Source organism: Amblyomma mixtum, chromosome 4 (assembly GCF_055824585.1).
Source record: "Amblyomma mixtum isolate Tamu chromosome 4, ASM5582458v1, whole genome shotgun sequence".
Classification (NCBI taxonomy): Eukaryota; Metazoa; Arthropoda; class Arachnida; order Ixodida; family Ixodidae; genus Amblyomma; species Amblyomma mixtum.
This window is the reverse complement of record NC_143015.1, coordinates 96,557,597-96,629,685: the sequence shown is the minus strand read 5'-3', so window position 1 is coordinate 96,629,685 and position 72,089 is coordinate 96,557,597. Positions and strand designations below refer to the sequence as shown.

The window sequence follows — 72,089 nt, the reverse complement described above, 5'->3', positions numbered from 1 at the left end:
AGAGCCCATCCTCTTGCATACGTTATGTTTCTGCATGTGATTATGTTTGCCTTACTGTTATCAACAGTTTCTGTTGACTTGTTGGTCCGCTGTTTAACAAGCATCCTTGAGGTTGTTACATAGCACACACTTACCCGGCTGGGTGCTGCAGGAATTGTTAATAACATGTGTTCACACTTTTTAGTATCTTCAGCTCTTTTAAAAACGTCTAATAACTGCTAAGAATGACAAAAAAACATGATCAAAGCACTAGCTTTGTTTTATTTTGGGAAATCCAGTGTTACAATTCTCCTCTGAAGCTCTGCAGTTTAACTTTATTTTGTTCGGTCCATAGCATAGTTTTTCATCGTTGAAATCTGTGGGTCATAGCTGGGCGTTCATTTAGCCCAATAATCCGAGGGCGGTCTAAATTAAACTGTAGCCCTCCGCTATGGCATCCCTCAGAGCGACAGCACAGCTTTGTGGGGTAGCTAGACTCCCAAATGACATTGCACAGTGACATTGCATAGCACGCAGGCATTGTTTATGCTTTGCCTCCATCGAAACGTGGTTGGCACAGCCAAAGTTTGGTCCCACGGTGTTGGGCTGAGCGGAACCAAAGCCACTGAGCGGCCGTGATGGGCCAGAATTCTAAAACTTATGAAGAGAGCTGTGCAAGATTGGCTGGTGCCCAGTCATGGCAGACAGCAAGTAAGAAGCCTATTCACAACACTGATTGGAAAAAAAACGCTGGGAAACTGAAAAAAAAACATTTAGTGTAAGAAATGATTTCAGTCTTACCCAAACATATTGCCTGAGTGGTACACGGATAACAAGTGAAAGCTTTGTTTGCTCAAAGCCTATGGCATTGATATATTGCAGGCGTTATTCTTTCCATGTCTGCCAAGGCCAGTGTTATATGCAACTCCGTTTTGATTTGATTATATTTTTATTTTTGACTATCCGTCATTGGCTCAAGCCCAGTAATTGAGAGTAGGGGTTATAAAGGAGTAATTACTCATTGGCATCCACCCAAGCGCAGCCAAACGGCTACAAAGGAAAGCTATACAGCTTTCTCAGAAACTTGATAGTTAAAGAAAAATTCGTCCTGGTCCGGGGTTCGAACCTGGGAACACCGCTTCACCGGAGCAGTCGCTCTACCAACTGAGCTCTACCAACGGCAAGCTTATGGTAGGGCGAGAGCAAACTGATCAATAACTCGAAGTGAGAACAGTGTTGGTCAAATGTTTAGGGGAATCCCCCAAGGTGGAGTAAATTTGTAATAAGGGAATGATTTGGCATCCACCCAAACGCAGCCAAACGCAGCCAAGCGCAGTAAACATTTGACCAACACTGTTCCCACTTCGAGTTATTGATCAATTCGCTCTCACCCTACCATAAGCTTGCCGTCCCGGTTTGCTCAGTTGGTAGAGTGACTGCTCCAGTGAAGCGGTGGACCCGGGTTCGAACCCCGGACCAGGACGAATTTTTCTTTAACTACGAAGTTTCTGAGAAAGCTGTATAGCTTTCCTTTGTAGCCGTATGGCTGCGCTTGGGTAGATGCCAATGAGTAATTACTCCCTTATTACAAATTTACTCTACCTTGGGGGATTCCCTTAAACATTTGAGCAGAGTAGGGGTTAGTGCCATCGCCAGAGCTACCGACGAAAAATGGGATGGAATTGAAATGGAATTGTTATTTCTATTTCGATTTACCTCTCCACTCTGTTTTGATAAATTAATAGTGTCATGGCACTGAGGCTTGTAAGCACACATCCAACTCTAGAAGTGAGTTGCAGCATCTCAGAACTTTGCAAAATTAGCTTCTCAGAGGCATGGTGCCGGGGCAGATGGTCTAACGGTGTTGTGCATCTTGCAGGGTTGTGACTCATCTCAAATGTCGAACCAGTCGGCCGCAGCAAGCTCCACGGAGGTCGAGGAAACGGCTGCCCCGGCAGCTGACGCTGTCACTGTGCACGGACTACAGGCCACATCGACAGAGTGGCTTAATCCCAGTGAGGCGCACGCAGATTGCTCGATTCCGTTCGAGGGGCAAACCTTGACCCATGATACCGGTTGCACGCTGCATTCGTGCCATGGCTACACAGCAATGCCACGTGGGGCTTGCAGATGGGGCTGGTATTACGAAATGAGCGTAAGCTTTCAGTTTTCAGCGACGCACCGGCAACTGTGAGAAGGGAGCTCGTCAGTATCGATAGACAGACTGTGAAACGAAGCGATGCTTTCAGTGGTCGCGTGATTGTGTGTAATGTAATGTAATGTGGCAGGTTTTCTTCATCCTCACTTGTTATAAGAAGGTTGGGATGGGTGCAAAGTCTCCAGACCATCCTCCGCATCTAGCGTTGGCTTGCGCTGCATACTGGCCGGACGCGAAGTCGTTGGACAAGCATGTGCCTTGAGAGCACGGAGAACTAGTCATCGCGTCTGCGCTCTCCAAGGGTTTGGCGATTGGGCTTTACCGGTTATGTTGCACACTACTTGGAAAACATCTCTTTGGATAGAGCTTCAACCTGCGAAGGTTTTATTTGTTGTTGTTGTTGTGCGCTTTAACTTAATTGAAACTGCTGTGAAATTGCGGCAAATATGATACTTTTTTGTTCTCTCCGGTAGTTCTTATCTACGGCTTCTTATCTTTTTTTCGATTGGACATTAGTATCTAGTGCCTGTCAAGCACAGGTTCATTCCACGGGGCTTTGTTAGTAGTGACGACCTGTAGCATGAAGCGAGCCGAGTCATCCGAAAAATCAGCAAATTCCCCAAACACTTGTGAAGGACCACTTTGTGGGCGTCATTGTTACGGCAGCCAAGTGCAATTCCCTTTTTTTCTTGCCTGCTGCAGTTCGAAATATCTCTTAGGTTGCATAGCATGTGCGATATCAGTTGTTTAAATATAGGGCCCTTCGTATTTGAGTAAAAACTGCGCCTGGTTTTTACTCCTCGAGAAGGCATCATGAGATGCCTACCAAAAAGAGGCCTTCAAGGAAAAGGTCTTTAGGTTTGCAAAAAGCTGAAGACCCAACATGGAAGCGAACAGATACCTGCAGGCTGTCCAAGGGTGGTGCTTTCACTTAATTGTTAATGATTTTAATCCTTTTAAGAATGCTGATGTTGAATAGCAATGCACACAGCATGAGCCTGAAAGACACTGCTTGGGCTCTATACTTTAGACAGGAGTAGCGATCAAGTGCTCTGTTTTCAGATTTTGTCCACTGTTTGCTTTATTCACAACTTTGTTACTTTTGGGATAGGATTTTGTTCACCAGCTGGGGACCAGCGAGCCATGGCTGAAGAGAGGATTTGTGTTGCATTCTACTGGAACTTGTTAGATGTCCATTTCTGAAGGAACTTTGTCAGAAGCTTTGAGTACGTTGATCTCCTTGTCAAGCTTTACACTGCGGTAAATAGCGCTTAGTTTTGTTGTCTCCTTTATGCAGCTCAACACTGTGCGCTTGTTGCTGTGTATACATTCTCTTTGTTCTTTTATAGAAGCTTCTGCAACTTATTTCTTTGGCTGCCAGTTCCTTATTTCTTGCCTTTTACACTTGCTTCATTGGTTTACAGCCGTTTACACGGTTGTTAAGCTTTGTTTTTTTTTTCTTATTATTTTACTGTCAGGCCACTTTCCAGCCATGTGCATAGGGTCTAGTCTTATGTTTAGTAATGAAACTGTTTCTCCTATGTAGGTGAATATTGAATGAAGCGGATGTCTAATGTGTATGATGATTTGTAAGACGTGAACATGGTTTAACACAGTATCTTGGCATCAGCAGGCTTGCACTGTGTTTGCAATAGGGATCATGGTAGAAAGAATGAGGTTTGCAAGAAACAAAGCTTTAAGTAAGATGTGGATTGATTTTTGCTTCACAAATGTGTTCATGAAATGCAAGTGAAAGGGAAGCTGTTAAGTGTTTTTACGAGAACAGCGCACACTCGTACCATGATTTTCTAGAATCAGGTGCTACTGAACCAACTTGTGGAGGAGCTTTGCAAGGATGACAATTTTTTTTTTTACTTTAACATTTTCTGTGCTGTGTGCACACAATTTTTGTAGGTGCATAAACTTTCAGTGGCAGTGTTAACTTTAGCATATTTAGGACTGTGTTGTTGCAGTTTTGTCATTGTAAAACATCACTGAAATGTATGTCAGCAAACATGAGGCTTTTGTCTGACTGTTAAAGTTGCTCTGACGATCCCTGTTCATAGCCCTGAACATTCTGCCTGAGCTATCTGTGTGGTCTTTTATCAAAGGATGCAGAACTTCTTTTCCCTGAGCCATGATCTAAGCTCTCGTCATGCTTCCACTGACTAGACCTTCCAGATTGTGCTTACAGCCGTCAAGTGCATTGCCGTGCCTGCAGAACGGAAAAACCAATTCAGCCTTCGTGTTAGAACGCCATTCAACTTGTTGGTACTTACATGGCTGCATCTTAGGCAGGAGTAGGTGCAGAACACGCTAGACAGAAGGAATGACAACGTGCATAGCACAAAAGTTTATTTAAAATGCTGTGAGAGTTGTGCTACTGCGCTGACCATTCAATATGGCAGGTGTTTGGATGTTGCTCGTAGACCAATCCAGAGCGCTAGCTGGAGCCTTTTTTGCCTGGTGGGCCTAGAATCGTGAGCCAATCAGCTTGGTGTTGTGACAGTGCGGAGAATTGACATTCCTCATCATGCTTGTGTAGGGTGCGTAGGACTTTGCACAAGGTGGAGCTGTGCGCACATCGAGGTGTGGTGTAAATTAATGAATCGTGTGTATGTATGTGTGTGTGTGTTTCAGAGAGTGTCAGCGTTACTTTTTTTTAAGTTGCTGGGCTTTTGCTGAGTGGCGCAGGGATGCAGGTGGAAGTGCTTTGCGTGAGTGACTTTTTTCGCTGTCGGAAGGAGACGTGTCTCCGTGGGAGCCACGGTTTTATTTTCCCCGCAAGCTTGATTAGTGCATGCTGGTTGTCGGTGACTCGTGCAGATTTTGAGAGCATTGTCTGCGGTTGCTGTCGCGTTTAACGCAAACACAGTGCGCTAAGGTGCGTCATGTAGACATGAGTTCCTGTCGTGTGGTGAGATCATGGGGAAAAAAGATGGTCTTCATGTGAAAGTGTCATCCTTTGAGCCCCATGAAGTGCTTAGTCCTTTGCTATGATAGAAAAACATTTGGGCGTTTGTGTTAACCGTGACACCAGCTGTACTTGCTTAACCTTTTTTGTACTCTCTGGCAGAGTGGCATATCGTGTTTGCTATTGCTGTTGAAATCTATGAATGCATGGCTATTTACAAGGTGTGCGTGTGTATTAGTGTGTGTGTGTGGGTGAATGCATGCGTAAGCTATCAATAAACTATTTTCTATGAAAGATATGTGTTGACCATATGTGTGCCATCCAGCCAGTTGTGCTGCTACCGACTGGATGCCTGTTTCTGGAAGCAGTGCTGGAGAATTGTACAGTCGATAGCTGTTGTAGTGAAGTAGCATGTGTAGGAAAAAAGAAAGAAAAAGTTATTGTAAAACAGACAAATGCAAACAAATCTGTGATCAACTCTGTGCACGAGATGCTCGAGCAGAAACAAGGCTGTGTTCTTCAATTAGACTAAACTCTTGCCACTTCATTAACAATGTACCTCAAAAGAGGTAGAGACCTCACTTTTCGTTAGCATTTTTAGGAGGTGGGGCAGGGAATGATGCTTTGCAAACTATTCTTAACCTAATTGTTTCTCCCATGCAGTTTTGGTTTCAGCAGTGAACGGCGGTAGTGCTGTCACCATTCGGTTTAAGATCACTCGAAGCATACAAAAAATGCAACGTAACAGCTGATCACTCGATGTCATTTGGACCGTGCCAGGCTGGTGTGAATGGTGGATGTAGTGAAAGCGGCAGAGCAGTGATAATATAGTGTTTGTATGCCTCGTATGATCTCAAACCTACTTGCGACATCAACCTGCTGTTGGCTGCTTATACCAGAAGTGTACAGGAGAAAAATGTGTGTAATCAAATTTCACACAGAGAACTTTACTAATGTCGCGCATAAATACATCGAAAAAAATTACAGTGGAACCTCGATTATACGTCCCCCGGTCATGCGACGACCCGCATTTTACGACGAATTTGTGCGGTCCCGGCAAAACCCCCATAGAGACAATGCATTAAAAACCTCGGTTATACGACGCAAATTTTAGAAGGACCCCGCTTCATACGACGTCTGGCTCGTATCGTCCGTCAAAAAAGGTCGTCAGCAAACGCAGGCCGGGATGTACCGTATTTTCGCGATTCTAACCCCCCCCCCCCCCCCCTATTTTCGGAAAAAATTTCTGAAAAAAAAAAAAAGACTGCATGCGAATCTAAGCACCCCCTTTTTTGCGCGGAAGAGAGCGTTGCCGAGGCCGCCAAGTGCACTTGCTCTCTTTTTCGTCGAGCCTGTGCAGTCGGAGTCCCGAGGAGGCGCGGCCTGCCCGTTGTTGTTGTTGTGACTGAGAGAAGGATGAAAAGGAAATTGCACGGGCCTGCCTACTGGCTCGAGCCAAGCCACCACCGCTGCCAAGTGCAGATAGAGGAGAGTTAAAAGATCAGAGGAAAGATAAAGAGAAAAGATAAGACGCCCATCGCAGCAAATGCGTCTGCCGGCTGCCGGAGCTGACACTGCTGAAGAAACAGATAAGCGGGCGAGGCCGCGCTGGCTGAAGCGAGGACAGCGGCGTCCACGGCGCTTTTTTGTGTTGCTGCGTTCCGACACTACAAGACAGATGGCGGCACAGAACTGTCTGCAGCTATTTTTCTTTTTAATGTTTCCTAAATAAAATGTCTTTTCTCGCGCCCGTTTCATCGAGATTTCGCCGCGGAAAGAGGGGGGGGGGGGGGGGGTCATTTTAGATTTTTCGAATCTAAGCACCCCCTCTCACTTTGGGCATCGCGATCGTGAAAAAAGGGGGTGCTTAGAATCGAGTAAATACGGTAGGCACACTTCAGCCAGTCGATAACCGGTGCGCCTTAATCTTTCCACCTATCAAGAAAACGCGCGAGCCGCTGCCCCGCTGCTCACGGCAGCCTCAACGGCCATTTTATCTTGTTTGTTGAAGACTAGCCCTCTGCCGGCGAAATGTGCTGCATTTGTGTACCGGAAAAAAAAAAAAGACGACGATGAAGTTCAGACGTTAAAAAATATCACGCTTGATTTTCGATTATACGACACCCGGATTATACGACGGTTTCGCGCGGTCCCCTGAACGACGTATAATCGAGGTTCCACTGTATATGGCTTTAACGTAGTTTAAACTGAGTAAGACGTATTTGGCCTAACTATGCAAATCAACTTTTTTTTTTTCCTTTTCTAGAGTATTAAAGCTCCATAATCATTGGAATTTGCCTCTTTGTGATTAGAACATGGTAATCTGTCGCTACAGGCCAACTTCATTGTGACCTCAGAGTCCCTCTAAGCCATTGAGGAAGGTAAACTCGGGAGAGGCGCTGCTATCTCGGCTGCACGCCAAAAAATATGTGCCGGAAGTCACGCGCTTTCGCAAGGGCTGCTGGGAGGTCTTTGGCTGACGGCGCAGCCAATAGCAACACTGGGCGCAGCGGCGTCGTCTGCTGCAATGCCTGCCACACATGTGCAAGCGCGCTGAGACAGTAGCCAAGTAGAGGGGAGCCGGCTTCAAAAAATGTGACGTAACCTCCTCTCCTGAGTTCTTTCCTCCGTGCTCTCAGCCATGGGTACTGCTTAGTGGTCCGGCACGCTCTCGCCAGTGCCACCTGGACTGGTGGCCGGGTTGAGCTGCAGTATGATGACCACGTAGGAGATGAGCGCGCCGGCCAGCGTAAGAACGAATCCGCGCGAGAAGGCGAAGAAGCTCCAGCCGGTGAGTACCACTTCCGGGGCACGGAGCTGGGACACCAGCAGGCGCCCTTCCAGCAGGGCCGGCAGTCCGGGGGCACGTTCAGCGGCGGCACTCCCTTCGGAAGACCGCTCCGGAGTGCTGCAGCCTCCGAGCCCCAATGCCAACGCCTGGCGATTCTTCGCTGGGTGGTGTCCGAGGCAGCGGTGCAGCGGGACAGACGACACGTGGGCGGCCTCGGTCAGCCGAGAGGCCAGCACCGAGAGCAGCAGGAACGCCAGGGTCACGCTGCCCAGGTTCAGGGCTGGGTATTTGCAGACCTTACGCTAAGCCTAAACCACCTAGCATACAGGGCGTTCCGTATTTATCTGTCCGTGTTGTAAAAAGTTCCCTTGCACAACTACTTGCCTATTAGTGCTGAACTACAGACCACAAGAGATGGTCTGTGTTCTTTTTATAAGCAATTTAACATTGCGACTTGCCTGGATTGTCCGAAATCGGCGAATGACAGCAGTGTCTGCGCGCAGAACTTTCGTCGAAGCGACAGAGCAGCAGATTTGACACGCCATCTGGGGTGCTGCGAGACCTGCCCTAGCTCCAAGCAGGCGAATTGGTTGCCTCGCAGTTCGCCAGATGGCGCAGCCTCTCGACGTGGCTAGTCCGCTCGCCTCGCCGAAAATTTTGCGCTCAGACCACCCCAGTTTTTCGCCGATTCTAGGCAATTCAGGCAAGTTCTGATGTTAAATTATTTATCGGAAAACGCACACTATCATAAATTACACTGTGGTCTGTGACTGAGACCAACTAGTCCAGTAGTTTGCGCAGGAGAAATTTTTACAACCCGGACAGATAAATACGGCACACCCTGTATGTGCCCATTGTGCGTCAACAGTGCATCAAAGAAGGAACGGACGGAGACACAGACAAGAGCTGTGTGTCCGTTCCGTACAGTATAGTAGGGTACAACTAAAAAAAAAATGGTTGGCGGTTAGCAGTGCTAAGCAAGAAATATTGTGCGAAAGCACGTTTTTTTTTTGCAGGTGGACGCCACCTCCACGTACCTGAAAGCGCTACTGAGGTGATCACTGACCCAGTGAGCCAGTTACACTTGCTACTCAGAGGGTTCACACAGATGCATCGCTGAAACCCGGGGAGTGCGACTAGAATTGGTTTCGTCGGAAAGACATCATCTGGTAACAGCGGTTCAGTGGGCTACTGTCAGCGGCATCCTGTATGGACTAATGAAACCAGTGAACAAGATCAGTTTTTTAATACTTGACTGCATCGAACAAGCCAGGGGCATTAAAATTCTTGAGATTTTAATTTCGTCTCATGATTACCACGTATTTCGCGCACATTTCAAATGCATGATGCGTTGGAACCTGACCGAAATGTATGATAGCCAACTCATACGCGGTTTCTGTTTGAATGTTTGAATATTCTACTCGTTCTGACGATCCCTGTAAATACTACCTGAGCCTCGGTTGTCAGAAGGTCGGTTGTGAGAAGCAGATCTTTTCGGACATTGTGGGTCAGATGTTTTAAACTCACGTCATGCTTCTCACTCAGAAAGCATACCCAGAGGACGTGTTAATAGGGAAGGGCGCCTGCGTCGCAGCGCCACGAGCGCCACGGACGGCGTGATTGCTGCACGCGCGGGGGAGACAGCTCTCATCTTCGCCTTGGGAACTCGTCGTGTGTGGATGTTTCGGCGCGGCGCTCTGCTCTCCGCCAGCGAGGCGAGGCCTCGTGGAAACTTTCCCGCAGGCTCGACCCGTCCGGCCTCTTAGGGTGGACGAACATTCCTCTTAACCCTGCTGGCTAGTCGGATGACGTCGATTCTTTAGCATAGTTTGTTGCTAGCCGGCGTTAATGTTGATGTGGCAACGTCCATTCGTGTTAGCCACTGTTGTTTCTTTGTTTCCCTCCGAGCAAGGCCCACTGTGGTCGGCGTGCGCTCGATAGCGCCCGCGAACACAGGGTTGGGTGCGGCAACTTTGAACTGTGCTAGCCGCGGTTAAGCAGAGAAAACATACCCTATATTCCAACCCTACAGCCTCCAGCAGAGGACCTTGGCGACCTGCGCCTCTCCCAACATGCTGCACCAGATGCGGCAACTTCTCGGTGAGCGCGACGTCACCATCCACACCGCGCTGCTTCGAGAGCTGTTCTTACAGCGTCTTCCTCAACCTATTCTACTTGCCCTCGCGGCGGCTGGCAACAGCGTACCAGGGGTCCCGTTCGCCTCGTTGCAGACATCGCTGTCCCTCGCGTGCGCGTCAGGCACGGAGCCTCAGCCTTCCGCCACTCTGCCCGTACCGCCGTCGCTTCCGGCATCGCGCCACGGTCGGGAAACACCCGCCGATATCACTGACAGCGGCGTGTGATCTCACTTTCTTTCTCTGGCGCTCGGTTCCTCATCGACACGAGAGCGGAAGTCAACGTGGTTCCTTCAGCTGTAGGCTGATCATTCCAAGTCGACGGCACAGTCGCTACGTGCTGCCAACGCCTCGTCTCTAATGACGTACGGGCTTCGCTCCCTCACCGGAACTCCGTCTCGCTTTTGAATGGATATTCGTCATCGCTACAGTTGTATAACCGATCATCGACTCTGATTTCCTCTCGTGCTTTGACCTGTAAATCATCGTGCGGCGTCATCGCCTGACATTGACTAGTCTATCATTCTGTGAAGCCTTGTCCGACCTTGTCCCCATCGGCAACCGCGCGCATTGATATCTTCATTTGACCACATCCTCCCCCACGTTATGTCTGGCCCGGTATTAACGGTGATGTGCCGCATGTGTCTCCTATACCAGGCAACAAAGGTGCCCCGCATAACCAAGGCGTCTTACCGGGTCTTCCTTGCACCAGACGTCGTTTCGACCATGTCCACCTGGACATCCTGGGACCCCACATGTCTCAAGGTTCTCGCTACATTCTCACCATGGTCGACCGTTTCACACGCTGGCCGGAGGCTGTTCCCAGTAGCGACATCACCGCTGACTGTTTCCCGCACCTTACGTGGGTGTCCCGCTTTGGTTGTCCCGGCACCGTGACAACAGACCGCATGCGTCATTCTGAGTCTACCCTGTTTGCTTGCCTCAACCGCGTTCTCGGCGCCAAGCATTGCTTCACCGCTGCGTATCACCCATGCGCCAAATGAATGGAGGAACGTTTCACCACCAGCTGAAGGCCGTCCTAGCTACTCGGCTCTATTCCGCCAGTTGGGCTGATTCCTTGCCCCTTTGGCTCCTTGAATTAAAGGCAGTCTTCTGAGCAGACCTCCGGTGCCCTGCGGCAGAGCTTGTTTACGGTACTACCCTGCGTCTCCCCGGAGACTTGTTCTCGTCGGAGGAAGTACTAGCACAGCCGCGACAGTACCTGCTGCGTATTGTGGACTACGCTAAAGACCTCCGGCCTGTCCCACCTCGCCCTTCCCGCCGCGCCGCCATCTTTGTGAGCCCTGATCTCGCCACCTCTATATACGCACGTTTACCTTCGCCGCTAGGCCTAGCGGACGTCACTATAACACCGGCCTACGACGAATCATTCCGTGTCATTCGCCGCATCATAAAAAAACTGTCACCCTGCTGCAGAGTAGCCGTGAAGATGTAGTTTGCTTGGACCGCGTCAAGCCGGCGTACTTGGAAGCCCCGATTGAATCCCTCGCAGTGCACCTGACTTGGGCAGCACACCGTCCGCCGTCTCCTACTCCCCGCTGCTTCGTCTGCGCCGCCGGCGCATCTTTCTCTTTCGACTTCCAGGACGGGGGCCCTATAGTGGCCGCTGGTAGATGTGTAGAATAAAGACGGCGCCGGGTAGTGGCACGTGACGCCACGGCACGGCATTTCGGTTCTAATCTTGATAGGTAGGAGCGTTTTCTTTCCTTCGCGCGCGAGATATAAGCCTACACTCTTTTGTAGTGGGGGATCACAGAGTTCAGGAGCAGACCATGATTATAATTAAAAAAGGTAGAAAAAAAATTACGAGGAACTTTAGCGGCTAAAGTGCTGAAAGGCGAAAGCCTGAGTGCTGCATTCTGCTACGCGATTGTTCACTTCACATTTTGTTGGTGCATTAATTAACTGCCAATCAATGACGCTTAAGCTTCGCCTTTAGGAGTGGAACGCGACAGCGTGTTGTAGCGCTGCCACGGAGTCCATTGAACGCCACCACCCGTTCGGCGCGATGCCTTGCCCTTTGAACGCAACGCTTTTTAAGGAAAGGAAATGGCGCAGTAATTCTCTGTCGTCTCGGTGGACACCTGAGCCGCACTGTACAGGACGGGAGGAAGTGGAGTGAAAGAAGAAAGAGGGGCCGTAATGAAGAAAATGAAAATTGTATTTGAGGAAAGGAAATTACGCATTAACTGTCTCGCATATCTCAGTAGACACTAGTCGAAAATTGTATTTCACGAAAGAAAGTTGAGCAGTAACTGTCTCACATATTTCGGTGGACACCCGTCAAAATTCGCGCGTGGTGACATCACGACAATTTGGACCAATCTGAAACGCGGACAAATACGCCTTGCTCGTCAGTAAATTGGTTTTTGAGGAAAGGAAATGTATCTGTATCGCATATCTCGGTGCACACCTGAACCTCGCCGTAACGGGAAGGGAGGAAGATGGGAGTGAACGAAGACACCGTATTCACTAGACTCACCTTTGTTCATTCCAAACCATCGAGCTGGCATGGCGAAGTGGTAGCGTGCTCGACTCGCACTCCGGAGACCGGGGTTCGATTCCCAAGCTCGGCCGCTTTCTTACTCGGTTTTAATTATTTATCTGGTCTGACTAGAAAGGTTCATTGGACTAATTGGTTAAGTAAGCAATTAACTAAACTCAAACTTACTTGCAGCATCACTATACGATCCCTTTAATGGTTGCATGGTTAGTAGCCAAAGTACAATTGGCCCCGTTTGAAATTCGCGCAATGTGACGTTACGACCGTTTCGACCAACTGAAAAGCGTGACATTTCTGTCGACAGCTCCTGCTTACAACGATGAGGCATTAAAGGCTTCCGCCTTAATACTCTCTACCAAATGCTGCGCATTGATCTACTAGTCACGGAAATGACGGGATCGCTCATAAGGCCACCAGTGCTTACTACGCCAAGTGTCCTCAATGCAGTGCTTTGCCGCCTTCGCCGTAGACTTCGGGTGAAGCGGGGCGTGTCACCGTCCAGAGACCGAGTGTTTTCAAGAGAGCTTGCACAGGTGCTGCTCTTGAGGGCGCGGGGCGAAGTTTGGGGCACTTGATGACCGTGCTAGATCACTCCTTTTCGCAGTGATGATGATGGCGACGATTTGATTTCAGTTGTGCAAGGGCTGCTAGATCAAAGGTCGTCACGACCACATTACTTGGTCTTTCCCACAAGGGGATAATGTGCAAGCAATGCTAAAAACCCTGGTAAAAATCTTGACGAGTAAATTATATAAGGAACAATTCCCAGTCGGTTTCAGTTTGTACCGGGTGTTTCCAGTAGGAACCAACTGGGAATTGTTCCATAAGACCGTCGTACTGTTAAACATTTTCACCAGGGAATGGTAAAGGGGAGTGTGGCTTGCTGTGATTTGTGCATCATGAACCCGCGGACTAAACCAGGACTGTGTTCATGTTAAGTCTTTTGGGATTCAAGGGCAACCTGGCGACGAACGTGGGCTTGTTAACCACAGTTCCAAAGATAGGTCACACTCTGCCTATCCCCATATGTTCCTTAGAGCTCAAGCCTACCTGAGCAGTACTATCGTTGGAAGCAGGTGAACTTGGGAGTTTTGAGTTACACCATGCTACGACTGAGTTTGCCCCGTGGAAGGCCTTCTACAATAAGGTGGCAGTCTGGGCATGTTGGTGATTCATGATGGAAATGTACAGCGTAAATACAGACGAGGACATAATGAAGACAGCTTACAACGCTCGTGTGTTCTGTGTGTCTTCCTTGTGTCCTCGTCTGTATCTGCGGTTTACATTTTCATCGTCTTCTGCAGCTGCAATAAACTCCGTCCACACGGATTATCAGAGTGTACGTGTCTCCTGCACTAAGTCAGTTAAAGGCTTTGGCTGCTCATCTGGGTAGCCCCTACCAGAGTCCTCCCATACTACTGAAGAACTCTGCTCCTACGGTGGTGAGCGGTCGAATCCGTCAAGTTATTCTGTAAAGAGCATGAACAGCGAACAGACCTCTCTGCAGGCTTGCCTACGCTTCTCTATCTGCAGCCTATCCCAAGTTGCCGCTTTCTGACCGGTACGCCCAAAGCCATGGTTCCTACAGTTTGGGGCACCCTTTGGGGCCCAACGAATAACCTTAGAGCTGCCACGGTACAGTAATGTGCGATTCTAGCGACCGAGCTCATCTCCCTTATTTGTGACTTGCTGATGACTTCATCACATCAACGAACCAACAAAGCGTTGAAGACTGTGTTGCTCAAGCGCGCCGAAAGGTTTGCGTGCGAGTGGTCATGAGTGGGAGTGTGAGTGAGTGTTTGTGAGTGTGAGTGGACATGAGTGTGGATGCGTGTATGTGAGTGCGATCGAGTGGCCGTGAGTGTGAATGTGATTGAGCCACCTCTATTGGTGCCGAGGTATGGTTCGGCTTTAGTCTTCTGTCATGGTATGTATAGGCAGTATATGCACTCACCCAAGATGACCACTTCGAAGCGGTCCCCGAGGCGCCGGTGTCCCAGGAAGCGGCTCACCTCGACGCACACGCCCATGACGAAGAGCGCCACCCAGCAGAAGACGGTGGGCGCAAAGCTGCCGTCCAGGTGGCGCACCGCCGAGCCCAGCTCGGTGTACGCCAGCATGAGCTTCTTCAGCTCGCCCGACTCCAGGGGCGCCCGGCGCAACGCGTGGCGCCCGATGACTGCGTTGAAAGCCACGTATCTGCGACAGTGGTTTACACATACGCGGTTAGTGTGCACACGAAGGAGCGTTTAAAGAACTTTAAAGACACCTAATGTCAGTTGCGTGTTTTAAGGCGTAAGTCTTACTTGCCCCATTGAGCGAAAACCCGTGTGTGTGTGTGAAAATACTAGATGGTACCCACAAAATAGGCGTCCTCATGCAACCTGGCAGGCGGGGGTTAAATTAATGACTGGTTGCGCTAGACATGGAGAGACCATGTCTCTCCCATTAACCAATGTCTAACACATCGTTTGAAAGAACAAAAGACGAAAGAAAAAATTCGGTGCATATCGGAGCGTTTGTGAATACGGGTATAAAACACTCGTTTGGGCTCCACGTGATTTATGATGGTGATGGTGGATTTTTATCACGCAAGGGCATCGAGGCCAAAGAGCGCCATACGCAAAGTAACTGGTTAATGGAATGTGCTGGGTGAAGTTTTTTTTCGTCTACCCGCATATACCATAAACTTTTGCTGCCGATAGTATACCTTCCGCTCATAGCTCAGCCAAAGCCAGTTTACGTCCATGCGTTCTCCAGCAACAAAGTTTTCAGAACATCAGCTCGCGCATGAGACACTTCCAATAGGGCAAAACCCTTTCGGTCGATTTATGCTTGCAGTCCAAGGACCCAGTTCGTCTTCGTTTTGTGGAAAGCGGTGCGACTAAAACAACTTGCACCCATACGCTTGCCGGGACGGCCGATACAGTTCACATGGCTCTGCAGGTAATCTTTTCGCTTCCTATGGTGGTTACTGCAGCCGACAACAATCCGGTGGTAGCCAGACGACCTTAGGTCTCGATTCGTGGCTGTATTTAGACGCAAAACGATTTGCAGCTACTTCGCCGCCAAAAAAGAATGCGTAGCACATGCGTTTTCTCCATCCTCGCACCTACTGGTGTAAGAGAACACAGTCAGCCAACCAAGTTAGGATTAAGTGGTTATAAACTCCGCTCCCTGTCGCTGCTTCGCTGGATGGTAACTAGCTTGATGGTAACTGGAGTTTCAGGAAGAAATCAAGATGCGTCGGGTCAGAGGTCAGTGAGTCGCGAAACGGGAATCAACACAGTTGTGTACGAAACCTCTACAAAGTTGGAGACACGCTTTTGAACTGCCCACCTGTGCCTGAGCGCCACGGCGAGAGACAGGTAGAGGGCCATGGACGAGAAGAGGCTGGCATCGACCAGCATGCTGTCCAACGCCCTGTCCAGCATGCTGAGAGGAAGGAGCAGTTCCTTGGGTAACTGGCCGTCGATGCCGAACCAGGCGGACGCCGCTTGCTCGGACAGCTCTGCGTGTCAAGAAGTACAGGGTCGTTCAGTATGAAAGGGAACACGGGAGCGCGTGGCCGCCGCATGCACTCCGCGGAGCGATGCTGCCGAGACCCGGCCAGAATCGGAGGCAGACGCGCATGCGCAGTAAGAACGGCCAACTAGTCTTTCCGCGCATGGTTAAGAAGTACAGGGTCGTTCAGTATGAAAGGGAACACGGGAGCGCGTGGCCACCGCATGCACTCCGCGGAGCGATGCTGCTGAGACCCGGCCAGAATCGGAGGCAGACGCGCATGCGCAGTAAGAACGGCCAACTAGTCTTTCCGCGCATGGTTAAGAAGTACAGGGTCGTTCAGTATGAAAGGGAACACGGGAGCGCGTGGCCACCGCATGCACTCCGCGGAGCGATGCTGCCGAGACCCGGCCAGAATCGGAGGCAGACGCGCATGCGCAGTAAGAACGGTCAACTAGTCTTTCCGCGCATGGTTAAGAAGTACAGGGTCGTTCAGTATGAAAGGGAACACGGGAGCGCGTGGCCACCGCATGCACTCCGCGGAGCGATGCTGCCGAGACCCGGCCAGAATCGGAGGCAGACGCGCATGCGCAGTAAGAACGGCCAACTAGTCTTTCCGCGCATGGTTAAGAAGTACAGGGTCGTTCAGTATGAAAGGGAACACGGGAGCGCGTGGCCACCGCATGCACTCCGCGGAGCGATGCTGCCGAGACCCGGCCAGAATCGGAGGCAGACGCGCATGCGCAGTAAGAACGGTCAACTAGTCTTTCCGCGCATGGTTAAGAAGTACAGGGTCGTTCAGTATGAAAGGGAACACGGGAGCGCGTGGCCACCGCATGCACTCCGCGGAGCGATGCTGCCGAGACCCGGCCAGAATCGGAGGCAGACGCGCATGCGCAGTAAGAACGGCCAACTAGTCTTTCCGCGCATGGTTAAGAAGTACAGGGTCGTTCAGTATGAAAGGGAACACGGGAGCGCGTGGCCGCCGCATGCACTTCGCGGAGGGAGCGCTGCTGCCAAGAGCCGGCCAGAATCAGCGGAAGATGCGCATGCGCAGTAAGAACGGCCGGATGGTCTTTCCGCGCATGCGCCCGGTGCCGCCTATTATTGGTGGCAGCGCTTCGCCATGCGTGGAGGTGATGAGCTCATTTGTGCTCTTTCATTTTGCGCGGCCTAGCATGTACAGTCGCGTTCAATATAACCTGCAACGGATCAGATGTGATCGCTGAGCACATTTCGCATAGAAGTCATTCGAGGAACCTTTGTTTCTTTCAGTGTGCAAGCCTCTCTCAGTACTGAAGCCTTTCTAGGCAGTGTTCCACTTCTTGAGGAGTCATGTTTGCATTGCTCTTTGGACTTGTCGCAGCCACACTGACGTCCTCTATGATCACGTTATACCTCTATCTTTCCATTGCAGCTCCTCTTTCATTCCCCTAATGCGGGGTATAGAGCGGGCACCAGGTTCTGGTTAACTTCTACGCTTTCCTTTCTATTTCGAGCTACAGAACGGTCAACGCCTACGTGTTGTAGAGAGAGAGAGAGAGAGAGAGAGAGAAAACAATTTAGTGAAGGGGAAGGTGGAGGCGGCGGCCGCCGGTAAGGTCTCCCTGGCCTGCTACTCCAGACTGGGGAGGGGGAAAGGGAAAGTAAAAGGAAATTTAGGGTGCGAATGGAGAGTGATGATGTCATAATAAAATCAATTGCTGAGGTCATTTGGGTGAGTAGCCTAATAAGTAGCCTAACCTTGCCTTTCTACATTTTAATGCGCAGTCTGCAAGGAACAAATACGATGAAGTAACAACATTTTTTGATGAATTTAGATTCAAGTTTCATATCATAATGATAACCGAAACATGGTATAAAACGCAAGAAGAAGTGCTTTGTCTACCAGGCTACAGGAGTTTCTACCTAAACAGACCCTGCAGGCGTGGTGGAGGAGTAATGCAGTTGATATCAGAACAGTTGCCATGCGTAGTGCTCCCCGACTTCACAGCTATTACTCCCGATTACGAGACTCTGACGCTCCAATGCAAGCAATCTATATTTGTCGTTACTTATCGGCCACCAGATGGGAATACTGATCAATTTCTTGCCTACTTAGAAAGGCTGCTGAATTTCGCGTGTTTGAATAAACTGCACATTACCATCGGTGGTGACTGCAACATTAACATGCTTCAGCCTACTCTAAACTCGCAACGTATGTGTCTGCTTCTGGACACTTTTCATTGTTCAGCCGTAATAACAGAGCCTACACGCATCACTTGTCACTCTGAAAGTCTTCTTGACATATTCATCACAAATAACCCGGAAGGCTGTATCAAAGCCGGCGTTATAACGGCAGCTCTGGGTGATCATTTGCCTATTTTTATGTTTTGCAAGCCCGGTGAGCTATGTAAAAACTTCGAAAAGCCTTGTGAATCATTTTTAGTTCAAGAAATTAATGAAAAAACGCTTGAACGTTTCCGAACTGCAGTTGAGGAAATTGACTTTACATCTGCGCTTGAGTGTACTACTGCTGATGATGCCTACGACATTTTCTTGGGTTTGCTTAAACGTGCTTACACAGATTGTTTTAAGTACAAATCTGTCAAAAAGCGCAAAAAATGTCGGAAACCATGGCTCACTGACGAATGTATTAGAATGATTAGTGAAAAAAATGCGATGTATTTTCAGTTCTTGAAAACAAAAGACCCCAATGACTTCATATCATTTAAGAAATACAGAAACAGTGTAACAAAAGTGTTACGCAACTCTAAACACGCTTATTTTGAAAATCTTTTTGGTCGCGTTGCAACTCGGGGAGACGCTCTTTGGCGTGAATTACATAAACTTTTAAATCGCAATACGCACGAAAGTGGAGACCTCGAAATTAGTGTCAATAATCAAAGTTTTAAAGGAAGAGAACTAGCAAATAAGTTTAATGAATACTTTACGACTTTAGCGAACAGTAACCATGATGATAAAGCATCGTCCTACTTGGGTCTACCGAATGCCCACACTGCTTTTTTTGATCCAGTTACTCCAGATGAAGTGTATTCCATTTTTATGTCTTTGAAGAATAGCAAAGCGCGTGATATTGATGGCCTTCTTATCCGCCCCGTAAAGTTTGTGCTCGAGCTCCTGATACCTGCTCTCACACATATTTTCAATACCTGTTTGACTACTGGTGTTTTCCCACAAAAAATGCAGCTAGCCAGAGTCACTGTTCTGTTTAAGTCGGGAGACAAAAATGAGTTTTCGAATTATAGGCCTATTTCTGTGCTGCCTGTCATATCAAAAGGATTGGAAAAAGTCATCTGCAAAAGAGTTGTATCGTTCTGTGATAAGCATTCTATAATATCCATCCAGCAGTTTGGTTTCCGGCAGGGTATGTCAACAGAACTGGCCCTTCTCACACAAAAGGAATTTATTATTAAAGGTTTCGAACAACGAAAATTAACACTAGGCGGCTTTGTAGATTTCTCCAAGGCATTTGACAGAATTAACCACACAACCCTATATTCTAAGCTTGAACATTACGGATTCCGTGGAATACCTCTTGCCCTTTTACAATCATATCTGTCCGCGAGACAACAAAGCGTTTCACTAAAAGAGGAGTCGTCAGCTCTACGCAATATATCTTGTGGAGTGCCCCAAGGTAGTATATTAGGACCCATTCTTTTTACTATCTATATAAATGACATAGTAACAATAAGCAACCAGGCATTCTTTGTAGTCTATGCCGATGACACAAGTTTCTTTATTCAGTCAGAGGACATTAGTGAATTATCGTCTTTAGGTAATATTACATTTAGTAAACTGTTAGAATGGGGTAAAGTAAATTCATTAGAAATAAATACGAAAAAAACCAAGGCTGTCCTATTTCGACCTGTGCAAAAAATTCTTGATTACAGTATTTGTTTAAAGATAGGCCAAGAAAAAAATAGATACTGTACATGAGGTGAAAACCTTAGGTGTAGTATTTAATGAACATCTAAATTGGGATGCACATGTAACAAATGTGCTTCGCAACTTGGCCAAGGCCTGTGGTGTTCTGTGCAGACTTCGTTACATTGTCCCACCTAAGATAAAGCTAATGTTATATAATGCCTTATTTACCCCACACATCAATTACTGTAGCCTTGTTTGGGCAACGACATCAAAGGCGAACATACACCGGCTATTTTTAATGCAGAAGAAAGCAATCCGTCACATTGCAGGCTTACCGTATGATGGCCATACAACAGAGCTTTTCTCAACATATAATATAGTCCCTGCTGTACATCTGTACAATTTAAACTTAAGTATGAAGTATAAAATCTCGTTGGCAAAATCCAATACATGCTTTCTCTCGCTGTGCAATCTTAGACAATCTTTGGATGTTCCTTACAACATAAGACACAGAAACATTTGGCTAGTCCCCTTTTCGCGCACAAATAACGGTTTTAATAGATTGGAACATCGCTTGCCAGTATTATTAAACACACTTCAAGACACAGACATGGACATACGAACATCGTCAAGACCCGCACTCGTTAAATATTTTAGGAATTTAACTGTATGAAACAATAGATTAAGGACTGGCATTTCCATGTTGTAATTAGAGAAACATTTCTGCATAAATACATTTGTCTGTGTTTCAGATTTCATTTTTGAAGTATGTACATGTTGTATAAATTTTTGTGTATAGAGTTTATATATATATATATATATATATATATATATATATATATATATATATATATGTATATATATATATATGTATATGTACATATATGTATAATGTGTGTGTGTTGACTCGGTATAATGCTTTCTGGTGTACGCGCGTAAAATATTATTTGATCGTATTTTGTGCTGTAGTGCAAGAATTTCTGCAGAAACTAATCTAATCATTGTGTGTAATTTTTTGTGTGATTTTAAACCCCTGTACGCTGCCATCAAAGGGGGCAAGGGCCTTAGTCAAGCTGCTTAACTAGCAGCTTTTAGTCCTTGCCCTCACATTTTTTCTTTACCAGGATAAATGTGGAATAAATGAATGTGAATGTGAATGTGAATAAAGGCGGCTATTATCACTTACGTTTAAAGGCAAAAGGCCGACACCAAATTTTCAAATTTACCTTTTGTTGATATTTTTTATATGATGCAAGAATTAATACTTATAAAAGAAGCTCGTATCGCGTATCGGAAGTCGTACGATTGTTTTCGGTCAAGGGATAAAATTTGCGGTTGAGCACGGAAAGACAGAAGCAAAGTTTTTGTGGCCTTAATGAGAGAGGTGGTCCAACGAGATACGGACTCTGACTAGGAAAGGTATGTTTCACCGAATGTCTTGATGTCGTGAAGAAGAGCAAGCCGTCTTCTAGAAATTTGCCGGTATGCACGAAGTCGTCACCTTTCTTCTCTGCAATGGTCTATCTTTACTCCCCTCTGACAAAGGTTTTGCGTTGCTATCTTCTCGGTGGACCCAGGTGGATCCCCTTATAAAAATGGTCTATAAACAGTCTATAGACTTCATATTGACTCTATGGATTTTCTATAGATATTGCTTTTTGTCTATTCATATAAAAGTGTACTAAAAGTGTATGTCCATACATCTATAGAGTGTCTATAGACTGTCTATGGCATTTGTATTGTCTGTAGACTGTTCTCTAGGATTTGTCTATAGACAGTCTATAGACTTTATAGACAGAAGTCTATAGGCAGTCTATAGACTGTCTAAAACTTTTTTTGTACGGAGAGAGCCATCAGCGCAATTTGTGCCGTCTTTAACACGACAGCTTTTTCTCTGTGCTCTGACCCTGCATGTACGAGGGGGTACCCAAAAGAAACCGGACTTATTTTTGTTTGAACTTATTTGTTCACATTTTAAGCACAGACATTCAATTTCTTTCAAAGTATTCCCCACTTGCAATGATACGCTTGTCGAATCTTTCATTCCATTTTTCAAAACATTGTTTAAATTCATCTTTTGTGATGCTTGACAGTGCCTACGTCGTTTTTTTCTTCACCTCAGCAACATTAGCGAAACGCTTTCCATTCACCTATTTTTTCATTCTAGGAAACAAAGAAAGTAGCACGGGGCAAGGTCGGGAGAGTATGAGGGTTGAGGAATAGGGGTCATGCCATTTTTGGTCCAAAATTGTCGTAGAGACAGGGCTGTGTGAGCATGGGCATTGCCATGATGGAAAAATCAGTCACCCGACCGCCACAAATCTGGCCGGTTCCACCGCACACTGTTGCCCAATCTTTTCAAAACATCCAAGTAGAAAGCCTGGCTAACTGTCTGACCCTGCGGAACAAATTCTCAACGGACGACTCCTCTCACGTCGAAAAAACAAATCAGCATTGTTTTGGGGTTTGGTTTCACCTGACGAGCTTTCTTGAGGCGAGGTGAATTTGAAGTTTTCCATTGGCATGATTGTTGTTTTGATTCAGGATTCGATTCAGGAACACTTGAGTTGTCCCCATAGCATCGTCCTTGTACGTCTTTCTTAATATTTCAAGAGTTTCTATTCAACTTTTTCCGAGCAAAAATCAGAATTTCACCGCCGCACGCTGTACGCGAAAATCAGCCATTGCAAAAACGACATTCACACAAAACAGTCGTCACTCTAGAACTCTGCCTAAACTAGTCTGACCTCCTTCAACGACGGCACTCGGCTTACTGACTCTGGAATGTTCGTTCTATGCGCTCCTAGTGGCAAAACGCGGTACCACAGAAGTTTTGCCGAGCAAAAAATTTAGTCCGGTTTCTTTTGGGTACCCCCTCGTACTACCAACTAGATCATTACACCGTTACACCCTAGTAGCCATGTCTTTTTTAAGTGGTAGTGTTTTACCGTAGTTGATCCTGTAGTCCTGTTATTCATGTCTGGCGACGATATTAGTTCTAGTAGTATTAGTTGATTAAGACGACGACGTGCAATGCACAGCGTGAGAGTGTGATCGGCTGCAGCGACCTCACCTTCAAGACATGGCTTCGCGAAAGAGGGACTTTTGTGCCATTGTCTGTGAACTGTCGCTTGTGTCAGCAGCCAGAAGCTATTGATCATTGCTTTGTATTTAGTCGAGATTCCATGTTTTTCTGGGGGGCATTCTTCAACGAACTCTCACAAAGGACGTTGAGATCACGCCCAATACTATAAGATTTTTGCCTACAATGAAGGTTCTAAGGTTCCATGTGATCTTTTAGTGCTCGTGGGACTGTTTAACCTGTGGTAGAACCGCATGACAGATCGCCACGAAGTTCATCGAAGTCTCTGTTCAGAGAGCAGTGTGTTGTGGTGCGGAGTGTGTATTCTGCGCAGGATCAACCTCCTACCTGGCTACCTTTAGTCGATGCAAGTGTGTGTCTCGGAATTTTGATGTGCGGGCAAAGTGAGATTGGGATGCTGGTGTTATCGTGTACGACGGGTTGCGGGATACGACCTGGGTTAGTCGGGCTTGAAACCTGTAAGGGTGGGTGAACTTCCATGCAATAAAGAAAAAAAACTGTGGCGATTGCGTAACGCTCTCATGCACACAGGCCAGTGAAGCTGATTTGTTCGCTCCGTCGCGGGTTCGAAACCAAGTCGCTGCAATACTTTTATTTATTTACTTTATTTAGGCTCACAAGGTCAATTCAAGGTCAGGCTTCACCGGTGAAACGGCTTTTGCAGCTTTGGTCGCGAAGTAGAGCTTTCGCTCTTAAGAAAGGAAACGGGCATTCCAAGGTGTGTGATAACCCCATGAAGAGTGGGCAAGCTCACCTTGCGGCGTGAACGCGAGCAGCGCCATGCACTGGGCGATGATCCTCAGCGCCACAAAACCCCACACGCTGGTCGCCATGACAGTCGCCGTGGTCCTCAGCGTCATCGTAGAAGCCGACGGGAATTCTTTCAGTTGCCAGGCCAGGTGGCAGACGTCGGCCTCCTTGCGAATGACTGCCCCACTGGAGACGAGTGCACAGCCCGTCTTGAGGAACGAGAACGCCGCGGCCCAGAACTGGCCGTTCAGACAGGACGCCAGGGACGCCGTGGCGTAGGCGCACAGGAGGCCGAGCACAACGCAGGTCCACAGGGAGACGTGGTCGAACCACGGTGATGGTTTCTTGCCGTGGTCTTCTCTCTTCCCACTGTAGAGGCCCAGGATTCTAAGGGAGAATAGTATGGGTCGCAGCTGGTGCAAGACGTCGGTTTTATCGCTGTGGCCGAGTTGACCGGGCGGTTGTTTCGGGCCGAAGTTTGAGTCTGGGCCGATGACGAAGATCTTCCTCGGAGGCCTGGAAAATCGCTGCATGTCGAGTATGGACTTTGGGATATCCCCAACTAGAGGTACGTCTTCTATCCCAAAGTCTGTAGGAACAATGTTCAATCACGCAGCTCTAGAAACTTTGAGGTGCAAATGCTTTCCTTTCTGGACGGCGGAAAGTGGAAATGGACCAGGACTACCGCTTTTTCAAGGGCCCGTAAAACGCCTCTGACACATCGTCAAGACACCCTTACGGCGGAAAACCTCAACCGGCAGGTGACACTCTTCTCGCTTTTAGGTGCAAGAACAAAAAAAAATATACGCTCTTCCTAACTCCTTCTTTTTTTTTCTTATTTACATTTACGAGTAGAGAGGACAGTATACACCTTATAGGCACATTTTAACCGCGCCTTAGATACCAGAATCAACTTCGTGGAATATCTTGCCAACTAAACCGTAAGAACGAGTGATGGACGTGTCAGAAAAGGCCACACCAGACGAAGCATGCAAAACATCCTACATTTGTCGTGCGCTTTCGACAACCAAGCTGTTACGAGCTCTTCGGACCACACCAGGCTACATATGCTGTACCCTTTCAAAGCGCAGAATACTGCATTTTCATGTACCAGACAAACAGGTGTAGCTCTCCCGAGTTTTTCAACGGGCTCCCAACGGGCTTCTTTCACAACTGACCTGAAATGCGCATTAAGCCTTTTTTTATAGCATGTTAATCGATATGATACTCCCTTCCGTCTGTTCACGTGACCTATAATTTGTCTTGCAGCATGCTGGCTGATATATTTCTGACCTGGCCTTTTGAAACTCGAAATCGCTCGAGTGTGAACCATCAGTCCCGCTTCGAATGTCGCACTCGTTCGATGAGAAACTGCTGTACTCGTGCTGAATACGTCGTGGAACCGTGACTATTACCGGAGTGCAGAGCCGTAGTATAGACATTACACTGTTGGGAAAACAATGCTAATGTCAATGTAGAGAGAGGTGACCTTGGGTTAAGCACCGCTGTCTGGTGGTGGCGTGCATAGCGGGGCCACTCAGTGAGCGGTGCAGCTTCTATACTAAAAGGGCATGACTGTGAACACTCGTCTCAGCAAATTCATTCTGAAAAGCTGCAGTCTTGTCTTCTTGTCTACAGGTTTTCGCAGGTCGGTTTACAACACGACTTCGTCTTGTTTATTGATTTATTGATATTGCGATCTTTTACAAGACCTTGGCATGTTTGCAATAGAATAAGCAATGCAGGTAACTCATTCTTTGGCAAAAGGTGCGCATTGGTTGGTTACCAATTATGAGACCCTTGTCCAATCTACCGATCGATCTTCACCACAGTCCTGTGTGAATACCTCGCGACGAAATAGACATTTTTAAAAGGAGAAAATACTGGTGTAATTCGTGTATTTATGACTGCACAGAAAGTCTCCCAAACATTTTGCTTATATCTGAGCATAAAAAATATGATGCAGCTTGCTGTCGCGCATGTTTCTGGGACAATTTGGAAGTTGCGAAAAACTTTGCACGTTTCAGCGACATTTAAACCTTGCCAACCCATTTCCAGCTCTCTTAAGTAGACACTCTTCTAAGTAACTATAACTAACTAACCAACCAACCAACCAATTAACTAGCTACAGACAAACTTTAAACAAGCCAACTCTTCAGTTAATTATTAGTAATAATTTGTATTGACATAATTTTGTGCCAAAGAAAAGAAACGAAATTTCGAACTTCACGGGAACAAACAGCCAAGTATTTTCACGAAAGCACTTTGTTGTTTCTATCTTGAACATTGATGAGATTTGTGGATCAAGGGTAACCCAAATATATCCTATAGCTGCAAGTTAGACTTTAAAACTTTATTGCTCTCCGTGGTTATACAAAAAAGCAAACTCTCAACGAGGGCTTGTTCTAGCGGAAGCCTTCAATAAAAAGAGGTTTTATGATTACTCATTCCCCTTAGTGAGGCGGTTACATTAAATAGGCGGTGGTTTTTGTCTCTGTGGGTGGCGTTGAAGCAAAGTTTCGCTAGCCATCTGCATTCTTGTTGCTGGCTAGTGCCTGCTTAAATCGAGTACGTATTTTGGCTTGTAAGCCACCCTTTCCGCTGCGTCGCATTAGCACTGCGAATTATGCACCTGCAATCGAACACGTACATCAAACTTCTGCATTTTTTTTTTATCGCGTTAGCATTACTACTGCAGGTTTCGCCTCGTCGCGTAGCCCCGGTCGGTAGGGTCGGATGACCTTGAACAGCCGCTGCGCCGAGCAGGTGGCGCGCCGTTGCTTCAGCCGCGCTCCGCCAGATGGCAGCGCCGTCGGCGCGCCGCTCGCGCCGCGCCTCTGACGCGCCACGCCAGCGGCGCCACACCGTGCGTAGCGACAGGAAGAAGCGAGGAAGCGACAACGTGCACGAGAGACGCCACAACAGCGTGAAGAACGTCTACCAAAGCGTCGTGCTAAGGATGCAGCTCGGCGACAACGTTCTACCTCGCAGAGTGGTTGCACGTCATCGGTCACCGCTGAATCTCAACACCTGACTGCTCAGGAACGCCGCAATGCTACCAGGCGAAGGCAACGCGCCGAAGAACCGCCAGAAGAACGCGCGCACCATTGCTAACGCAATTTACCCTCTTTATCCAGAGCTAAACCACTGCCAATTTTTTTTCTATTACGTGCGCGAAATGAAACGCGAAATAGAAAACTCAAACATGATCACAAAAAGACAAACCTATTGCTTGAAAGAGAAGAAACAGAAACGTGTTCGTTATTAGTTTCGAAAACCGATCATCGCGCTTTAGAACTCTGACTAAAACGCTCCAACATTTAACCATCTTCAGCAAAAATCTTACCCTTCTGGTGTTTTGTTCTCGGATACCTTTATTCGTATTTAATGTTACGAGAAAGTTGCAGGTATGAACAATCTCAAATAAAGTTCGCACTTAAGAAGCAAATTTATTTGACGTTCACATAGTACTTGGGAAGGCTTAAGGGACCATGCGTTCACATTAAGACAATTTGCAGAAAATGCTACTCAGTCAGAAATTGGGAGTAATCGTTCACTACGTGCTGGTAAAGCGATCTCTATCATATCGTTTCGTCATGCATACACAGTCGGTCAAACCTTTAGACATCCGCCGCGGTGGCTTAGTGGTTATGGTGCTCGGCTGCTGACCCGAAAGACGCGGGTTCGATCCCGGCCGTGGTGGTTGAATTTCGATGGAGGCGAAATTCTAGAGGCTCGTGTACTGTGCGATTTCAGTGCACGGTAAGAACCCTAGGTGGTCGAAATTTCCGGAGCCCTTCACTACGGCGTCTCTCATAGCCTGAGTCAAACCAAACCAAACCTTTAGTTATTTAACGCGACTGTCGAGTTTTCTGTGCTCCTGCGCCTTATGGCGTAGCAAATTTGCGGAAATTTCGATTAAGCACAGTCTCACTGTGCCCCTGCTTAATCCTGACGTTACGTACTTCTTTGATGTGGCGTACTGTGCGGACTCTGCCCACCTCGTCCCCTTCAGGATTTGTTTCTCTGCGGTGTCCTTTCTAGTTACCTTAACCAGCAAGAGAGGGCGCCGGCGTCGCAGCGCCGTGAACGGTGTCACTGCTGCGCACGCGCTGGAGACAGCTTTCTCTTGGGCTCGGGAACTCCTTGCGTCCGGACGTTTCGGCGCGGCACTTCGCTCACTGCCAGCGAGGCGATGCTGTTGGGAACATTTTCCCACTAGCAGGTCCCGTACGGCCTCGGAGCTTCTCCCCTGCCCTGACTTGCACAAACTTTCGCTCGTAACCTTGCTGGTTAGTCGGATGACCCAATACCTTCGCGTGTTTTGTTGCTAGCCGGCGTTATTGTTGTTGCAGCAATAAATGCCCTGCTTGTGTCAGCCAGAGCGTCGTTCCTTTGTTCTCCCTCAGAGCAAGGCCCGCCGTGGTGCGCTCGGCAGCGCTTCCGATCACGGGGTGGGGTCGGCGGAGAACATATTTATCCCTCGGGTTATTACTCTACCGTATGTACTTCAATGGCAATTTTATGCATGTCTGTTCGATGTGAGTGCAAGTGGAGCTAAACAGTGCTCACGGTAAGCTGCCGTTGGAAAAAAGCTTGTTTTATTGCGCGGCTGGTATTCTGAGCACAGCTGAGGGGATATAACTTTTATACAAAAGGTCGTTGACAAATGATCTGTAACCAGAATGCATCTATGAAAGGCGCAGGGCAGGCCGTTGCCACCAGACATCGACAATGAAGCGTTCTACGTGAAAATGTTTATTGCATGGTTCAGTCTCTCATAGCACCCGTATACAAAATGTAGTTGGCAAGGACGCCCAGTGGAGGAACTCTTCGTGGAGTTGGGACAGACCGTCATGTCCTATCATCAGCCTTCACAGCTGGAGCATCCCTCGCGACTCTGAAAAGGTGCTCTTAGAAGAAACTTTACTGTACAACTCAGACTCTTTACAACGACCTTGTCGAAAGGTCACAGACACAAGAAGATCTCAGGCAAAACTCGTGATGGCGAGTAACAGGCCATCATCGCCATAAGCTCTGGGAGATGGAATTGCCCACAGGACTCTGAAAGGGTGCTCATGAAAAAAGTTCATTGTACAACTCAGGCTCAACGGCACCCGTGTAGATAAAGGTCACCAGAAAAAGAAGACCTGAGCAGGTACTCGTGAAAGGTTCGGCACAAACGGCCGCCACCATCAGCCATCGGAGGTGGATCATCCCACTTCACTCTGGATATGTGCTCTCTTGGAACAGGAGATTGTCGTACCGCTCAGGCTGTTGGAAATTGTTCATGAAAAAAGGCTTTTTCTACAACTCTGACTGTAGCACCCGTATACAAAAGGTCAATGGTAAAAGAAGCTCTGGTGGAGGAAAAGGAACTTGTGGAAGGCAAGGGACAGGCTGTCGTCACCACTATCAACCTTCGGAGATGGAGCGGCCCACGTGGCTCTGGTTGATCGTGCAGAGCAAGCGGTCCACAGTCCCCTTGGACATGAAGCGCATCAGCGCCACGCGGAACTTGTCGCTGGCACCTCCACAGAAGTAGGATCGGCGCGGGCGGCGTGAGCTCACGGCGTGCACCATGTTGTCGACGACCTCGTAGAGGTCCTCTCGGCAGCGCCGGGCCAAGAAGTCGAGGCAGCGCGAACGGAAGTTCTCGAAGTAGCTTTTGCCGTATGCCTCGCGCACCGTCTCGGGAGTGTCTTGCCACGACTGGTCCACTGTGCACTGGATGTGCTCCGGCAGCGCCATCTTGGTCCTGGAGGACGGAGCAGACGGAGTGAGTTCAAAGTTCACGAAAAAAATTGCGTGAATACTTTGGCAACTAAAGCGTTGAGAGGCGAAAGCCGAGGACACTCTGCCGTGACGAGTTCCGGTGGATGTGACGTCACACCGTTCCCTTGGCTATATCGACGTCCACGCTATTTCGACGCGATTTCGACATTTCTGCGTATAACTAATTAACTAATTACTCTACAATCATCATACTTGGCTTCTAGGTTCATTTTTTTCCTCCTCTATCTGAAGCAACCATTGGTTTTCTTCTATCATTCTTAGTTCCCGAGTTTAACGCGTGTCACACTCTTTGTTAACGGACGGCAGTATGAGCCATTAAAGACATTCGCGTTTAAAAATAGGCTGGTTTAAGCATGGCTTGAACATAGTTATACGAGCGGAAGATCTGTTAAGCATGGTTAACCTGGCGCCTGAGGCGAAAAGTTGACGCGCTCGGGCCGGCGCGCTTCGTCCATGGCAAGACTGAGCGACCAGCACCGGCGGAACAGCTGTTAAATCCCCGCTAGTCACGTGGTACCGCAGCGGCGAGGCTCCGAGCGAGCGCAGCTGCGACGCCTCTCCGCAGCCGGTCACGTGGCGTGACGTCACAGGAGACACCGCTCGGCCGGCTGAAGGTCAAACGCGCGCCACACTTGACCTTGGGAGTTTGCCTCAAGGAGTAGAGCTTTCGCTCCAATAGAACGCGAACTAAAGAATAGACCCGTAGGACGCTGACACGTGCGGAACAAGACTGGCAGGTTGCAGCCGCTGTGAGATTAGCGAATGTGAATTCTGCACAGGTGATTTGAGCCTTGAAATGCAGCATCTAACGACGAATCTCTTACGCGAGCTACCCCGATCGCACTCTTGCCAGGTCGTTGTTCCCACTCTGGATAAATGCCACCTTTTTAGGATTAGCTCGCAGTCGTCTTTGATCGAAATGTCCAGCGGTGGCAGTGGAAAGAATTTATCCTCGCTTGATCCTACCAATGGCTGCACAGAGGCAATGCGTGTAATGTGGAGAGAGGGACGCGTACCTGTATAGCACCGGCTCGATGGTGGAGACGAGGATGTCCCACTTGCGCATTTCGCGCCGAAGGCCGTCGGCGAAGGAGACCACGGCGTGCTTGGACATGCAGTAGAAGGCCAGGCCCGGGTACGTCACTCGGCCTGGTGGGGAGCACGAAAAAAGTGGCAATAAGGGAGTAATTACTCATTGACATCCACTCAAGTGCAGCCATACGGCTCCAATGGAAAGCTATACAGCTTCCTCTGAAACTTTGCACTTAAAGAAAATTCGTCCTGGTCCGGGGTTCGAACCGGGACCACCGCTTCACCGTAGCAGTCGCTCTACCAACTGAGCTAACCGGGACGGCAAGCTGATGGCAGGGCGAGAGCGAATTGATCAATAACTCGAAGTGGGAACAGTGTTGGGCAAATGTTTAGGGGAATCCCCCAAGTTGGATTAGATTTGTAATAAGGGAGTAATTACTCATTGACATCCACCCAAGTACAGCCATACAGCTCAGTTGGTAGAGCTACTGCTCCGGTGAAGTGGTGGTCCCGGGTTCGAACCCCGGACCAGGACAAATTTTAAAGCTGTATAGGTTTCCTTCGGAGCCGTTTGGCTGCACTTGGGTGGATGTTAATGAGTAATTATTCCCTTGTTACAAATCTACTCCACATGGGGGGTGGGGGGATTCCCCTAAACATTTAATCAAAACAAGTGGCAGTTCACCATTTTAAACGCGTGGCATTTTTTGCGCCGAAGTAAACAGTTGATAAAGAGAGAGGCTTATTTAGAGAGAAAAACACTTTTGTGATGAATGTTCTGCATTAAGTACATCCCTAAGAAGGATGTTCAAATCAATCGCGGCACATGCCACTGTTCTCGTGTATTCAGTTTTTGTAATAAGTTCGGTTGTTTCAGCACTTCGTGAAAGCGTGCTGTTGGAATCAAAATGCTGCGTTCTACGTTGGCTGCGTGGTTCACAGCCACCCTACTGAAACTTTCCGTATGACGAGTCCCGTAATTCCATATCTTCTTCGCATGGGTCATATAGAGTCCATATAGAGCAGATGCAATGCTACAAACTGTATGAATAGAGCATATGGAAACTTACGGACCACATATGACGTAAATCTGTGCGGGGACCTTAAAGAAAATATATAATAAGTTCATAGAAACTATGTGCAAAACATAAAGTAACATATGATCTCTAGATGTTTTTCCATATCATATTGACTTCATATTGTCACAATTCCATACGAGTGGATCATATGGAAAATTTAAATAGGGTACTGCGGCGCCTATCGGTGTTTTCGCCTAGTAGGAAAGCCACGGATGGAAACGAGAGAACTGACCTGCCTCCAAATAAAACCGGTCACCTCTTCACCTGTTTAAACACCAGGCACTGCCAGAAAGTGATGCAAGATAGAGAAAAAAAAGAGGCTCTTTTTTTTGTGCTTATCTACAGGAACATTGGACCTCTTGACAAAAAATGGAATGGCAAGCAGTCCAATCGACACTCGCGGGGTACACACAAGTTTTGCTGCCGAATATGCATTATGCATACACACATGTAAATAATAACAGAAAGCGACACATTAATAGGAAAAGTAATTGCAACTACGCGACATGATATGTTGTTCTTTCTAAACGTGACGATTATAATTTTTTTTCACATGGCGTTTTGACCCTTTGAAACACTTTGCACAGGATTGACTTCTACCTCGAACTGTAAATACAAATTACCTTATAAGGGAATAAAGAGGCAATAAACTCTCCTCTAGCGCACTCCCTAGTAGGGGCAGGATATGCTGCCTTATCCCTGGGATATATTTCGATCGCTAAATTACAAAATACTTACGGTTGGCAACGGGCAGCGCATTATCTATTTAAAACATGCAACATTCTTGTGGTTAGTACGATTTTACCCGATGTTCCAGTCTCCTCGAATGGATAACCTCTATAGACCGCCAGCGTCGCGTTTAAAAGCCTTCTATAGAGCCGTTTATATGAACCCAACAGCGGCGGGTTGAGTCAGGGTATCGAGTTGAGCAAGGTCAGCCCAACTCGACGACTGCGTGTTTACATGAACTCGATTTTAGCGAGTCGAGACCGCTTCAAGTCCAGCGACACCAAGCGTCAAACCGCGCAAGCGGGAGAGGGAAGTGGCAGCCTCCAAGATGGCGACACGTACCGCTGTCTCGGAGGCGCGACAACGCATGCGAAAGACAGGTTCGCATTTATCCTCTCCCCTCCCGCTAACCCGGCTCTTCGACTCCGTGGTTTTAGAAAGGCGGGTCAAGCGAGTTAACCTACCCCCTGAAGCCGAGTTTACTCGACTCGCTCCGCCGCTTATTTTGCTCGACCCGAAAGCGTTTACATAAACCCGACAACTGGTTTTTTACCTGACAAGCAAACTCGACTCGACTATATCGAGTTCATGTAAACAGGCTTTATGGTCGCTAGGTGCATCCAGTTACAATAATATGCCTACATTGCCAACAGTAAGTATTCCGTATATTTAGTGACCGAATACTCTGCCCCAAAAAGAAAGTGCGTTAGAGGACTTTACTCCCTGTATACTCCCTTATGTGGTAATTTATGTCTAGACTGCAGGCTTGCCAGCGCTGCGTAAGATCGCACTCACCTGCGATGCTGGCCACGATGACGGCCCTAGATCCGGGCTGCCGGCGCAGGAAAGGCAGCGCCGTGCGCACCGTGTTCACCACGCCGAACACGTTCACCTCGAACAGGTAGCGCGCCGCCTCGGAGCTCCCCCACTCCAGCTCGCCGGCACTCATCATGCCCGCGTTGGCCACCACCGCCCACAGCCCTGCACGAGCGTTTGAGAACGGTGTTGCAGACTTCACTCCCCCCTCCGTGCTTCCTTTCCACACGACCCCGTAGTCAAGTGCTGCAGCATTTCAACACCACTTCATCTGGTCATTGAATGTACAGGCTTGTTCAAAAGTTCCTAGGGCACAGGATCCGCTTCACCGGAGAGTCTGGTCGCCGCAGGGGGGTGCCTGTGAAGCTACCAAGGTCTTTGGGGAGAGGATGAGACTCCTCCTCATTCTACAGATGTGTTGAGCTTCCTGAATGTCCTTAATGACCGACTACACGGATCGAAAGCAGAGCCCGTGGCCTGGGAACTCTTGGACAGCTCTGTACAGGGTGATTAGAGAGTGTTGCATAGTTGTACTGGACACCGTTATCAGCTGCTGCCCAAAGCGCATGCGCAGACCTATACAGGCGCTGTTTGCGGCTTCTGATAGTGGCATGCGGTAACGCTCGGCGAAAACTCTACTGCCAGGGGTGCTAAATTACGCCCGTGGCAGGACGGCGAAACGTCATGCCTTAGTCTATGCTTGCTTTACCTCTGTAACCGGCAAGTACCGTGATTATCAACATAATTGTGTATTGTAGATCGAGTAATTCTCTAGCTCCTTTTCACTCCATGAGGCATAGACTGAGAAATTCTTTTAGCAGTATGCAAGTACTCTACATTTTTCGACCCAGTGACATCAATCTAGAGTAGTTTTTGAAAGCGAGCTTTGCCGTCTAAACGTCGTACGTGTGGTAAAGCCAACTTAACGGTTACCAACAATGCTGCTTCACAGTAGAACGTACTTGCAGAGCAAAGGCAAACCCTAGCAGGAGGATAACGAATGGTTATTTTGGGCAACTGGCGACAAAGACTGCGATTGAGTGAAGCGCAGACAACTCTGGCTCAAGGGGCAAAGCGTACGTCTTTTTTTGCGCTCAAAACATTCATTCTCGAGTACAGACTACAATACAACAGCTTTTTTAATTCTTTTTTTCTGTCGCGCGGCATTTTAACAGCCAGAAGCTATCCACATTTCACGGAATACTTTGTGTATCGCCCTACAGTACTTCGTGTGTCATACTTATAATTCTGTGAGGTCATCTAAACCTTTCTAAACCATTTGGCCTTTGTACAAAAAGAAAGTAAAGATAAGAGAAGAGGATGAACACACTGCCCTAATATATTTTCTGCCACTAACAAGGCCACTGTCATTCTTTTTCCAGTGCAGGAATGCTCCTAGAGTTTGTTGTTCGTCTGGAGTTCGCAAATAAAAAAAAAGACCAGTGTGAGAAGGAAAGGAAGGCGGGTAGAAACCAGCGAAGAACTGAAAGATAAGAAAATAAGCAAAATGTACACACGCTACGATTGTAGTCAAATACCATTAACCATGTCGACATAGCATGGTCCGTTTTGACCAGTATTTTGCCTGTTGTACCTCAGAGACGTGCTCTTAAGAGCTTCCCTGTGTTATCTCGGTGGTGATAGTCGACACGATGTCAGCCTGAATCCTTACACCGACCTTTACCCAGCAGCCTTGCTGACTGCTTCCTCTTCGTTACTTTAGACTGGAATATACCCTGAGTTCTCCAATTCCTATCACCACACTCTGAATGCCTCAGTGTTTGAATGCGTACTCATATCGCCTTTTACAGCACAGATCACCCCTGATCACCGTAGTTCATTCTTCTATTCGGGGCTAGAGGATGGTGTTCTTTCACTGACCTGCACCTGATGGCAGCATAAACCGTCAACTACCGTCTTTACCACTACGCCTAATAAAGCATCGAGTCGTTTTTTTTTTTCGGTACCTGTTCCGGGACCGGGATCCAACCTGAATCTGAGTTAAATGATGAACGCTTTCGCTTGGCACTACATAACCAAGAAGATATGCAACGCGTCGTCGTCGAGCGTGCAGCAGCGACAGCACTGACCTCTGGGGCCCAGTTCCGCGGCGAGCGTCTTGGAGGCGCGCCGGAAGTGCTCCTCCCGGGTCACGTCCAGGTGCAGGACTCGCAGCGAGGGCGAGCAGAAGTCCCTGAGCATCGTGGCGCCCTCTGATGTCGGGTTCAGGCAACCGGCCAACACCTGGTAGCCGTCCTCGTCCAGCCGCTTGGCCAGCTCGTGACCGAAGCCAGAGTCGCAGCCTGCGTCGGGGAAGAATGGCGAAGTTTTAAGGCGAAAGCCTTTAATGATGCCTCTTCGTTGCCGACAGAAGGTCGTCAGCAGAGGTGTCACGCTTTTCGGTTGGTCGAAATGGTTATGACGTCAGAGTGCGCGGATTCGAAGTAATGAGGTCACCCACGGATGCCTGATGCTCCATTTTGGAGCAGACGACAACTATTAAAATAGTTGTCGTCTGCTCCGACAGGGGGCGTAAGGTGTCCGTGAGTGACCACATTACATACCTCATTACTGCGAACAGAGCCATGGATACAACCGAACTCATCGAAGCAGAGAGAGATTCGTGCTAAAGAAGCAAAGTTGGCAGTCAAAGTGTGTAGTTGTAATGCGTAGTCAAAGTGTGTAGTCAAATAAAGCACTTGTACAACAACAAACAGTCTCGCAGTCAATGCCAAACAAAGCGCCAGGAAAGGCAGCACTTTAGAGGTAAAGTTCCCTCAGATTTTTTTTTTAGCTAGGCGTACTCATTGCGCGTGCCAGCAGTGATACCTTTATGCTGAGGCGGCATATGAGACACTGTAATGCGCAATGACCGAAGTGTGCAGATTATCTACTTAACGTCATTTAATTCAAATAATTGAAATACAAATTGAATGTTACATGTCATTAGTCGCGCGGAGAGCACGCAGTACCAGGTCTTAACGTGCACGAAATACAAATGGAACACCCCGTCTAGGTGAATGCATGACAGCACTTTGGAGTTGACCCACCTGGGGTGCGATCATGATGAAAGAATGTCAGATTCTATAGTTGCGCCTTTATACGTCTTATATTCGCACAATTTTTAAAGCGTAATGTGTATTGTATATTTGAAGCGCCGCCATGGAAAGCTGGCACGTTACGCAACGATGATTTAAGTTCATGATCATGTTGGAGAGCAGTGGTGATGGAAAAGGCAATGAGTCCTGAAAAGACAAACCATTAGAAAACACTGCTGGCTTGCTTACAGGGAGGGCGGAAAGGACGACGAGCCACCGTGATTTCCCGGCGATGGAATGCCGCGACGCCCCCAGCGTATTTTCCTGCCGTCAGTGCGGTTTTGCGGGCGACCCAAGCTCAAAAACAGCCCCGCGCTGTGATGGGAAGCACGTCGGCAGGAACGCGGAAGCCCCGGTGCTCTCCCGAAGCCCCCAACCTGCAGCCTGAGGTGCTGCGGCATAGGCCGACCTCGATGAGCTGTCGGAAGCAATTACCGCTCCGGGTATACGTCGGGGAAAGAAAAAAGAAACTGATTTTTTTTTCTTTCTTCTAGGGAGAAGTAACGATCGCAGCGAGAAAATAAATTTTGAATTTTATTTTTATTACACAATTGCATTGTAAAGATCGTTCACTTGATTTGTCAGGACCCAATTCCTTCCTCATCTTCACTGCACGGACCTCACCTGCCATAAATAACACGCACGCCTATGTACAGTCTTTGTCAAAAGTAACCAGGGTGCATGGCTTGCTTCTAGCTCGTGCAGTAGAGCCCTTACAGCTTCCCTGAAGCTGAAATGGTCGTCAAAGGTAAGCACTGGGGGTCTTCTTACCTTCCAACATCTTTTGATCTTTAGGAAAGCCGCAATGACTCCACTATAGACCAGATTTTTTTACCCTCGCACGCAGGCTGCGGGCGCGCTCCTACTCTCGACACCAGTCGCCATCTGTCGGCGCGCGCGGCCCGAGGGACTGCGGGTCGCGCCGGCGCCGCGCGTAGAACGCATGTTTACGTGTTCGCTTCTGCCGTTGTTGTGCTCCATCAGCTAAAGTATCAGGGTGTGGGCTGTGCGTCACTACTCACATTTTCCTTCTTCCAGACAGTACAGCGGTTATCTTGCGCGCAGTTACTCGTAAACCTGACATCCGAGGGTAGTCGACCAGGTAGTGTACGGACTGGAAACCGGCACTTCTAAACAGATTTCTGCGCTGTCGTGTCGTTTGTTGTCGCCTTTTACGTGCGATATCATCTATGATAATTTTATGCATCAGACTGTAGATCTATTGATTTGACTCAGTGGAGTAGTAACTGGATAGGCGAGCTGCAGACTGAAGGTTGTCCCGACGGAGCGCGTGTTTTCGATCACCAGTACGTGTTCGGCACCCTTGCGCTGAGCTTGCTCTTGCTCCCATTAAACACATTTCATGCACAGGATTTTAAGCACGACCGCTACCGATTTCAGCTGCTTTTTCCGCACGCATGTGAGAGGTATCTGGGGGGTAAAGGTTTATCTATAGTATCTTTCTGCTGTTGGTATCTACCTTAGTTTGGTTTGGTTTATTAAGGTTTTACGTCCCGAAGCGACTCAGGCTATGAAGTACGCCGTATTGAAGGGCTCCGGAAATTTCGACCACCTGGGGTTTTTTAACGTGCACTGACGTCGCACAGTACACAGGCCTCTAGAATTTCGCTTCCATCGAAATTCGGCCGCCGCGGCCGGGATCGAACCCGCGTCTTTTGGGCCAGAGCCGAGAGCCGTAACCACTGAACCAACGCAGCGGTGCGGTATCTACCTTATTCTTAGGAAAATATGCGCAATTTCCTTACATTTTGCACACTTAGCCAAACGGCTACGCCCGCTCTCACACGCGGCGAGAGCTCCTGAATAAAATAACGCGACTTCGGGCCTCAAAATTAGTGAAAGCTGGATTAGCTGCTCATATCTATTGAAGCTTTTGATAAATTAAACGAAAGTACGTTTTTATGCACCAGGTGCATAAACCATGACAAGATTTGTTTTCTGTTTGCGCTGCGACTCAGTTGAGCTCACAGCGGTAATTTGTTGATAAACTGGCGCGGCGACAAGAAAGCCCTGTTTGTGGAAGGGGGGTGCTTTATGGCCGGCCGGCAGGAAGGAATAAGAGTGCATGGGAATTGGAACTGCATGCTAGCCGCACACCTAATGCTTGATATTGAACGAATAGTTTCTTTGCGGTGGAGCACCAAGACGGAATTCGATATAAGCACGAGCGCGTTCTAAGCGCCGGCACAATTAGCCTGAATGTCAAACTAAATGTCATTAAAACTTGTCAATGTTATCGCTCTGATAACGTAAATACTTCCTGCAACACAGTCACGCAGCGGAAGTATGCTCGACAATGTTTTTTTTAGCGCCCGAAGCGCGGCTATATGCAGGCGCGGCCGCGGAACTGCCGCAGCCCCGCAGTCCCCAAAGAAACGCCCGCACCGCGGCGCGCCAGTCGGTGCAAAATGGCCGCGCCCGGGAGAGGCTCAAAATTCTGGTCTATACAAGCTAGAAGCAAACCATGCAGCCTGGTTACTTTTGACAAAGACTGTACGCACACTCTTTATACATGCATGTAGATGATTTAGAGAGCTGCATTCTAAACAGTAATACGCCTTTTATTGGAGTAAAAAGGAGTAAGTTGTCTAAGAAAGGAATCAACACAGAGTAAGCTGTCCTCTAGTGCACTCCGTTTTATAAAAGGCATACTCTAAACGTAAAGGAGTAAAGGAACAAAAGGCAGTAAGCTCCCCTTTAACGCACTCCCTTTTATAAAAGGGGTTGTTAGGAGGCAGCCTACTCTCTTGTTACTCCTTTCGGTTTATAAAGAGTTTTGAAGGATTGGTGAACTTGCATGATGCTAGAAACCAGAGCGAATCACATGGCTGCCCCTCATACCTCCTCCGTCTTGTTGTGGGCGCTGGTTTCCGGGGTCACACTGCATACGTGGACATTTACAGCGGATACCGCACTCATGGCCACTTAATTGGGGGAATATGTCGTCCGTGCTATCTTTAAAGAATATGAAGAAGAAAGCAGGAAATGCTAGACGAAGAAGATTGCCTGGTGAGTCTTTGTGGGAAATCCCTTAATAAGACAAACTACAAAAGTTTGTCGTTAAATTAGGAGAATATGTCGTCCATGTTATCTTTAAAGGATATGAAGATGATAGCAGGAAATGCTACACGAAGATTGCCCGGTGGGTCTTTGCGGGAAATCCCGTAATATGACAAACTGCAAAAGTTTCGCGCTGTGCTGAGTAACGCCCTAAGCTCAGCCAAAGCTGTCGCAGTGCTGGCATGTATTTTTTTCCAAAGGCTAAGACGGAGCTACAGTAGGTTCTAAATCTACAGACTTTGTGCTAGCCTATAACGATCGATCGCCACTACGACCGCCTGTCTTTTGTAATAAAGCGCTAAGTTATGACTTTGATTTCGTTTCTTCCCCTGTTTAGTTAGCGAAGTAACACCACACTGGGTGGCATAAGCTGCTGTTGCCAATTGCTGCTTTTTTATTTGTATCCAACTGCGATGGTGACTACAAACTCTGTTTCAACAACTATTTATTCATCAATTTAAAGCTTACAAAAGCACGTCCTGGTGATAACCATTCAGCTGTTCGGGTGACTGAATATTAACCTTTATGTAGGAGGTTCACAATTGGAGTTCCAATATCTGCGTCGGCTACTTTGCGGAGGAAAGGAAGGCCTCATAGCCAGTAATTGAATTTGCAAAACGGGAAACATTTCGTGCCTGTTTTCGTTCACTAATTGATTCGAGTCGCAGAGTCGGCGTTTTTTTTGTTTAGTGATGTCAAGTTGTCATCGACTAAGGCTGCACTGTCAGTCGCTTCAGAGATGTAATGCTTGGTCGCCGCAACATATCATTTGCTTTCTGTGCTTTGACCAAGATAATTCAGTTTGCCTGGAAGGGAAACGGAAGCCCATAATCGGGGTTTATCTAATCTGCAGCACACGTGCGCGAACTTCACTCCAGTGCACCAGGTTTGCTGTCTTATCTCTTCCTGTTATTTATCCCCTCTTGTTTATCTGCTATCTAGACGAGAACAAACTTCTCGTTCCTCCTCTATCCTACTAGTCAGCATAACGTGAAAGAGAACGCAAGAGTTTTGCAGCCATAATGGCGAGTATTTACGACAAAATACGAGATTCCTCTTGCATGGCTTAAAATTGCATCTGTAGTGGTTCAGTGTTGAAGAAACAACATAAAAGTGGCACAGGTACAAAGTTTTCGGATGCCCTTTTTTTTTTTCATTGAAAGAGACCTGCGGGCCTAGCAATCATGCAAATGAGCTCAAAACACCAGTGCGCAGCGTTGATAATGGGTTACAAACGATCATGTACAGGCAGTTTCGTTTCTGGTCAGCAACAGCGCCCAAATGTACCATGACGTCACGGTTGACCGGGCAATGTTGGCTAATGTCGGAATATTGGCCAACCTGGACTGTCACATTCCTGATGACCTCGGCATCGCTGGTAAGTGCTGGTCGTTCCTGTGAACAACTACTGGGTTCGATGACGTCACAATATATGGGGCAAGTGCATCTTGACGTCACTCGATGCAGGTGAAAATTCTGAGCGGCTCACGGACAACATAGAAAATCCTATTAAATTACGTTCCACTCAGCTTCTGCGACTGAAACTTTCTAGAAGGCATCTCCTTACGCCCTCGAAACAAATTATATCATTTGTTCGCGTTCGCTTGCGCGTAAAAGAAATATAGTAACATATTGCAGCATTCATAGCCATGTTCCACTTCTCGCACCCGCGCTATATGCGGTACATATTTTGCTGCAGATTATTTGTGTCACATGAGGCTTTAATCGAACGATATAGGACACAGGATTCTCGGAGGCGTAGAGTCTTGAGGCGAGGCGAGCGTTGTTATTCGTTTTTACACAGGCGACAACCATCTGCATCTTCTCGGTCAACGAGTATCGCGGTTGCAGCTGCCCTGCCATTCCAACGCGCATTCAGAGTTCATATGTATATATTCCGTCTCACAAGCTGTTTGCAGCACTACGAAAGGTACAGCTCTCTCGTCCAATCAGGATGGCGCGCACTACATTAATGTGTTCCTACGCGCCTGTGGTTCGATCCACCTGATGTCCAGGTGGCTTCTTTCTACCTATAGCAGGTGGCGCTTGATGTCTTTTTATTCTTTTTTTGGTTTGTTTTTGTACAGGCGGACGCCCGTTCCAAAGGGACTAGCCCCACTTTTTTTTTTTTTGTCGCAACCTGTTCTCATCAGTTCCTCTGTTGTCGCGTCGCAGTAAATTTCAGTAATCGTGTCATGTGCATATAAATTTATTTACTCCAGCGTGCCGAGCCAGCCGAGTGTCGATGGTGGCGAAATGCAAAACAAGCCCATGTGCTGCGCGAGAGGCAACGCACGTTAAACGGCCCGCGTTCAACAACACTCGGCCCGCGTTCAACGTCTCCGTTGTCCACTTGTAAAGCGTTCGCTCGCTCACCTGCGTGAGTTTTGCCGTCCTCTTGATAAGCGCATTTGTACTCCAACTGCCCCCGCAGTCGACGCGAAGCGCTTCAAGAACATTTAAAGCCACCTGCTTCGCCTGCTTGGGGAAACAGCGCACTGTCGGTGTAGAGCACACAGGAGACACAACAGACTCGACCGACGCCATGTTGGAACGTGACGACGCATCACTACCTCGCAGCAGGCCTCCGCAGAGCTGTGTCCGTACGGGCTTTGTCTGTTAATTTCACCAGTGATTGAAACACTCCCTACCATTTAAATATACCTGTCCAAATCATGTTTTTAGTTGCAATGCTTATTGTTTTGATTAATAGTCATATACTCCTCAAATATTCAAGGGACTATTTTCTGCGTTTCTGCAGCCCTGATTGGACGAGAGAGCTCTACCTTCCGTAGTGCTGCAAACATCTTGTGAGACGAAGTATAGTATTGCAGCAGCCTTATATCTAAAGCCGGCAGCGGACCAGTGGAGATTCCGGTGAAAAATAATAAATCACAAGCCGTTAAGCCACCGGTCCTTTCTTGTCCGAGCCAGAGCGGAAAGGGAAATCTTGCGCGTTATCACCGTGCTGCTTTTTCGAAGCCGCCGACGGCAGGAAACGTGCCTCTAAGTTCAATGCCAATGACGATAAAAGAGCGCGTGCTGCTCACGGAGGCAGTGACCATGCGCTCTTCTCGAGCGCCTGCCTGCCGCAGTCGCAGCTAGCCTTGGTGCCGTCGGTTGTCGTCATCATTTCGTCAGTCTTTACGCAGTATCATGGGCGGAATATCCGGCGCAGTCTCAGCGTTCGGTTCCCGAATCGGATCCGAACAGGCTGACAATTCAATCGCGAATATCTCAATATCTGTTGCACTTAGGCACATGCTGCAAATTGTATGAGCTTTGGCTCACTACATAAAGTCTTCAATATTCGCGATTGTAATATGCAGCGTAAAGGGAACAGTTAAGAAGATAATTACCGAAATTTGGCTAATTAATTAAATAAATTTGACCGCTATGTCCTTATCTTGTGTCCAAAGAGCCGAATATACATTCCGTGAAGGCTGCATTTGCTATACTCTCAGCACATTTTTTAAAAATATGTAAGCGATTAAAAAAATAACACCCTGTATAATCAAACCAGTCGCTCATCTCCCTATTGTTGCTTGCTCATGAAAAAAAAAAAAAATCGGAAGACAGAGGCCCGGACTTCGGGTTCTTCGGTGTCTCCTGTACGATAAAGCTGAAGTCTTATTCAATTTTTATTTTACTACGAAGTTTCTGAGAAAGCTGTATAATTTTCCTTTGTAACCGTATGGCTGCGTTCGGGTGGATGTCAATGAGTAATTACTCCCTTATTACAAACCTACTCCACCTTTGGGGGTTCCCCTAAACATGCGACCAAAGTTAGGGGAAGTGGTGTGGATGCAATAAGCATTTAATCAACAGTGAGTGTAAAACGGGTTGACACTGTCACGTGTTTAAAAAAAAGATAAACACTGTCGCCGTTAGTCATCAAAGATAACATATGGTCGAGAGGCAAGTGTTGCAATAAAAAAAGAAAAACCCGGAGACTATGAGCAATGAACGCACGTCTGTGAGTGACAGCTTTTACGGAAGCACTAAGACATAGAAGGAAACTAAACCATGCCTTTAGGTCAGTAGGCCAGGTTTTGTTTCTTTTTTTTATTTTATTGCGGCGCGAAGCTGTTTCACGGGAAGTGAAAGTCAGCCGTGGTAAATCCTTTATTCGCGTGACTAAACAACGCTTCATGAGAGGCACCCAGCCTTTTTTGTCCTTGAGTGGGTCACGCGTGCTACCTCACTTGAGGGCGCCGACGGCGGGGAAGACTTGCCAATTGTTGTGCGTCATTTGACGACCACAAGGATACAGCGCTGGACGGAAGCGAATAGAACAACAACAAAAAGAACCTGCTGTCTATCAAGTATGCGATGACGCAGGCGTCTTGACTGTCCATGTGGTTTCCTCGCAGGTTGTAATATGAAGGAAGAGAAAGAAATAGAAAAAAGAAAGGAGCTATATAAGGGAACCGTGAACATAAGAGTATACAACTATATAGACGGCATCGTAAAAGCTAAAATCAAGAAGCCAATCATGAATGACACAGAAACCTTGGTAGAGCAGAAAGTTGGGCCAGTTGGTGTAGCGTCATATTCAAGAAACCTTTGCGCAGAATGACGCAAGACGGAGGGAGAAACACGTACACACACACGAGCGCAAACTTGCAACTTGCAACAAGCACAAGAAACCTTGTTACATTAGGTGGTTTCCTTACATGTCGAACGAAGGCAAAAAAATTTTGAGGGGATATTTAAGTTCCGCCTTAAGGGTATGACGCGATAGCGTAATTCTCACATATGCAGAAGGTAATTCTCTACTTTACATTCCTAGATCCCTGGGAGTCCTCATACTCCTCCGTGGCGCAGTGGTGCAGCGGCTATAAGCAATGCGCCACTGCACTGCGATGGCAGGTGCTCCCAGCGGTGGGCCTTGTGCGCGGCACAGGCTGCTCTTCCCGAGCGACCGACTATTGATTTAACTGCCACCTGCCACGGTGGGCAGTTTGCTCACTATCCGGTGGGCAGGTTGTGATGACGCCACAAGGTCACGTGACCTACGTGGCCCACCTATCTCCTGGGTTGCTCTCTGGGCACATACTCGTAATTTTTCGCTCACAACGCCGACATCGGATTTCCTGGACACCTGCGCCTTTAACTCTGTCGCTTTAAAAACAAACAAACAAAAAAAAACAAGCATAACTGACGTAGCGAGCGCATGCAAAAACGAGCCAATAAACGAGGTCAGGAAATATCAAACAAACAAAAAATACCGGGTTGAGAAGGAAAGGAGGGGGACGTCGAGACGGTGGTCGCGGAGTAACCTTGGCCGTCGCCTATGGAAGATAACAATGGCGGCGGCGAGTGTGGGATTTCTCCTTTACTTTTATTTTTCATTTTTCCCGGAATAATAATTCGAGCCGTGGGTGGCTGTAACCGGCCACCGCGGCGGCGGTCAGGGGAACACACAAAGCAGACGGAAGTGCGTCGTTAAAATGAAAACCTGCTCCGCAGAAAGAGAAGCGATCGAGACACTCAATCGGCGCCGACGATCGAAAGATAATTTAAATATCTTCCCTCCTCGTGATGGCAGGTTATTATTCTGCGCTCAGAAGCTGCTTTGCGTAGTGGCTTCGCAGAATCGAAATGCGCATCTACGAGGACGCTTTATAGCGGGAGCCATCAAAGAGTCACAACAGTTCTGATCGCTGTTCACCCGCGCGTTTCGAGCACAGAGTATTGATTTAGGCATCTAGAGTCGTCGCTCAAGTCGTTTTCTTTCGCTCTGTTATTAGTTTATTACCCGCCGTGGTTGCTCAGTGGCTGCAGCGTTCGGCTGCTGAAGCACTTGGTCGCGGATTCGATCCCGCAGTGATGGAAGCTAAATGTGAAAAAAAAAAAAAAAACCTATAGAAGAATTTCGGCAATGTAGTCGGATACAACTCGTGAACAAAGCTGCAGACGTCTCTTATAGGAGGCCCTCCAGTGTGAACGCTGTTCAAGAAAGCACGAGGCGCCTACAAATTCTCATGAACCTGCTGGCTTGAGCGGCGCCACAATGGAGAGTCCATGCCCAACCACAGAGGGAAGGGATTATGCCCTTTCATCTAGCTCTCTGTGCTTTGTCACACTAGCTGGGTCATGTGTACAGCAATGTGAGCTGTATGAAATGCCGCCGCGGTGGCTCAGTGGCTATGGTGCTCGGCTGCTGGCCCGAAATACGCGGGTTCGATCCCGGCCGCGGCGGCTGAATTTCTTTGGAGGAGAAATTCGAGGCCCGTGTACTGTGCGATGTCAGTGCACGTTAAAGAACCCCAGGTGGTCGAAATTTCCGGAGCCCTCCACTACGGCGTCTCTCTTAGCCTTAGTCGCTTTGGGACGTTGAACCCCATAAACAAACAAAGCAACGAAAAATTCATGACAGTCAGCCTGTAGTTACAACCTCGTAAACTATTTCATTAAAATATTTTTATCACCACAATCATCACCCTGTAGTGAGCACGCATGCTATGTGTGTATCTGCTCACTAGAGCACATCAACCGCAATTAAATCTCTTTTTAGATTTCAGCATGGCAGGGGCTGGCGCCAAGCCCCACTACCAAAAATTGCCAACCGCAGTGCAATGGAAGGCCGCAACACGGGGCCCCGACCTTCATGATCGCCGGAGACCCGACACCAAGTAAGTATGCGGACGAAAGCGCAGGTAAACGCACGCCATGCTGGGCATACCACCATATTGCGCCAGTGAGAGACACACCTGTTGTACCATTTCTGACACCAAGCTAAAGATACTTCCGCCCAGAAGCCAGCTGATGAACTCAGAGAAGCCATACACAGAAACGTGTAATTCAAGTTTGGGGGAATCGCCTCTACTAAAGTCAGTTGTTACAGATATTACGCTAGGAAACGCAGGGGTGGAATGAGCGAAGAAAAAGAAGAGAAGAGAGAAGAAAACTTGCTCATTAAAAAGGAATTCGAGGCACGCCCGTGTCACCTCGCGACCCCACTGCACTCTATTGGGACGCATTCACACATTCTGGCGCATTGTTTGATATCTACTGTCTTAATGCTTTGATATCTGCTGTCTCAGTAGATTAGGGATGAAAACGTTCTTCCTTATGCGTTGTAAATAAATCGTAGTGCTTTCTTTTGCATTTTTTTCAATACGGTTTATATCTACTTTTGAGTGCGGGTGCCAAACGACGACAAATATTCCAGTAAGGCAACGGGCAGTCGTCAGGAGCCGCCACGATCGCTGAACAACCAGCGCCATCTAGCGGGCAGGCGGGGAACATATCGCAGGATTGCTCCGCCGTAGCAGACGGCATGGCAGCCTTGCGCGAGGCTGGTAGAATGGCGGTGGAAAGCGTGCCGATAGTTTTATCAGCGGCATTTCGCGATTTGGACGATTTGAATTCCTTCTTCCGAGGAGCGAACTTGAAAAAGGGCAAGCTCCGCGGAGACATTCCAGATCTCGGAATGCCTTCGAAACGCGAACACAGCCCGAAGCGGCGAGTAGCCGTCGCTGACGCCGTCGCTACGCCCCGCCCACAGCCGCGCGACTGCTTTCGGCTCTGTTGCTGTTCATTTCGATACCCGCTACTCGCTTTTTTCTGCTGTTTGTTTAGCAAATAGTTCATGTTCCGTCTAAGTGAGTGCTTGCAGATAATAGTACACCAACGAACATTTACCGCGTGTGCATGAAATTTCCCCAGGAGTGCGCCGATGAGGACGACTGTACTCATGCTGCTACATGTTTACATCGCTGCGTATGAACAGCTTGTACTGGTTTGCAAGACATAAAACGAAATATGCGCTTTAGTTCTATTAAATAATCTCTTCTCTTCTGTACCGGTTGTACCCGTGCCTGTTTACGCAGTGCGACAATCTGTGGGAAGCGCCGACACGATCGCTCGCCTGAGAAACACTTGACAGCCGGGTTGTTGACATCGCGTAGGACCGGCGCTTCTCGCTAATTTTCCCGGCTTCCTCCAACATGCCCCGCACTTTATTTTAAACTACTTTATCCAGAAGTATGTTTGGTGACCGTTCGCATTAACTGAAATGGCTTAACTTGATACCCACAAGCTAGCGACAGCGACGACTGCTGCTGGCCGTAAAGCACTGCTCGGCAGCCCGAGTCACACCACCGCTTCCCGTTCATCGTATGCGCGTCCTGCGATGTAAGCAATAGTTGATTTCATGTCACTCTTGTCAAAACTACACTCGTTGACCATTTGCATTCGCTAAAACTTGTGAATTCGTTCTTCGCAATCACCGATCCAACCCTGCGGGCTCGCTAGGCCCAGTCGTCGCTGAAGGGAACGGAGTCGTCGTCGACTGAAATTAATTTGGCAAGTGGTTATCGCTAGTGAGTGTCCATGTGTGCACATGTGAAATATAGGCGCTCGTTTCGCTTATTTCCAATCCGCATAATGTATAAGCGCGCACGTATTCGCACCGTCACCTCATCAGCGCGTTTTCGCTCAGCCGCCGAACTCCCGAGGGCATGAAAGCTGACCGTCCGCTGATCGGACTCGTCGGTGTCGTTTAGCCAAAAAACTTGTGCCACTACAATAATATTATAATGAACTAGATAGTTCACTATAATCATATGCTGCTGTTCACCGTGATAGTGCCGTTGTCGGACTAGCGTGACCGTAGTCGTCGTTGTACACTGAAAACGAGCTGAGAATTTCGAATGCGTTTGGAAAGTGCCGTGTAGCACCGCGGGAGTCCCTCGAGTTCGAATGCCATTCCAAGTCTCGACTGCCATTCGACTCAGATGTCATTCGAAAGTACCCGTGTAGCACAGGTATAATCAACGCGCCGCCGAAGAGCGTGGAGATCGAGGTAAGCTACGTCTGTTCATCGCTTGTATTTTTCTGGCTCGCATCTCTCATTGTTATTTCAGATTGACAACAGCAGGAGAATCATTCGTATTTGACCCGGGCATTCTTCGCAAAAAGAGTACGCAGACCAGCCGCAGCGATCAGATTGCATGCGGAGCTGACTGCCAATGTGTGCGACGGCGAGCGTATCCTGTCTCCGGTGCGCTGCTCGCCGCGAGAGGCGCCTCCGTCGGCGCAGGAGTTAGGTTCGCCCGTTGCCTATAGTCGAATGTTACTCAAGAACGTAAAGACTTTTTCCCGTCAAAGGACTCCCTTCCAGCCAGTGGCGTCGGCTGATTCTTGTGGGCCTGCTAGCCTGACAACGCAGGGAGCGGCGCCACAATGGAGAGAGGGGTCTATCCCAGACTATGGAGGGAGGGGACTACCACCTTTTATCTACCACTCCCTGCTTTGTCACACTAGGAGGGTCATGAGAATCAGCCGACGCCATTGGCTGGGGAGGGGGGTCTTTTGACGGGGAAAAACCCCTGTGTTCTTAAGTTGTATCCGAATATAGAGTTAAATCCCTTTATACCTGCCCCGCCGCGGTGGCTGAGTGGTTACAGCGCTCAGCTGCTGGCCCGAAAGACGCAGGTTCGATCCCTGCCGCGGCGGCTGAGTTTCGATGAAGGCGAAGCCCGTGTGCTGTGCGATGTCAGTGCACGTTAAAGAACCCCAGGTGGTCGAAATTTCCGGAGCCCTTCACTACGGCGTCCCTCATAGCCTGAGTTGCTTTGGGACGTTAAACCCTAATAAACCAAACCTTTATACTTGCTAGTGTTAAATCCCTTTGTACTTCCTAGTGCAAAATACCATATACCTGCTAGTGTAAATTACCTTATACCTGCTGGTGTGAAAATCCCTTTATACCTGCTAGTGTGCAATCTCTTTCTACCTGCTAGGGTAAAATACCTTTATACCAGCTAGTGTTAAATCACTTTGTGCCAGCTAGTGTAAAATCGCTTTATACCTGCTAGTGTGAAAATTCATTTATACCTGCTAGCGCAATACCTGTATACCTGCAAGTGTGAAATCTCTTTATACCTGCTAGCGTGAAATCACAGGGGTGGCAACTGAAACTGGATTAACAGGATTAACCATGACGGCTTAATGGGATTAAATGCGCGGTCATGAAAATCGATGGACACCGTTGGCTGGAGAGTATCTTTTGAGGTGTATCTACCACTTCGTTCATCAGCAGCATCCGGCCGTTGGCCTAATGTTCTGAGCTTGAGTATGTGGAAGGTACAGGTTTAAATACACAGGGCCCGCCGGGCTTCTAATACGTGCAGACTTCCTGCTTGCCTTGAGTTCGGCTTCACTGGGGCAGAATGCTTGGAAGGAAATGTATACTTAACAAAGCATAAAGCAGACGAAAGATACGTTTTCCACGGCGCTCTTTGGCCTGTTGCGTCACTGCAACCAAATGTTCATCGTGCTGTTGAAAATTTCTGCGGCGTTTAAAAACTCTGTGGATTGTCCAAGTTAACCTGCAGCACTCTTAACAATACGGCGCGCTTTATATCCATGAGCGTTGAAGTTCGAGCGAAAAAAAAAAACCTAATTACGTGGCCAACACCACTCTTAGGACATTACGAGCAAGATGACGTAGCGCTATAGGCAATTTGAACATCACGTTGATTGATTCCAGGAAGGCGGCATATTTAGGGGCCACTATTCGAGAGGGCGTTTGAGGAGGGGGTCTCATTTGAACCTTACATGTCTTGAACTTTTGGTGAAATGAGGCTAAGCATGCTTTTTCTATGTAAAATGTATGGTTTGGGGAGACACTTCCTCCTTAAAGGCCTTGGGTCGATGGTCCTGGTCTTCATGAGGGGTGGCTAGTCTAAGATGAATAATTGTTTTGTTCGTATTGAGAGGGCAGCTCAAAATATGAAATGAGATCGCGTTCCCGCATTTTATTTGTGACAATGGAGAGCGTTACTTAACGAGGCATTTCGTACCGGCTAGTTTGCTGCTTGCATCTACTGGTTAACTAACACAGGCTGTTCGCGCATTTGCGATCCCGGTGGCACACCAGAAGTTTGCCTATAGACGTGTATCTTCATTTGTGGTTCTCTTTGTCGTTATCTTGCATTTGATAATTAGGAGGTATTTTATGCTGCTTACATGTAGTATATACAGGGTGTGGCATTCTTATTGGAACTCATTCGTTTCTGTCCGTTATGCAGCGTAAGCGGATTTTTTGCTCACTCGGGCAACATACAGGTATTGCCCACTAGGCAACACAAAATGAGGCGCTCTACCTCCTGACTGGGTCTTGACCTCGCGTGGGTACAGCAGCAGGAGTGGTAATGACGTCTATGTAAGGCATACGCAAAATTTCAGCATATTTTGCACAACAGTGACAGGTCATTGATCGGCTGTGGTAAATAAATACAATTAACAGAAATGCTGTACACTGAATTGTACAGAAAGTTGTGTACAGAATGCAATAGAGTGCAACACAGCAGAGACTTATTCTTCTAACCATAAACATATCAGCATATTAAACAGAACAGGAAATAGCGTTACACACACAGAAAAGACAAACAGATGCGTTTGAAACTATAGTTTTTCAGTCTTATATCTTTCTCAGTCTTATATACCCCGTAAATGAGACTCTCGTTTACGGGCTAGTGGCTCTTACCGGTTGAGCTATGATACCAGCGTTATTATGAAGTTGAGAGTGTAGAAACAGCTTAGTCTACCTAACCATATGCCCCTGCAGAAATGTTTAATTACAAATACCATTTTATTGGCATGACAGTCTGTGTCAGTTATATTATTTCACTTTATTTTATGGTTAAAGGAGCGGTTACTAACTAGGTAATAACTAGCGACTATTGTTAGCAAAAAGGTAGCAAGGGCTACTTTTACTAACTATACCTTGAAGAGGGTAGTAAAGAGATGATAAAAAGTAGTAAAACGAAGTCACACTTAGTAACTGCGGCACTTAATACCTTCTTACTAACTTGTTTTTAAGAGTGTAGGCGTGAAACTATTTTTAGCAGCATCTATTGCATATGGATGAGCATTACACAACAACATGATTTGATAGTGTATTGATTTCGTTCCGTAGTTGGTACGACCACAACTGACGTCCGGCGCAAGCTAAGAAAGGTCTAAGGTTCGGCTGATGCCAAACACACTAGACGTTCGATTGCAATCATGCTAGACTGTAACGGGCAGCTTTAATCTGCAGGAAATCCAGGCGGTTAGCCAGAGCTTGAGAAAGGGGGCACCAGATTAGAGGTATGTACTAGTTTAGACCTAACGACTGTTTTGTAGGTAGTGATTTTAATGTTGGTACTAGAAGAACACAAAGGCCAATGGAGAAGACCTAATGTACAACTAGCCGACGACAATACGTTGTCGGTATGGACATCCTAGGATAAAGTAGAACAGCTTATATTGAGACACTGTCTACGGGCACTGACCGGCTAGCGTATGGCTTTATGCAACAGGCACTTTAAACGTCGAAAAGTCATTGAACATGCTCTGAGAAGAATTAATATCCATCAGCCGTTCACAGTTCCATAACCCATTCACAACGCCACAAAGTAACTTATCGAGGCCTCCTTTAATATTTAATATGCTAACGCATGTTCACATGTTATATAACACGCAATCGTCTACAAAAAGACTGTTGAGGATAACTAGGAAGGCGTTAAAAACGTAAACAAGAAGCTGTAGGGGTCCCAGCACGCTTCCATGAGTAAAAAGCCTGAGCAAACTAGAACATCCGAGGATTTAAATTTGTCTATTGCAGTGCATTGATATTTGTTGAACAAAAATTATATCTCCATGGCCTCCATTGGTAAAAAAAAGCTTTCTAAAATTTTTAACCGGTCTTGTTAAATTTAACACGCCAGTATTCCTCATTTGAGAAACTTCACGAATTAAAAAACAAACATCCCTGTATGCTGTCCTCGGTTTCAGTCACTTTTGGCTGTCTTCATTACCCACAACAGATAGCTTTCTTTCTTTCTTTCTTTCTTTCTTTCTTTCTTTCTTTCTTTCTTTCTTTCTTTCTTTCTTTCTTTCTTTCTTTCTTTCTTTCTTTCTTTCTTTCTTTCTTTCTTTCTTTCTTTCTTTCTTTCTTTCTTTGTTCCTTTCTTTGTTTCTTTGTTTCTTTGTTTCTTTCTTTCTTCCTTTCTTTCTTTCTTTCGTTATTTCTTTCTTTCTTTCCTTATTTCTTTCTTTCTTTTTTCTTTCTTGCTTTCTTTCCTTCTTTCTTTCTTTCATTCTCTGTTTCTTTCTTTCATTCTCTCTTTCTTTATTTCTCTCTTTTTCTCGTTCTTTCCTTCTTTCTTCCTTTGTTTTTCCTTTCTTTCTTCCTTTCTTTCGTTTCTTCTTTCTTTCTTTCTTTCTTTCTTTCTTTCTTCCTATCTTTCGTTCCTTCTTTCTTCTTTTCTTTTTCCTTTCTTTCTTCCTTTCTTTCTTTCTTCCTTTCCTTCTTTCTTCCTTTCTTTTTCCTTTCTTCCTTTCTTTCGTTCCTTCTTTCTTTCTTTCCTTCTTTCTTTCGTTCTTTCTTTCTTTCTTTCTTCCTTTCTGCGGGCCCTTCGCAGTGAAGAGGTGTTTTCCACGAGCGAAGATTTTCCGCTCCGCCTATTGATTTCCGGCCTTCTGGGTACACCGTTATAGTTTACCAACACTTCGCTTAAACCTACGACACACCTTTCTCACACCTGCTTCTGGCCAACTTTCTCCTACGAAACACAACAGCGGGGATTCCCGGATGTCGGCTAGACGCAGGGATTTTTTTCCTTTTCTCTTTCTTCACAAGGGAACCCCGGCAGTCAAGTTAAGCACCCATAAGCACGAATATTGTAGACCGTACGCAACCCTGGAATCCATGGAAATGCAGTGTAGCAGACATCTTAAGCTCCGCCGAGCTCTTTTTCCTGATTTAGCAACACGTAGTATAAGATAATGACGCAGATATATACGAGCGCACGTCGCAAGGCTACGTCATTGTGGGACCCTTCGTACGTCGATGTCAAGGTCTTTGTTATTTCTACGGCAGTTATACAGCTTTACGACCGCGATTAGCGGCCATACATGAAGGACGAAAGAGCAGTGTTTTCTTCTGTCTATGGATGCGCATAGCGCCAAACTGTCGTCAACACTTTCTGCTCTTTGTTTTTACAATGTACATGTGGATCTTTAAAAACTAGATCCAAGCACACTATCTGACTTTGACTGTCCCATTTACAGAGCAAGCAATACGTAAAAGATTCCTTAGTTTTGCCGTTCAGCTCCAATTTCCTAAGAATGTAAAATAATCGCAAAAACTGTTTTTTTTTTCAATAACCATTTAATATAGGAAGTGTCCCATGTTGTTTATGGCGAGAGCTGTCTATAGACTTGGTTAAATTAATTCTTTAATCAATTCCTTAAACGTAAATGAAGAAAAAAGGTAGGCACAGAAGGAACAAAGACTCACAGACACACACACACGCGCAAACTAAGACTGGCAGTCTATACCTCAATGCTGTAAAACGCGTATAAATTTTTTCCGGCACCTCCAACATGGAGTGATGTGTAAGCAAAGTGATGTTCTGTGCGTTTCACTACTGCAGGAATGTGTAGGCTTGAATGACTTGAGCGTATCCTTTGAGTAAAGCCTCTTTGCTGATTAACAAAGGTTAGCAACATTAGGTCGTTAAATTTAGCACAGAATCTGTAAGTTTTAGAAAACAAGAAAACAATTAAAAGGAGCATTTCCCAATGCGGTGTGTAACTTTTCCTTTGAAAATATTGCACCAAGGTTGATGACAAAACGTTAGATAATTCTCCCTTGTTTACTAAAAAAAACATGCACATTTATGCAATATGCTGACTTGGTCAAGTCGAATGAAAGCACGCTATTGTTTACTAAAATTCGGCGCAACTTAGCTGAAACAGCCTGCACACCATACCATTACACTTTTCTGTAGGGCTAGGATTCAGTCATTCTGAAAGGATGGTTGCATCCATGGCATATAAAACTAAAGGTGGCAGGTTATAACGTTGACAGAAGCAAGATAGAGCATGTTGGGCTGGGTTTGTTAGAAACCGGATGCTGATATAGTGTCGAATCAGTTGCTTTGTTCAAACATGGTCTGTAGACGAAAAGAGAAATAAAATACATTTAAACTCCGCAATGCCCTGCGTGGCATGCACGTGCATGGTGTATATTGTGATCTCCCTCTCCCCTGTTGAGGCTTCCAGCCCGAGTGAAGCCTTTACATTCTCCACATTTACCCCCCCCCCCCCCCCTCCGGAATGGTGCATTGTGGACGATACAGACTGCAGAAACGTCAATAGGTACTGTTAACACGGTCGTCCTCGGAAAAATATATCGAATGCTTACAGTACTACACAAATCGCCTTCTCAACCTTTATCTCTAACCAGACGCAAACTCTTCGAGATGCAGAAGTCCTGCTGTAACGTGACTCACTGTAAAAGGTAGCCCTTCTGCCGACTAAAATAACCTAGAATTTCAACGGGTTCACTGCTACGGCAGGGGGCGTTAGGAGGATTCTAAATCTTACCATTGATTTACTTTCTGTACTTACGTGTGTGTGGGCAGTTTTGCCCTCTTTAGACTTTCCAAGTGTGTAATTTTAGTTGTGATGTAATAATATTTCTTATAATACGGCACATTTTTAAGTTTCTGCTACCTGTCACCATTATCATCATCATCATCATTCTTACTACGTCCACTGCAGGGCAGATGCCTTTTCTATATATCCCTCCTGTTAACCCTGTCCTCTGACAGCTGCGGCCAACTAACCCTCCTAACCTCGTCAAGTCACCGAACTTCAGTGGTTTCCATGCTGTAACCAAAAATTTCACCATTTAGGCCACAGAATCTCTGTTCGACGCCCCTTTTCTCTGGAAACTTGAAAACTGCGCCAATTTGCAAATAAAAATGAGACAATTTCTGCTTCTAAAGTTGCACGAAACTCCGTAAAAATTTCCTTTTTGACATAATACACCCTTCTCAAATTCCATAAGAGAGGAACAATTCCCGAAATGATGCACGTTAAAGAACCCCAGGTGGTCGAAATTTCCGGAGCCCTCCACTACGGCGTCTCTCATAGCCTTAGTCGCTTTGGGACGTTAAACCCCATAAACCAACCAACCAACCAATTCCCGAAATGAAACATAATTTCTTGACTTTCTGCCGTCCCCTGCTACGCTTACCTGCTATCGGAATCCAGTCCGTTATCCAAAGGCACCATCAATTAACTTGCCCTGCCCAAGACCATTTGTTCTTGATTTCGAATAAGATATATATAACTCGCGTCTATTGTCTAACTCACTCTGCCTTCTTCCTATCTCTAAACGTCTTGCTTATAAATTTCCTTTAAATACCCCGCTGCGTTGTCTGCTCCTTACAAACATCATGCCTCTTCGTTATCCTCTAACATTCTACCCTACAAGATAAGACAGCTATCTCTTACAAAATTCTTTTTTAGACAGTCTATACAAATTGTCCATAGACTTTGGATTTTTCTATAGACAAATCCTAGGGAACTGTCTGAAGGCAATAAAAATGCTATAGACAGTCTATAGACAATCTATAGAATTATGGCATACAATTTCAGTACACTTTTGTCTGTAGACAGTCTATAGACTGTGAGTAGACAAAAATAAATATCTCTAGGAAGCCAATAGAGTCTAATTCTACAGACTGTCTGTAGGCGATTTTTATAAGGGATACAACTTGCTGAAATATGTAGGTACCAGTAGCGGCTAAACTTTGGAAGTTGCAAAGTTTTACATGTTTGACAGTCCTGGGCATTACAGGACCAATGACTCCAATACATCAACTCTCTATAGACTCTATATATATATACTCTCTATACTCTATAACTCTCTATAGACTCCCTATAGGCAAATCCTAGAGAACAGTTTATAGGCAATACAAATGTTATAGACAGTCTATAGACAATATATAGAATTATGGCCATACAATTTTAGTAGACTTCTGTCTGTAGACAGTCTGTAGACTGTGAGTAGACAAAAAGAAATATCTCTAGGAAGGCAATACAGTCTAAGTCTATAGACTGTCTATAGGCAATTTTTATAAGGGATACTACACCTGGCTGAGATGTGTAAATGCCAGTAACGGCTACACTTTGCAAGTCGAAAAGTTTTACATGTTTGAGAGTCCTGGGCATTACAGGACGAATGACTCACATTCATCAAGGGCATTTTTAAAGAAGGAAGAGTGTTGAATTTTTTTTTCTCAAATTCAGGAAGAAAGCGCCCGTCTTTTTCCAATTTCACAACATGAGACAAGAGTTGCACGTCTCGCGTCGCAGCTTGCGCGGGCAGGACACCTTGGAACGTCCTGTTTGCCCATCACTTCCGGCGCGGATTCTGCGAGCATCCGTCGCTATCCGCGAGATATACTACAGGGCAGGAAACACGGCACGCTTCTGCCGAGGAGCATCCGTTAACCTTCCACTTTGTTTCTAGTTTTTTTTTTCGCTTTAAGGTAAAATAATGCGAAGGAACACCCCTCCTACCTGCTTGTTCGTCCTGTTTGAGTTCTGACAATCCTTTCCTTTCGGCTTTGCCTCTCGCGAAGACTGCTGCGTACCGAATAACCGCTCGAGATATAGTTTCCGCCTTTCTTCTAGCGCAGGGATGTATACGCGGCGAGCTGTTAGCTGCTGCGGGCTTATGTCACCGGCTGCGGAAGAGCCTTGGGGAGATATAGCCGAGACGCCAAACAGCCAACTATAAAGCTTGCAACGTTGCCAAGAAAAGCGTCATCCGTTTCCTTTGGCGTTAACGCGCTAAGCCTATCGCAGCGAAGCTGGGCTTTGTCTTCTGCAAAGGCAGAACTTTCGTTTACTATAGGTGCAGGGTTTATAATGAAGAAGCTTGTTATGCGCAAAAAATCATGCGGCGAGAAAATAAAATTCATTGGGCACTTTGGCTCTCTAAAGTGCTGCAAGGCGAAAGCCTTTCCTGGCGCACTTGTATTGACTGCGAGACTATTTGTGCTGTACTAGTGCTTTATTTGATTACACACTTTGACTACACATTACAACTACACACTTTGACTGCCGACTTTGACTGCTTCTTTAGCACGACTCTCTCTCTGCTTCGATGAGTTCGATTGTACCCATGGCTCTGTTCGCAGTAATGAGGTATGTTATGTGGTCACCCACGGACGCCTTACGCCTCCTGTCGGAGCGGACGATAACTATTTTATTAGTTGTCGTGTGCTCCAAAAGGGGGCCTCAGGCATCCGCGAGTGACCTCATTACTTCGAATCGGCGCACGCTGACGTCATAGCCATTTCGACCAACCGAAAAGCGTGACAGCTCTGCTGACAACCTTCTATCGACAACGATGAGGCATTAAAGGCTTTCGCCTTAAAAACGCACAGGTATGGGACAGGCGCTGATTGAGGAGTATTTGAAGCTTGCCTGTATCGATCTGGCACCGCGTTCTAATCACAAATAGACCACTCTCACCAGAAACGGAGCTTTTATAAGCTCGAAAAGGCCAGAAAATGAAGTGCAGATGGTGGCGCTATTGTCGGACGATTTTGTAACTAAATTGCGGGCGTCGACGCCGATATCCGACACCAACATTCAATTCAAAATTATGGCAACCAGTTCGCCCTGGTGTTGACGTGAAGAGTTTGAATTATGCGGCGGGAAAATTTTTAAATTCAATTTTCTGAACCACAAATGCATCTTTTGCTGCCAGACGAGTATCGATATACGCAGAAAGAACCACATCAATCATTTTTTTAACTGAGGAGAAGAATTGGATGCAGTTCTACGCAGTGTCCCTTTAATGTGTTGCGAATTTGCGTAGTCTGTCCCTAAGACGACTTCAGGGCATCGAATAAGGCTTGAGCTTCTGAAGACACTATATTTTGCTTGGTGCGATGCGAAATGAAGCGAAATTGGCGCCTTGATACGGCGGATAGGTTAATAAGTACAATCGCCGGTCAACACCGAAGTGCCGGTCATGAAATGTGCCCATTTCAGACAATATGTCCCGGAGATAAAAGTTAATTTCGTCCAGCTGGTTCATTCGCTCTGTTCGTATCTTTGTTCTTTCATCCCGACCTTTGAGCGCTGCTCAGTTTCTTCTTAATGAACCAGCTAGTCCAGACGAAATTTTGCTCGGGAACTTCTCTTTCTACACTGGACACTTTCTTTTACCGGCAGTCCAGCGTCGAACCCGCCATTGCACATGTTGGCCTCGACCAAAAACTAGTTCCTTCAAAAGTTTAAACCTTATTTGGTGCCCTTCAGCCGTGTTCGGGACATGTTATGTGAATTCGCAAGATCATATGTGGGAGGGTACGTGGTTCGATCCCCAATGCATGCACTCGCACTTGAAAATAACTCCTGCTACACCTACAAGCCCACGTATGAACAACTTTTGAATACTTTGCTTCAAGGCTGACTCAAGAAGCCGTGTTTAATTGCTCACAGCCATCCGAGTAAGGAATCCCACCGGTGCACAGAGAAGGCGTTTTTCTGTGTTCGCTCGATCTATTAGAAGAACGCGAGGGTCGTAAAGGATGATACGGGGTGTAATTTCAACCGCGACATCCTCGATAGCGTTGAAATTAAAGACCTCCTGTGGGCTCTGCGACTTCAGGGAAAGTTAAAGAATTTCCAGGTGGTCGAAATTCATCTTGAGCTTTCCATTACGGCGTGTGTCATAGCACATGCATTGTGCCGCTTTGGGACGACGAACCCAGCATACTATCGTGGGCGAATATCTCGGAGACACTACAAATTCTAACCAAATAAAATTTATTTGGACGGCACGAAAAACACCGCCAGTTTTCGTTTTCTTTTTTTTTTACTGTCAGCTGGAGCTGTAGTTCCTTGACTAATTCTTGTGGGATAATATTAGAAGTTTGGAATGATACGGGCGCACCATATGATCTGTTCTTGGCAATAGAGATGTCGCTCGTTTCAAGCTTTATGCTTATCGCCTTAGAGTTAGTTGCAATGAATTCGAACAGGAGTTGACGTGTATCGGTAGGATACTGCGTTCTGATCGCAAACCACAAACGGTGCCTTTATAAGTTAGAAAGACCAAAAAGCAAATTGCAGGTGGCGCCATCGGCGGTCAATTTCGCAAGTAAAATGCATGCGTCGACACCGATTTTAGTCTCGGATCCCGGAGGCTACGCTACGCTGCCATTCACTTCAAAACAGAGGCAACCCGGGCCCTTTTCGGTAAGCACGTCACGAGTTTGAATCGCCTGGCGGGAAAATTTCAATTCCGATCTTTTCTCTGGTAATTGCGTGTTTTGCTGCTAGACAAACGTCAACATAGCCAAAAAAAAGTCAGATAATCAATTTTTAACGAGAACAGTGACTTGATGTTCTTTTCTCAGCGTTCCTTTAAGTCTGCTTTGGTGCGAGCACGGCACATGTCTGCTAAAGTTCTTTTTCATTATCAGTTTAAACTTCTGCCGTCAAGTTTATTGTCTTCCTACGGAAAACCATTCGCGCCACTGCACGTGGTAGCGTCATCATCATCAGCCAGACTATGCCCACTGCAGGGTAAATACTTCTCCGACCTCTCTAAAGTTAATAAAATGCGGTAACAATATGTCTTTTTGTAGGGCAGTACTTTGTATATCCAGAACCCTTTCGTTTTTTTATGTGTGACACGGTATAAAAGAACGATGCAGCAGCTCAGAAAGAACAGGACACAGTGCAGGGAATGGCCAGCAAAAATAACATTGCATGCCAGTGAAAAACACGACGAAAAAGTTTCTGTCGTCACAAAAGACTTTCTGTCTAGTTTTTGACCAAGAACTTTTAGTAACAACATATTTTTGTGCAATTACTACAAAAGTACAATAGAAAGATACTCTAAAACAACAGAAAACTCCGTCGTTACGACATAACAAAATATGTCGTAATTTTGACATGGTTTTGTAGTTTCTTACGGCTGGTAATATGTAGAAAATGATTCATGTAGCGTCCCTCATAGCCTGAGTTGCTTTGGGTCATCAAACACCCATAAACAGATATATATATATATATATATATATATATATATATATATATATATATATATATATATATATATATATATGTATGAAAGAAGCCAACGGCCACAGAAACCAAACCAAAGGGCACAGCGGATTTTTTAATTAATTTATTTATTTTGTGGTGTTGATCAATTTAGAATATTACTTCATATGTTATCGCTTAAAAAGCAGAAGAAAAAACAACCACTGCCGCCGGTGGGATCCGTATATATATATATATATATATATATATATATATATATATATATATATATATATATATATATGGTATATATATATATATATATATATATATATATATATATATATATATATATATATCCTGTAAACCATATGCAATGACTGCGCTATTTATTCTCCTTAGTCTCAAACCTGAGCAAAACAACCGGAGTTATAGAGAATCTTTTGCCAAACAACAAATCTATCATCGCCGCCGTGAAAGCGTGTAATTAGCCCTGATAAAAATCATTTTTCCCCTCAATGTTGTGAAAGAAAGAATAGGTACAAAAATGGAATCAGACAGATGGCGTGTAGCCCTGACAGGAGACTACGCTGAAAAACAAAATCAGTCATTTCGCTCCACAAGATGGCATTTTCCCCACGTACACCAAGCGATCGAGTCACGTACTTCTTAGTGAGATGCGTGGTAGGGGAACCGTAAACTTGGCAGCCATTAGCGTTCTACGCATACTCAAGGTTGCGCAAAACACGCCTTAATACAGTCGGAGGAGCGATCTTACGTCCAGCTTGATTTATCCGCTGCCATTTCAAATTACATCAGGGTCTCGGCCTCTGCTAAACAACTCACTGCCACGCCTCAAGTTTGCGCTGGGAAAAAAAGAACCGCTTACGAGATCAACTGTATCTCATCTGTATGTTAATCAGTTATATTAAGGTAATTACTTTGCGTAACAGAGCAGACCGGGTGTCTGCGCTCCTTCTGCGCAACAGATACGTGAGTGGGCTTACCCGTAATGAAGACAGCTTTCTTCACCACGTCCTTGCTGCGTCCATTCTTGCTCTTCTTGGTGCCGTTTTTGGTAGGCGAGGACTTTGTGCTGCTCTCCTCTGCAACCATGGCTACACCGTTACTCGAAAGTTCCGTTACGGTGTTGGTAGTCATGAAATTTGTACTTGCAGGCGCTGATGGAAGAGTTCACAAGGCAAGCATTTGGCGTCGAAATGTCCTGCTTAGGGTGTAGCACGTTATTGCTTGGTTCGCGTACTTCACCTAGTGCACCCGCGAAAACAGAATTTTCGTTTCAAGCGACGTGGCTGGCTAACTAGACGACATGGGATGGAATAGTCCCTCGTTGTTTCCGGAGGCTCGGCAGCTTGGCATCCGGGCGGCGCCTTCGACGTGTTGTGCCAAATAACGAGGCTGCATCTACGTCGCAGATTAGGCAAAGGAAGTCTAGCAGCGTTCAAGATATGTCTGCAGCGAATACAAGCTTACGTCTAGTGTCGAGCCGCGGTTCTTCGACAGGAACAATGCGCAGTTGCTCGCTGAACGCCACCTTCTGCAGGGAAACGTTTAACAGCTTGACTAGAACCGCAGGTTCTTCATGCAAAAACCAAAGCTTCGATCTTCTGACGCTCTTCTCCAGTCTTGCAGATGTTGCAAACTCGCGAAGTCGTTCGGAGCTTGTTCGTCCCTTTTTAAAGACGCCGCGAGGTAGATGGCTGACTATGACACTCTAGGTGTTTCTTCGTGGAGTTGAGACACCTGATTCCAAAAATCACTGGCTTCTTCTTCCGTCTTCCCCTGATCGTCTCATCGGAAGAAGACTGCAGACTTCTTCAGTCGGAAACTCCAGGGACGGGTTACTCAACACCAGCTTTGTCCCAGACTTCTCCGAGGTGCACGAACCTCTCCGAGCGTTGCAGGAGGCCGGAAGGGAACTGGCGTGCAGTTGCAGGTCTCTTTCAGGGGTTGTCAGCGACGGGTTCGGTTCAAGGAATGTTCCAGCAGGAGAGTTCCAACAGTGTCCAAACCGGCAATGACGTCTTCTAGTGTCCAAGGTTGCAGGAAGCCCATCGACTGCGCGTTGCAGGTCTGATTCAGTCTCCTGTCAGCCGGTGGAGGTCTGGGCGCTCACGCCGTCACTTCAAATCACACGCCTGAGGAACGTCTCGCCCAACTCGCCAAGGTCTTCTGCGACGACCTCTCTTCGTCTCGTCGCCTGGTTGGCTGGCAGCGGTGGTCGTCCTCACATACTCCTCCACTCCTCCGGTCTCTCCGGACGGGAGTCAACCGGAGAGGGCAGGCCGCCGACTTCCTTTTCCCCTTCGGATCGCGGACGGCCGGGCCTTTCCCCTCGGTCGGCGTGCGCCTCTGTTCGCCGGTGTCTTTTTGTCTTGCTCTTATTTTCTTTAAACCATCAAGCGGCGTTTTTCACGCTCGCACCAAGAAACGGAGAAAAGAAGAGAAAAAGTACAGAACTCCAGAAAGCAACGAAACGTTAGCTGAACGCTCCCAAGGAACTGCCCACCCCCCTGAAAGGGTATCGGGTGCCAAATGATGACGCTGCTGTGTTCTTTCTTTGGGTCGTGACTAGGGGGAGCAATGCCGCCGCTTTGTTCCTTATCGGAGTTCTTTTTTGTTGCCAAAGTTTGGCTTCTCGAACAGCAACGTACACACTGGCCTTGCCTTGCTTCTTTGTTTGAAGAAGTTGCGTGGTTTCGCAACGGCTAAGTCTACAACACTGCACGCACACTGTACAATGAAGGAGGTTATTCGAAAGGCGGTCTTCTTTCATACCTTTTCGCAGCCTCTTTTACCTCCGTGGGCGAACGTTTCTGTGAGAAAGGTTTGATGGTTCCGCATACACTCCGCTGGTCCTAAATGGCGTTCCGGAGGGTAGCTTCTCCGTTCCTTGATCGTCGCTTCTTCGCTGCTATGCTTTTCTTTCGAGAAGGCAGTGCTTTCATACCTTGCGAAGGCCTGGATGCCAGCGACGCGGCCAACCGTGTCGGTTTCCGTGAGTTGACCATTTGAAGGACGATCGTGGCGGGCCACGAACGTTTGAAAGTCGCGTGTGGCCGGCTGCTCTGATGCCTCGCATTCTAGAGGCGAGCGTTATCGCGCATCTAATCTGGTGATAGCATTGTATACAGATACAGCGGAGCCCAATCAAAACACCTCAGCGCATAGCCGTACCGGGACACAATGCGCTCGAACCTGTGGATCTATTGTTATTCGGGTGTCTCTACGTGTTATGGACGGAGGCAGGTGATATGTTATCTCGGGCATCCGATGCATCTGCGTTGTCAGCTCAGATAAAAAGTTGGGTATGTGGGAGTCAGAAAAGCCTTGAAAGAGATCTTTCGATCATTACATGGATAAATCAAACAATCTATTAGTCATGTCAATTAATTCATTCGCCACAACAAAGTGCAGCCAATGCATTTATTTACTATCGGAACAGTTGACCCCAAAAGTCGGGACTCCGCCATCAACGGACATCGGGGTCCTTTTTTAGGTGGCGCAAACGTGACAACCTGCACAAGCACCGTTATCATAAACAAGAGCGTCGCCCCGCACTCGGTGCTTCTTTAGATTAATTAAGAATAATGGGGTGCGAAGCAAAGTATATGCCACACTGAGTAGTAAAAATGGCAGTAAAAAGGCGCCTAATTCTAAAAGTTAAAACGTTAATTGTTAAAATTAGTATATCAGCTTACCACTTCAAACGATTGACCGGTTTTTTGGCGTCCGCCAACACTAGTAATACTATGCTGAATACTGTACTTATACCTCAAAAAAACCTATTTTTGCAAATTACATAGTTTTTCTTGAAACACCTCGTACAGCTTGATTGGTTGTCCTGTACGTAAAGGCGGATGAGGTTAGGAAGTTTGCGGGATAAAGCAGCCGCAGCTTGCACAGGACAAGGTTAATTAGAGAGATTTGAAGGAGGCATTTTTCCTGATTATGAGGATGAAGTGTAAATGGGAAGAGCTAGCAGAGGCGTTTAACCAATATTTCATCCCCCGATAATAACAAAGTTCGACAAACATGTCATATGATGCTCGCATCAGGCAAAGTAGCGATTCTATGTATATAAGTCGAACTACATCTTCTGAAGTATTCACTGCATTCATGAACATGAAGAACAGCAGACGCCACGATGCGGATGATTTGCAGATACGGCCTGTGAAGCATGTGTTAGATATTCTAGCCCCAATTTTAGCACATATAAATAATTTAAGCTTTGAATACGGAGTGTTCCCACGACGCATGCAAATTGCTAAAGTGACAGCTTAAACTTGTATAAGAAAGGTGATAAGCTTTGCGTTTCAAATTATAGGCCAGTTTCCGTGCTGCCAAGCTTTTCCAAAGGACTGGAAAAAATTATCCACACGCGAATATAATGCTTTTGTGACAAGCACCAAATAATATCAGATTCACAGTTTGGTTTTATAAAGCATAAATCTACCGAGACAGCATTACTAAGCCAAAAAGAGTATATCTTACAGCGTTTCGAGGAAAAGAAACTTGTCCGTGGTGTTTTTGTAGATTTTTTGCAGGCTTTCGACGACATCAGTCTTAATATACTTTTGGCAAAAGGACTGCGGCATCAGAGGCCGTGTTCATACGCTTCTTGCGTCATATCTTGCACACCGCTTTCAGTTTGTTAGTATCAATAGCTGTCGATCCTCAGTAAAAAGAAAGTAACTGCTGGCGTACCTCAGGGAAGTATCCTTGGAGCGCTTCTTTTTAACTTGCATATAAATGATATCGTTAATCAATGCCTGCTTGCGAAGTGTGTTATGTATGCAGATGACGTCTCACTGTTCTTCACATCAAGCGCATGTGAAGATGTGATAAACGAGGCAAAGAGGACACTAAGTACACTCCATTAATGGTCTCTTAATAATAAGTTGAAAATTAATGTAACTAAAACTAAGCCTATTTTATTCAAACCTAAAAACAATCATGTTAACGCTGTCATCAGTAAGCTTTCCCGTGTCACAGGTATCGTTAACCGGCATCGTCACTTACTTTCATGCAAAGTTAAACTTCTCCTTTATAATTCGCTCTTTATGTCACAAGTAAACTAAGCGCACTTAGTTTGGGGAACAACTACAGGTACCAATACAAATAACATTTACGTTTTACAGAAGAAGGGTCTACGTGCAATACTAAACGTCGGTTCTGATATAAACACATGCGATTTATTCCCACTGTTCAATGCCATAAAAGTGTCTGAGATGTGTAATGTTAGGCTAGCTTAAAGATATAAGGACATAAAACAAAATGTGAATTACTTGCGTGACACAGCACACATTTCCCTAAATGTACAAGTTTACCCTAGCACACACAGCGAACTGTGGGATATTCCAACATACCGCACAATATATTGCACATATAGTCTAGCAAACACGTTGCCCCGTCTTTTAAATAAGTTTCATGCTGCAAAAGTTTATCGATCACGAGCATGCCGCAAAGATATACAGGATGTATGCGCTACTTTTGAGATTTCACCATGCTTTCACTGCTTCTTTATCTCTTTCGTTCCATAAAGGGTTGACCTGATTTGAATAACCAAATTCCTTTTTTTCTATGAAGTGTTTCCTCATTGTTTTCCTTATTGTTTTTTCTAATGATGTGCCATCCGTTTCTGACAACCATTGTTTGCAGTTTGCGATATTACTTGTGTACGTAATTTGCATGTTGCCTGCTGGCCTGCAATGTAGGGGCCGTGAGGCATGTCAAGCCACAATTTCTGGCTTTTTTTCCCTCGACGCTCACCATGTGTACATGGAAAAATAAAAAATTGAAATAAATAAATAAATTGATAAGTGGTATGAGGACTTCACCGAATTACTTAACCATTCACAGAATTACTTAGTCTTCCCTGAAACACTCGGTACCCCAAGCTCGTACAGCTTGACGTACCGTGCTTTTTCGCTTTTCTCAGCTTTTTCACGGCTTCTTCCTTTTTTGTAAGGAAGGAAGAAAAGAATCAAGTATTATTATTACATTGTTATTTTATTTGCGCATGTGTGTGACGCGTGTCTCTGTGTCAGCGCTCATTATTTTTAATTAAGCAGCATCTGTTCATTAACATCTGCCGTTTAGTATATTCGAAGCCACATTGACAGCGGTTGCTAAGCTATTAACCATGCACACCACCTCTCGACAAGCGAGCAAGATTAGTCTGCGGAAAATAGGCGCCGCTCTGTCAGCACTGGTGTCATTTTTAGCTCCACTGAAGGGCCCGCGCTACTGACGTCCTTCTTTCTGTATTATGGATTTTTGTAGACTTTCGTGTTGAAATTCAGAGAAATACATCTCTATATAATTTTGCTGAAAGTAAGAGTAAATTGCTTTTATTCGAAAGGGCTCACGAAAACCAATATGCTCACAGCGTTCTACCACCAAAAACCGCTTTTTTTTTTCGCCACAAAAGTCAAGAATTCATTATCTCTAGCAATCAAATCAGCCTGTTCGCAGCACGCATTGCACACATTACTAAAAAAAAACCACCTCTTATCAACTCATTCAACCTGAAGCTATACCTAAGGTTGCCTTACTTTAATTTTCGCGTTCCCAATGCAACAGTAAACAGTCAATTTTTTTCCTCATCTCGAAAATTTTTATTTGTCGCCTCTACCGTTTTTGTAATCGCTGCATCTTTGCATAGCCCATCTGTATTTGATGTCTTTTTTTTCTTCTCTGATGCATTTATGTTTTTGCTGTTTTATATAATTCTGTTTCGTGTTTGAAAAATTGTGCCACAGCGAACTATTGTATAAGTTATTCATTGTAGCATATTTTACTGGTGGGTTTCAATTTTATCTATATTTTTTCCAGCTCCTCTGCCGAACTTGTGTACTTACACTCATGTATTTATGACGGGAGGTCCCCCAGACAGTTTTGCTTCGGGACTTCCTACTGTATTAGCTTGTTTATGCATTTCTGTTTGATTGTTTTTCGTTTTAGTAAACCTTCTACACTTCTAATGCATACGCGTGCTCATCGAGAAAGTAGGAAAAACTGAGATAGCATGCGTGAGAGTCCCTGTACACTCCCCAATTAAAAACAAACAAAAAAACTAAACTTATCGGCCACTGACTCTCAACCCTGGATGTATTACGCGTTCGCGTCATTAGTCATGAATAATACTGCGGTATCGATTGCATCAGAGTAGGATCGGCATCCATTTATTGTTATTTTTATCTCTTTATCGCAAGCAAGCATAACTGCGCGTTTTGTGACTTCTTACTGCGAATACAAACAAACTGTCTATACGCTTCTTTTCTCTGTAGGCTGTAAAGAAATTTTGTCGAGTCCTTCGGTAGCTGTCTCCGTATCATGATTGAGTCAAATACCACTTATAAGCACGCGCTTATATGAAAACAAAAAAGAAACGCTCTAATAAAGTGTGGTAGCAACGCCTAATTTCAACCCATTTCACCCAAAAAGGCTACAGCTATATAGTAAATGACTGCTACATACATGCTTCCAGCTTTTCAACTTTTCAGTGCTTCTTTTCCGACTAAGAGTTTTGGCCATCACCGTGGTTCGCGGTCATCCGGCAAGCGTTCTGATAGAATATTGATCTAGCTCGTTTCCAATTGAACGAAATAATAGGAGCCTAAATATTTGAAATAAGAGAGCTGATATAGCTTCAACAATTTGTTGCGAAAATGCGTGTTATTGTCAATCGCGACTGCATCGACATCGAAGGAAAATACTTTTTGTAAAACTTTTCAACGCCGTGACTCTCTGGTCGTGATTTCTTACTTGAGCATTTATTTTCATTTAAAGCATCTGCGAGATGATTTTATAAGGCGCCAAAAAAGGTCGTAAATGAAATTCAAGTGTCCCCGATCAACTTTGATAGCTGCGCCCAGATATTCAGCAAAATAAAAATTGAAGGATACACTAAAGCTCCACCTTAAGGGTGTGATGTGATTGTGTAATGGGTTAACTGCCACATATGCAGACGGTCATTCTCTGTTCTAGATTCACAGATCCGTGGGAGTCCTGAGACCTTTGTTTACGCAGCGGTGTAGCAGTTAAGTGATGCGCCACTGTCCTGCGATGGCAGGTGCTCCCAGCGGTGAGCCTAACCTAACCTAACCTAACCTAACCTAACCTAACCTAACCTAAAACGCATCACATGCCGTTCATTGCTCTACGTGAAATCATTCATTCCTCGCACTATAATAGATTGGAATAACTTGCCATCACACATAGCTATTGAGGTTAACCCACAATCGTTTCAGCATTCGCTAAAGCAAACCACGGACTAACAGATTTGGTATTTTTGTTGTATTATGTGCATTTACTGAGTATTTTATCCTGCGTTGTTTGTTGTTATTATTTGTGTACATTACTAGTTTTAATTCATTATTACGTGTATTTTGTTCAAATTCCTGTGCCATATTTTTATGATTGTATCGCCCCCCCCCTATGTAATACCCTCGCACGAGGGCCCTTAGGGGTATTGTAAATAAATAAATAAATAACCTAACCTAACCTAACCTACTAACTATCCAGAGGGTAGGCTGTCATGACGTCTCAAGGTCACGCGACCTAGGTGTCCCACCTGCCTCCTAGGTTGCTCTCTGGGGACCACCTGCCAGAGCCATGCTCGTGATTTTTCGCCTCGTGTCGTCCGATTAGAACGTTGCGTACCTGTACAAAGGTTTCTTTAAGTTTTGCTGGTTGTTGATCGCTGGATTTGTGTTCATAGTGGCAACGTGACTGTGAACCACATTGAACCGAAACTGCACAGGCTTTTTCAGAGCCGATTCACTACAGCCATCGATTGCACGCGCTACTATACCGGCCGTCATTTGTGAGTCAAGTGTTCTTGAACGAGTACATTCTGGACGCGTCAGTTGCAGCAGCATTCGTGCTCAATGATTTCACGCGCAAAACGACCTTGCCCCAGGGACAATGACGACAACGTCCCCAATTGTTTGCTATTGCGGCAGTGAAGTACTCTTGCACGAATACGAAACAGCGGCTGGCGCCCACAAGAGACGGAACTACACTCGTCACGCCCCAGTGCTCAGCGTGATTGCAGTGGTGATCGTTGCGACTACGGTTGCACGCCTATATTGCAGGTCTAGAGGGCCGTCTTCCTACAAGGCCACCGCGCGTGTTTTGAGCGTTTCACGGTGGTTAAAACTAAACCAAGAAGAGGATACAACAGAGGGGCCTCAAGCGTATACATACCGCGTAGTACGTGACGTTGTAGACCTTATCTGTGGCGGACGCGGTCGTGAGTGCTGTCAGCGGGTTCTGTATATAACTCAAGAACGAAACGGACGATGCCTCTCAAAGGTGGCCTAATTTCCAGCCAATGGCGTGGGCTTATTTTCATGATGGCGCCGTTACTCCGTGTTTAACCCTATATCACGATAGCGTGACAGGGGATTAACCTAACGCGACTTGGGATTAGATATGAATTAACCACGAAGTCATAACAATTGGTCGACGCCACTGACTGGAGAGCCTCCTTTGAGGAGCATTATATGCTTCAGTCTTTATTGTAGCTGCATATGGTATACCTGGATGCGTGAAATGCCGTATAGCTAGGTACACGTACGTATGGTTATTACATGCTATTTATTTCCCGTGTAATAAGGAAAATAAACGGGAAAACAGAACAGGGTGGATAGACAACAATGTAGACTAAAGGAATGGAATAAACAACAACAAATCTAGTGTATGTGTATATGTTTTTTTTTTGCTGTTCCCTCCCCTTGGTCTGCCTTGTTTAATCCTCTTGTAGAAAGGAAGATGAGTAAAAAGGCAGAACAGGGCACATGAATGAGCAATGCTCACATACGGTATTCCTTTTTGTTGATTTCTTCTTGTAACAAGAAGAATAACAATAAGGTAGAACAATGTGAATAAACTAAGGACACTAAATATGCTCAAATACGTTACTTCTTGTTATTTATTTTCAAGTTGTTATGACTTGTTGTGTATTCTCTCTTCTTTCGCGATTATATGTGCATGCATCCCCAATTCGATAGCTTTGTATATAGAGTGATCTATGCACTCATTGCACTGTTCGTTTTTATCATTGTCACAAGGCTGAACGCAACTTTTTAAATTGTTCCTTTTGGTAGCTTGCGTATGCTTCCGCTTAGGTGTCTTTGATCTGGCACCGTCATTTTGAAATTGTGTAATGTAATCACTGACAGGAAGTCCCGTTACAGCCCTCAGCTCTTTATTGTAACACGTACGTGCGACATTTATTTTTGCACAAATTAGCAGCAATGTTATTATTATCATCGTCAGGAAAGTATACATTACTAATATTTTTGTTCAGGCTGAAAAGACTGAAGAGACATTTACTTAAAGTCAAATGAGGGAGAGGGTTGCTTATTATCCGGTAAGCCTGGAGTAGAGGTGCGCATAATTAACCAGGCTTAAAGAAAAGTATACTAGAGTGAGCGTTTGAGACTTGTGCAGAGAGCCCCCCCTTTTTTTGTTGGAGTATTTCATTTATTGTGACGGCATATAGGCGAAGCTTTCGAACTCCGTTTCATACTGAGCGTGCAACGCTGTGAAAAGTACCGAAGTAGTCCGCATGAAGGGAGGCTTGTTGCTCTGCGCTTGTTCTGTTATCTAGAGGTCTAAGGCATGCGAAAGTCATAGGGAATCATTAGCAATGAGACCGCATTTATTCAAGCGCATTTCAAATGTGTCATATACTACATATGTCATACAAATAAATGCACAAATATACAACATACAAATGTACAATATACAAATGTGTCATATAGCACAAGGAATTCTCAGTACTTTTTGATCGACGATGTAGGCAGCGCAAGCAACAAATTTGGTTTTAAGAAAAGTCCCCTAACTGCCACACTTCTGGGCGCACGTCTCTAACGCGCCTAAGGACAATAGAGTAAGGTGGGGGTGAAAGAGGAAAGAGAGAAAGAGGAACGCCCTACAGCTCTGACAGCATTGCACGCTGTGTATGAAACGGAGTTATGTCACGTCGGGATTACCGAAGAGTACGAGCATTTCTTTGCGCAGTAGCAGGTCCATTCCAAAGAACAAACGTCGACTTATTGTCATGACGTCGTTGACAACATTTGTCATGGTTGCTAGCAGGTCCATCCTAGCAGGTTCAAAGAGGTTTACAGTGAGGCTGTGACGTTTCTACACTAGGTCTACGCCACTGGCTCGAAGGCTTCTTTTTAAGGCACATTTGACATTTAATTCTTGAGCACTATCTGGCAATAAATGTGTTCTTGCACTGTCACGATATGCAGAGAGCAAAATGCAGATAAAGCTATATTGAGTCAAAGGGTCCTCGAAGAGTCAATGCAGAAATGAATGCGGGAATGTGTTCTGCATGATATGATATGGGTATGCCTTGCCAAAACGTCGTCAAGAATAGGCTGAAGGGTGCACTAGCCGAGCTTCGATCTGTCTGTTATCATCTAAGGGCTCAATAATCTGGCTTGCAGACGCGCCGACTCTGACAAGCCGACAGCTAAATATCAATACGGGTTTGCGTTTTCTGGGTTTATTACGTCCGCACCGGATTCCTACAGGCCACTAATATTAACAATTACAAATAATGTGACGACGAAGAAGTTCCTATTCAAGTGAAGACGACGACGAACTTCTGACCGTTGTATTGAGCGGCATTGCCATCGCTTTGTGTGTGTGCTCTCGGTGCTCGACCTCTGTGTCTACGGACCGCCGTCGCCCAGTACCTCTATCACCCATCCCAGTACCCATCTTACATTTGATGGAGGTGCTGGGTAACGGGACAATGGGTAACGGGACAACGGGGAGGGACGGGTAACGGGCGCTGGGACAATATTTCTGAGGAAAAAA

General features: G+C 46.3%; 2 protein-coding genes across 4 annotated transcripts in view; one reads left to right on the top strand and one right to left on the bottom strand.

The window, feature by feature from the left end:
* Nucleotides 1-5,345, top strand: part of SCCRO3 (defective in cullin neddylation 1 domain containing SCCRO3) — an 18,846-nt gene extending 13,501 nt beyond the window's left edge. For all 3 annotated transcript variants that reach the window (XM_089587164.1, XM_089587166.1, XM_089587165.1), the window contains exon 3: nt 1,859-5,345. The gene's annotated coding sequence lies outside the window, so the exon portion shown is untranslated. The remainder of the gene's footprint in view (nt 1-1,858) is intronic.
* A 23,123-nt stretch (nt 5,346-28,468) lies between these two features.
* LOC149347517 (17-beta-hydroxysteroid dehydrogenase type 6-like) lies at nt 28,469-63,011 on the bottom strand. The gene is made up of 5 exons (XM_089587163.1): nt 61,229-63,011; nt 35,271-35,483; nt 33,160-33,345; nt 30,541-30,673; nt 28,469-29,486 (listed from the first exon to the last, which is right to left on the bottom strand). The coding sequence occupies exons 1-5, from the start codon at nt 61,380-61,382 to the stop codon at nt 29,144-29,146; spliced, it is 1,029 nt and encodes a 342-aa protein (XP_089443289.1). The 5' UTR covers nt 61,383-63,011; the 3' UTR covers nt 28,469-29,143.
* Between the last annotated feature and the right edge of the window lie 9,078 nt (nt 63,012-72,089).

Excerpts from the sequence above, each read along its gene's own strand:
- LOC149347517 (XM_089587163.1), bottom strand. The coding sequence starts at position 61,382 with ATGACTACCAACACCGTAACGGAACTTTCGAGTAACGGTGTAGCCATG. Across the intron at positions 33,346-35,270 it reads CGCGGAACTGGGCCCCAGAG|GGCTGTGGGCGGTGGTGGCC; the intron begins GTCAGTGCTGTC and ends ACGCTCGTGCAG. Across the intron at positions 30,674-33,159 it reads CATCGTGGCCAGCATCGCAG|GCCGAGTGACGTACCCGGGC; the intron begins GTGAGTGCGATC and ends GCTCCCCACCAG.